We start from the raw sequence: 71,544 nt of genomic DNA, 5'->3' as shown, positions 1-71,544 counted from the left end.
TTCTTCGGCAAAATTGACTAGCAAAACAAATTACGTCATAATTTTGAGCCTGCGCGCCCGCAATCTCGCGAGCAAGGATAGCGATGGCCTGCGCTGCAGTTTCTGTAAAACCGAACGGCATTGTACGCCGTGAGTAACGCCAGGCGACGAACGCCGTGCGCACAAGAAAGGCCATCGTAAAAAATGTCTTCAATATCTTTCAAAACTCATTCGTACAGTTCAAAGATTAGACCGAGCAAATCTTTTTTGAATTCATGGAGATGTCCTCTGGACTGATAATAGTTACCGCAACACGAAGAATAGAGATCCTGCCATTACTCGACCTGGCCAGCTGTACATTGCCCAACTCAATGTACAATCGGTGAAACCCAAGCTGCTGGAACTGCGACACGACATCGTGCAGCACGGCTATGACGTGATCATACTTAGTGAAACATGGCTCAAGCCGTCTACGCATAACAGACTAATACCTGTACCCGGCTACCAGCATTTCCGGAGAGACAGACCTGATAACAAAGGATTTGATGGCGTGGCCGTACTAGTGAGAGAGTCACTGGAGGCGACTGTGTTGGACGGACCTGATCAGGTCACAGCAGGCCCCAAACTGGGTTCGCTGTGGGTCCAGATCCGCGCTGACCCTCGAAAAGTGATGGTGTGCTCACTGTATCGGCTCCCGACACAGACGCAGGTCCGAGTCACTGCGGACCTCGGTGAGCTGGAGCAGCAACTCCAGAACATCCTCGCCCGTCACAGTGGACCCGTCATCATATCCGGTGACATCAATATCCACGCCTGCAGCAGCAACGAGAACGCTGCGGTCAGCAGGTTCAGAGAGTTCCTCACAGCATACTCTGCAGCAGCATATCAGCGGGCCCACGTTCCGGCCATCTGGCTCCACCATCGATTGTATTTGTACAAACGGTGGTGTTGGGCGCGCCGGCACGCTGCACTGTGACTGTAGTCCCCATGACTGGTCACGTGCTCTAGTGCCGCTACCGGACTACCGACCTGCGGAGTGCGCACTGACGGCCAGATGCTGGCGCAAACTGGACTTGACGGAGGCGAATCGACGTCTCCAAAATGTGGACTGGGGCCCAGTGTACGGCAGTGTCGATCCCGGAGAGCAGTGGGACTACTTCCTTGCAGTGACTCGTCCTATCGTTGATGCTTTAGCACCGATGAGACGTTTAAAAGTGCGCAATCCTACAGCACCACCTATTACGAAAGCTACTAAAGACCTGATGGCCCGGCGGCGTGCCACACTCCGTGATTATGACCGTGAGACGCATAAGGACCTAAACCGGCAGGTCAGATCGGCAGTGCGTCGTGACACACGGGAGGAGATTGACAGGGGTGTACGGGAGGGTGGGCCGAGCTCGATGTGATGCAGTGGGCAGCCTGTCGTCCTGTCTAAGCAGCCAGTCAAGTCCACGCCTGATGCGGACGCGGACGACATTAACCGGTACTACGCCAGCATTGGTACCGCGACCGCCCGCCAGGTGGACTCCTAGGGACCGGAGCTGGCGGCACGCCTGCCGCGCGTGACCACCGGCGGGTTCCAGGTATCGCTCGTTACACCGGATCAACTGCGACGCGTCATAGCCCGCCTGCGTAACAGTTCATCGTGCGGTGCAGACGGATTGTGTATCCGGTTTTTCAAACTGTGTATAGACGCTATTTGTCCCGCGATCGCCCATATTGTCAATTCCAGCATGACAGCCCATGTAGTTCCCGACTCGTGGAAGCTGACAATAGTTTATCCTACCCAAAAGACGCCAAAATCCACTGGTGTGTCTAACTACAGGCCCATCTCAATGTTACCGACTATCGCTAAGGTTAACGAACTTGTAGTTTACGAGCAGCTGTTTGCATATTTGATCTCTCATCACCTGTTCTCGTCTAGTCAACGTGGTTTTAGATCACATCACTCCACTGACACGGGGCTTCTCACGGTAACCGACAAGGTTTTTGGGGCCATGGTTCAAAAGGAAATCACCTTGTTATGCCTACTGGACCAATCCATGTGCTTTGATGTTATCCCACATGATGGACTCCTTAGAAAGCCCCAGCAGTACAATGTTGATGTACGTTGGTTTGCGAGTTACCTCCAAAACCACTTTCAGCAGGTTCCCGTCCAGAACCCAGGTGGCGCTTCCTCTCTGTCCGCAGCATTGCACAACCCGATCGGAGCCTGCCAGGGCTCAGCGCTCGGCCCGCTGCTGTACAGCATCCATGCTAATGATATGCCGCTACATGCTCGTGACGCATGTATTGTGCAGTACGCGGACGACGCGCAGGTTTTAGTGAGTGGGAGGCCCGGTGACATTGGTACGCTGATCACATCCATGGAGCAACATCTTGCGCACCTGTCCAAATGGTTTGGCAAAAACGGAATGAAAACTAACGCACAAAAAATACAGCTTATACTCCTCGGCACGCGTCAAAATCTTCGGAACCTGCCATCGGCTAGCACCAAATTTATGGGCGCCACTGTAGCCAGCTCTCCTTCCGTTCGAAACCTGGATGCTGTATTTGACCAGTGCATGACGTTCACTGCGCACACTGATGACGTGCGGCGATGCACTGGCGCTCTTATCGGCCTCAGCCACAGCCGGTACAGTCTGCCTCAGGCCACACTATTTACTCTAGTCCAGGGTCTAGTCATCTCACTCATCCGTTACTGCATCTGTGTGTACGGAACATGTAATGCTACTCAAACATCACGACTGCAGAAGCTGCCGGACTTCGCAGCACGAGTCATCTCTGGGCGTCGGAAAAATGATCATATGAGCGATGTTTTACGAGATCTCGAGTGGATGTCTGCTGACAACATGTTCTTGTATCATACACTGACGCTTCTGAAACGTGTCCTGGAAATATCATAAAGGGCCCCCGACAAGAGCGTAGAGCTCTGCGTTCTAATAAGAAGTACCCAAAGCCCAGTGTGAAGGGCCCCGAAAGATCGAGTGTACCTAAGAAGGCTATCGGATGGCCCCCGACAGGAGCATAGGGTTCTGTATTCAAATACCAAAACCCAATGTGCAGGGCTCCCGAAGAATTCAGCGAGCCCGAGCAGGTTAATTTTGAGGGCCCTGAACGACCAAGTGTGCTCGAGCAGGTTAACAGATGGACCTCCGACAAGCGCGTGGGGTCGTAAACAAGTGCCAAGGAAGTGGAAGGGCCCAGATAAATCTACAATAAAGAATCTATGGGCATGTCGTGAGTACGTCGGCAGTTTAACCGGGACCAGCGTGAAGGGCTCCTGAACATCCGAGAATGTCGCGGCGGGTTCACATAGCTGGCCCCAGCTGTAGCGTCTTTAACCTTTCGGGCGAATGGTAGGAATCAGCGGAAGACCCCTGATTGAGAACAGTGTCACAGCATTCTATCAGAAGGGTTCGAAGCAGCAGCGCAGAGCCCACCAAGAAAATACAAAGAATTCAGTGGCAACGTAGGAGGCTCCTTAACGATCTGACTGACCGCAAGTGGACGTATAGTGCCCGTCGGAAACACTATAGGGTCTCTTGACAGCGTAATAAGCCTTTAAATATTTCAATAACCACTTTTTCAATCAGTGAAAACGATTTTGCCTGCTTGTGGATGCTTCACTTCAGCTTGCGATGGTTCTTGGTCGTCTTGAAGCCCAAAGACGTCCAACGTTGTCGCGTTTTGTGTACAAAAACGGCGTCTGTTTGGCCGAATATGGGTCCCTTCGGGGCGCAAGGGAGTGTGGTCATGGGCTCTTGCCTTTCCCTCCCCCCCCCCTCCGGATCCGACCCTGCTTACCACATATCCTGATGTATTTCTGGCGTTGCTCCGGAGCGAGCGAACCCTTCGTGAACCAACGCTTAAGGTGCTGCCACCTATCTTGGTATCGAACGCCGTGGTGCGACATCTCGCGAGAGCATTCCCATAAAGCCGTTCCCAGAATTACACAAATCGCGTCCCACCGGCGCGTATTTTCGTCCTTTTATAACGTTTGGCCACGTACATGGAGAGGTTGCCAACACTCTACTCTTTCCCAGATATAAACATGGTGCAGTTGAACCATTCCAATAATGTATGCGCCAGTGCCCATTCGTCGTAAACCGAAACACAGAGCAATCTACATCTGTCGCCACTAAATAACCACGTACCCGAAACATGCGAGCTGGGCCAAATTGTGCAGGCATATGAAACATCCATGCCTGACTGAGGAGTCACTATTTTTAAGTGATAAACTAAAATTGTAGCCGACCCGCAAGACCACCCTTGTCTAGACCTGCCCCTCTCGTGCTCATGAACGTGATGAGACCTGCAGCTTTTGTGTCGCGGGAAGGACACGCAAGACCAGCCTTGTCGACACTCGCCCCTCTCGTGCTCATGAGCGTGATGAGACCTGCAGTCCTTGTATCGCGGGAACGACCCGCAAGACCAGCGCTGTCCAGACTCGCCCCTCTCGTACTCATGGACGTGACGTAAGCTGTTCTGTATTTGGCCGCAGCGCAGGAATCAATGTCTTCAATGGCGATGGGATTTGCGCCTCGTTAAGCACGGCTTGTTGTGCAGATGTTGATACCGCTGGTGGATATCTGACGTCAAAATCCACTGGTGGGGCCGACCGCTCGATGCAAGCAATGACCATCCAAGCAGCGCGAGCTGACAGACCCGCGGTGCCCGGGGACTCAGCGCCTTCTGAGGCTTACGGTCAGTGATGAAGGTGTCCGGACAGCAGAGAAAGATCTTTTCTGGACACCGCAGGTCGACTTCCGGTCCTTTATATTATACAGCACCCGCCTGGTTATGCAACGCGCGATGAAAGACGATTACCTATTTCAATGGACAGAAAAGAGATGTCTAAGACCACAGGATTCACAAAGCTGTTGGATGACACACACGAAACACGGTAAAACAAATTGATGGTGCATATTCGTGATGAACGCCATAGTTATTTCCAAATTATTGTTTGTGACATAGCGACCCTCCGTACGAGCCATAAGCAGCTACCTTCCAACTCGATCCAGCCAAGTACAAAACTGAAGCACCTGACACCAGACAAAACGCAACAACAATCACCTCCAAATGCCACGATAATCCTCCGGAAGAGCATAGAAAAACGCCTGCAGCCGACCTACCTTGCCAGCACAACCAGTTCAGCGACAATGAACCAAGCAAAGCTCTGACCGAGCACACGCACCCACGCATAGTGACGATGGAGGTGCCGACACCGCCGGACGCAGGGTCGGCGGTACTGTCGAGCAGGTCGAGCAGGGCGGCGGCCTGCCTCACGCCGCCGCCGCCTTTGTACTAGCCCACGGACAACTCCAGACCGCTGACTTGTCACGTGGCCTGCCCCCAACGTGCCGCTGGCGCCCACACGTGGAGCACGAGCCCAGCTAGCCACGGACCGATCAGGCAGCAGCCTGCGGCCCCGTGCCAGGCACAGTCACATCCGGCATCAATGCGCGCAACACGCGGCCACCGGCCTGTCCGCGGCCCCAGCACGCCACGAGAGATCGCTCCGGCGCCGCTGGCGGTCCAGGGTGCGGCGCCGTCCGCCAGCCTCAGGAGCGGCGCAGACCGCCCTGCATCAGCCGCTGGTAAGCCTCGAGACTGGCCTGCGCCTGTTCCGGCGACAGACCCGGCGGCCCACCCGGCAGCATCACCATCCGCTGCGCCAGCAGGCTCTGCAGCGCCACCTGCTGCTGCAGCCGCTGCAGCTGCTCCTTGCCGCCAGGCAGCAGACCCATGTATTGCAGCACGTGCGGCGGCATGGCGGCCGACGCCATGTGCAGCGCCAACAGCTGCTGCATTGAGCCGGGCGGAAGGCCGGCGCCGCCGTCTCCGTCCCCGCCGCCGGCGGTGGCCGCCTTCTCCACCGGCGTGATGGTGATGGAGCCGACGCGGCCAGGCTCCGACGGCGGCCGCGCCCCGCCGCCGCCGGTGGTCAGGTCGATGACCTCCAGAGCGGCGGCGGGCCGGCGGCGCGACGCCCCCTGGTGCGCCGGCGGCGGCTCCAGTCGCTGGCGCTTGCTCTCCGTCTGGCGCGCCATGCTGCTCAGCCTCTGCAGAGCCGTGTACTGGGCGAGCGGGGAGGTGGCGGCGGCGCGCGGCACCGGCGTGATGGTGATAGCCGGCCGCGCCTGCGCCAGCAGCGCCACGGTCGCCGCGTCAGGCGGCGCCGGCGGTGCCGGACGCTTGCGGGCGCCGGGCCGCGGCGCGGACGGCGCCGGCAGCGGCGACGGCTCGCTCTTCGGGCCGCCGGCGGTCGGCTCAGCGGGCGCCGCCGGCTCCGAGAAACCCCGCTCGTGCCGTTCGAACGGCAGGCACAGCCTGTCGACAGACATGCACCGATCAGATGGTCATACTTTACAGACCCACACAGACTATCTGAGAGAGTCACATACACTCACAGGGTTACAGTGCTTTTACCCACAAGACCCGGTTCCACAACCAGTTAGTATTTAATTCATAATCTGAGGCTCACCTTGAGCCCGGCCAGGTGGCGTTTTATGCCAGTGGTGGAAGATACAGTCCAATCACTCTACGATCAGATAAAATCCAATGTTGGTCTTGACATCAGGATCAAAGTCCTTACTGCGGGCGGGTAGATGTGCGGACCTGGTCTCGCCGTTCAAGTGTTCCGAACCACGAGATTATTGCTCCGCAGCCTATGGGCCAGGCAGTAGCGGCCAGCAGATACTGGCTGCCCACTTAACACCATAAACACCACCGCCCACGGCAGGACACACCCTGGGGATGCCTGACAACCGATGTCCGTTGACAAAACCGGCCGGTCGCTACGCACTAGCTCCCCGTGAGACTGCCAGTGACACCTGTAGGAGCTGGGAGTGAACCCTGTGATCGCCACTTACACCTCCAGTGAGTACGGGGCCCCGTCACTGCACACGCTGCGCACACTAACTTCTTGAGCGGGTGCTGCGAACGAGATTGCTGTGAATGACACGTGCTGTGAATGCTGTGGGCGAGTGAGCATATGGTGAGTACCGTGAGTGCCGGTCGCTGCAAGTGGGTGCCGGTCTCCGCGGGCGGGTGCCGGCGTGCCGTGTGAGCGCCAGAGCGCCCTGCTCACCTCTCGTAACACCTGCGGGTGGGTGCTGATCTCTGCGGGCGGGTGCTGACCGTGCCGTGTAAGCGCCAGAGCGCCCTGCTCACCTCTCGTAACACCTGAGGGTGGGTGCCGGTCTCCGCGGGCGGGTGCCGGCGTGCCGTGTGAGCGCCAGAGCGCCCTGCTCACCTCTCGTAACACCTGCGGGTGGGTGCTGATCTCTGCGGGCGGGTGCTGACCGTGCCGTGTGAGCGCCAGAGCGCCCTGCTCACCTCTCGTAACACCTGCGGGTGGGTGCTGATCTCTGCGGGCGGGTGCTGACCGTGCCGTGTGAGCGCCAGAGCCCACTGCTCACCTCTCGTAACACCTGCGGGTGGGTGCTGATCTCTGCGGGCGGGTGCTGACCGTGCCGTGTGAGCGCCAGAGCGCCCTGCTCACCTCTCGTAACACCTGAGGGTGGGTGCCGGTCTCCGCGGGCGGGTGCTGACCGTGCCGTGTGAGCGCCAGAGCGCCCTGCTCACCTCTCGTAACACCTGCGTGTGGGTGCTGATCTCTGCGGGCGGGTGCTGACCGTGCCGTGTGAGCGCCAGGGCGCCCTGCTCACCTCTCGTAACACCTGCGCGTGGGTGCCGGTCTCCGCGGGCGGGTGCCGGCTGTGCCGTGTGAGCGCCAGAGCGCCCTGCTCACCTCTCGTAACACCTGCGCGTGGGTGCCGGTCTCCGCGGGCGGGTGCCGGCCGTGCCGTGTGAGCGCCAGAGCCCCTGCTCACCTCTCGTAACACCTGCGCGTGGACGCGCCGGCGGTCGGCTTGCTCTGGTCGCCGCTCAACTCGTCAAACAGCTGGCGCCAGAGCCGGCGTGCGCATACCGCGTGGTACCCGCCCAGCTCCTGCACCCGCCGGTACAGCCGGTACAGCCGCTCTGCGGTACATGACATGCACTGTACAGATCTGTTGAAACAACACAATGTGGGGGGGGGGGGGGGGGAGGCGTGTACTCACCGTCACACTGCACGCGCTGCACAGAGCACTTACAACACGACACACGGCTGACAAATTCCCCCAGCAACCGAAATACCTGAGTCCTGCATGCCAACATCATGGAGAATGGTTTTCGAAAAAGAGCCTTCCCAGAAAATAATGATGATAAGATGATCAAAAGGGTATGCGGTTTCAAGCATGTACGAAAAGGCTGCTTTTCCGCTGCTTGCCTGCACCACAAAGGACTGTCAAAACTAAGAGGTTTATGCTTGTTTTTTCCTTGGTAATACAAGCGAACATGGTATGCCACCAGTCCACTTATGCCAAGGTGTGGCAACTCCCTGATACCAATCGACTTGTCAAATGACGGAGGAGAGTTTCGCAGCGTCATTCCCTGCAGCTGAACGACATAACCGCCACTGGAACAGCTCACTGAACGACATGACCGCCAGTGGTACAGCAAACTGAACGACATGGCCGCCGGTGGTACAGCTCACTGAACGACATGACCGCCAGTGGTACAGCGAACTGAACGACATGACCGCCAGTGGTACAGCGAACTGAACGACATGACCGCCGGTGGTACAGCTCACTGAACGACATGACCGCCAGTGGTACAGCGAACTGAACGACATGACCGCCAGTGGTACAGCGAACTGAACGACATGACCGCCGGTGGTACAGCTCACTGAACGACATGACCGCCAGTGGTACAGCGAACTGAACGACATGACCGCCGGTGGTACAGCTCACTGAACGACATGACCGCCGGTGGTACAGCTCACTGAACGACATGACCGCCATTAGTACAGCGAACTGAACGATATGACGGCCACTGGAACAGCTCATAACAACATGGCCGTCCGCAGCTGCATCGATATGCATGACCACCAATTCGTTGCTTGACATTGCTGTCAGCGACAGCATTTTGCATTCAATTCGAAATTGGCGTTTGTCGATTTGCGATGAAGCCAGCCACGAGGACCTGGATTAATGGAGATGCATGTGTGGAAAAGTTGTATGTAGGATATACGTATGACCGAGCGTGATGCACGATGTGCGCGTTACAAATAATATAAAAAAGATGTATGCATGGTACTCATGCATCTTGCAGCTATTGCGCCAATTTCTTTTCGTTTCATGGTGTTCGTCGGCGACTACCTGCACTGATAAGTGTTCATGTTTTTGAACACGTGAATTTTGGTGTTTGACCGCGGTTTTGCTGAATGAAGGAAAACTCTCAGACCCAAGGAAGGCTCAATGCCGAAAGCTCGTCTTCGAAGCCTTTAGATAAAGTTTGGCAGCACTGCGATTTATTATTACCTTGCTATGTCCGAGCAGGCAAAAACGTCTTAAAAATCCTATTTCCGAACCATTGGACAATTTCCACTCGTGACCCTACCTACTGTTGGAGACGTTCTGGGTTTCAGAATATACGCGTTTGCGGGCTTGCGTCGGTAAGCGACGGAGATGACTTTGAAAGCGCATAAAAAACCTGTGGCGTTGCAAAACTAATTTGATTTTGTACTGTTTCTGGATGCAATTAAAATTATGTGTAAGATTTCCTACGCATTATCTTCCTGGTCGATCCACCTCTAGCTGACGGGACACTTGACGGGAGCCGGGCGTGATGTGCTGGCACAAAGGGTGTATGGGGTCATGGAAAAAAACCTGTCCCTGTAAGTGGGTTTTTAAAGCCATAACAACATGTAATGCATGCGTGCGTGCGTGCAGCAACACCAGCTGAATCATCTACAACCTTAACGGAAGTCGGTTGCTGACCGCTCGCCCTTCGCCTCCCCCTCTTCCAACCCACCTTGCTTGCAGTCGAGCACCGTGGGCAGACTGAGCGGCGTGCCGCGCTGGCTCATGAACTGTCGCAGCCGCTGCAGGAACGTCTTCTCGTCCCAGCGCGCCGACCTGAGCGGCCTGCTCGGCTTGGAGGCCGGCGTCAGGCCCGGCACCACCGGCTTGTGCAGCAGGCCGGCACCCGGGGCGCGGCGGGCCTGCCGACCACCACTCGGTCACCACGGCAGCTACACTCCCGCCAGACAAGGGGAGGCCGGCGCCCGGCGCGATGAGACGCGGGTCGCGGAGATATGCGGCACGTGAAACATCTGTATACGCAGGTGGCAAGTGACAGACAGGCCTCCGGCTACAAAGACGGGTCGGGCGGATGAGGACAGACCGCGAGGCCGCGACTGGAGGCATGTGGCCTCAGTCACAGGTCTGGGATTGCCGGACGGGCCACAGATCGTAATGGGCCAGCCACATCACAAGATATGTGCGGTCCCCTCAGCGTCAGTCACCGCCGCTCCTCCAGGTCGGTCTGACATGTCAGTGACCTCGCAGCTGACGGTGCGGTGCGTGGCCTTTCACAGTCGATGCGCCCGAAAACCCCAATCATCCTAATGATCACAGCTGACTGGGGCGGCTGTCTGACACACAGCGCGAGCGGACTGGACACATCAGACGTCCGACCACCACGTCATCACAGCTGATGGAGGCGGCCGTCTGGAACACAGCGCGATCACAGACCGGACACATCAGACGTCCGACCACTCGCGCCGAACCGCACTGACCGTGCTGTGAAGCGAGCCCGGCAGAGGCACTTCTGTGTCTGACGTGGACTCGGAGCTTGGCGACGATCCGGGCCTCCTAGACTTTTTTCGGGTCCGGCCACGCAGTTTGGGCGCTGCAACCGGAGCAAGGCATGCCTCAGGACACCGTCCAACGCAGCACCAAGGGCTCCATGCAGCCTGAACCGTACACAATGTCGTTAGAACTGGTCTGACGCCGGTCTCCTCCAACGATACCCACCCCAGTCAAGGACACGCAGAGCATCCGACAGATATGTAGTATTCTTTGGCATGGGTTGCGTCTGTGCCGTCTTTGGCTAACACGGGAAACATGCCCCTGAGGATTTGAAGCTTACTTTGCGATGAGGACAGCTTTTCCTACCGTCCCCCTCAACCAGTTTGAAGCAACTTCATTCGGAGGCGAGCCCCTCCCCCTCCTGACTATCGCCAACGATGCCATTGACACAACATAAGACGGTGACGCCATCGCCCATGCATGAAATACTGACATCTGCATAAGCGCAGCCTTATGAGGCAACCTTGTCATGTATCAGTTCACCAGACTAGGCGAAGCGACTGATTCTAATTCACAATTTGAAGTCATAATAAGCGGCAAGTCACACGTAGCAACCAAGCTGTGCCGCTGATGCTGTGACGCTGTGGAGCTGTGGAGCTGTGGAGCTGTGGGGCTGTGGGGCTGTGCCGCTGACGCTGTAGAGCTGTGGGGCTGTGCCGCTGACGCTGTGACGCTGTGGAGCCATGAAGCCGTAGGGCTGTGCCGCTGACACTGTGGAGCTGTGGAACTGGGGAGCTGTCGGGCTGTGCCGCTGACGGTGTGGAGCTGTGGAGCTGTGAAGCTGTGGGGCTGTGCCGCTGACGCTGTGGGGCTGTGGAGCTGTGGAGCTGTCGGGCTATGCCGCTGACGCTGTGGCGCTGTGGCGCTGTGGGGCTATGCCGCTGACGCTGAGGAGCTGTGGAGCTGTGGAGCTGTCGGACTATGCCGCTGACGCTGTGGCGCTGTGGCGCTGTGGCGCTGTGCCGCTGACGCTGTGGAGCTGTGGAGCTGTGCCGCTGACGGTGTGACGCTGTGGAGCTGTGGAGCTGTGGAGCTGTGGAGCTGTCGGGCTGTGCCGCCGACAGTGTGACGCTGTGGAGCTGTGGAGCTGTGGGGCTGTGCCGCTGACGCTGTGACGCTGTGGAGCTGTGGAGCTGTGGAGCTGTGGAGCTGTGGGGCTGTGGAACGCTGGCCCTCTAAGTTCGATCTTCGACCGCCACCATGCACAACGCCCACGCTCTTCCGCGTGTCCGGTATCAAGCATATTACATCAAGCGTTCGTGAGTGTCCAGTCGCAAGCGACATAAAGACTTCTGCAACTTGATTTCCCTTCCAGGCCGACTTCTCGAGCACAAGTCAGCTGACGGCACCGTTGCCCGGCCCACGTGCACCTTACTACGAAAATGAAACCGTTCGAATTGTTAGTCTGAACTAAACAAATGGAGGCGCCGGAACAATGAGAAGCTTGCCGCCCACACCGGGCGCGGGAGAGTTCAGCACGCTCCAGGTCTGCACTGCAGCGACTGTAGCCCTCCATGGAAGTCGGGCGCGTGGTTCACACTTAGTGAGCACGCCCCCTAATTTCTGTTGTTGCGAGAAAGTGACCTGAAACATGCATCTCCGTTTTTTGACGAAACTTTGTCACCGTCGCCGGGTTCTACAGTCGATGTCCTCGCGGTCTGAGATGTTTTGAGCCGGGTGACGCTAGTTTCATTGACAGGTACAGCTGACTTCGTATCCTTTATAACTAGTGATGAACTTAAGCTGGCGGGCATGGATACGGCGTTCGTTGGTACCGTTTAAGGAGCAAAGGACGTTGCATGTACTGCATCACTGCACCAGCCCCAATCCCCAGCCGTGAAAGCTGAAATACGTTGGTCGACAAAGAGCGTGCTGGGCATGACGAAACTGTTCCTTTAAAGCACATCCATCGGTGCAACATTCCCTTGGTGATTTTTCCTTTAACCGCGTGTTTTTTCCTTCTTAAAACCACAATAACTTTTTAGTTTTGGTGTTAGCGCGGGCGTTTTGGGAGGACAAAAGCATCCAGCGGCGCCTCTATTATGACCATGTTTGAGATAGGAACGTTAAGGCATGACAGCGACTCAGAAATCGCCATGTTTCAGTTGTTCGCATATGGCTGGGGATGAAGGGAGTGAAAATTTCATTTATTCGATGAAAAGTAAAAAAAAATACCATAAAACTAGTGGGTGTGCCCAATTCCGTTAAGACTTTTCTGACCCCCCAAACTGCTACACGACTAGTCAGCAGCAGTGAACGAGCAATCGCAGTTTTCTGTTCGAGCCGGCCGGCAAAACAGCGCCCGTCTCTTCCTCCCCCAGCAGGCTGACCTACCCAGGTGGTTACAGAAGAGCTCCACACCGTCCAGATCGGGACAGTCGAAGAAGTCACGGCAGTAGAAGAGCCGGGTGTTGCCGCTGGGCACGTGGAAGCCGCCCAGCGCCCGCACCAGCTTGTGCACGTAGACACGGGCGCTGACCGCCTCCAGACTGTCGGCACGCGCTCAGCAGTCAGCACCCGGCGGCCAACACTCAGCGATCAGCACTCGGCGGCCGACGCTCAGCGGTCGGCAGTGTATCCATCAGATCTCAGCAGATAGCACGAACCTCAGCTGTCGGCACACGTCAGTCGGGCCTCAGCCAACCAGCGGTCGGCCGTCAACGCTCAGGGAGCCGGAAGTAGCCAGTCAGCAGTCAGCAGTATGCAGTCGATCACAGACAGTTATGCTGCTTCAACGCCAACCGCAAACACACCGAGCGAATCTTATGCCATGGCTCGGCATTAACACGGGCGGTACGAAGTGGACTAGGGCGCCGCAGCAGCGTCGCCATTTCCGTCACCTCCAGACGATGCCTGGCGTTTCTCAGCAACAAACCTAAACGCAACACAACAGAGCCGGTGCAGATGTACCATGGCATCATGCAATGCCTCCCAGGCGCATCTGTCAAACACCAGTCAGAAATCGGGAACTTGGTGCCGAGCGATAACAAAACACGCGCCACGTTATAAACAGCTGCCACGCCGGGAGTGGACCTAGTTGGCAACGTCTTCAGCCGCTTTCACAAGTAACTATCGAAGTCGCGCCAGGGCATGTCGTAGCCTCCGCTGCTGCATGTTGGTGCTCCGTCGCTGCAGTGCTAGCGAACAGCTCGGTGGCTCCAAGCAACACCCGCCAGACTGAGCGCCAAGGACAACGCAAATTATGACAATGGAGCATAGTCAGGCTCGATCAGTGTCGGCCCAGCCAGCTCCGCCGGCAGAAATTTCAGAGCCTGCTTCACTGCCTGTTCTTGTTGCACCAAGGTTCGCGCGTGAGCAGAGAACAGTGCCAGGACAGGCGATCACTGCAATCTGCAAGCCGAGCATTAATGGCGAACTGTGCACACGGACATCTCCGGGTGACACCTGGCTACACCACTAAGTCACAGAGTCAGTCACGAGTTGTATGCAAGTCGGGTGTAAGCCTCTGCAGAGCGAGCAACGCATTCCCAAGGGCCACCCAGCGCCTCCATGGCAAGCGGTCCACCATGACCGAGTGAGCCGGACAATGTATGCGTATTCCCAAGTGGGCCATGGACATGCGATGCAGATTTACGTCACTTCCCGGTCGCATCCTGTCCCAAGGAACCACTGGCATGTCCAACTGAAAGCCACGGGCTCTCAACATGCAATCAGCTGTCGGGCTTCGGTCATCTGAATGTGGATGTTAAAACATCACGCCTATTTCCCAAACCCAGCTTTCCTTACACGTACATGAAGTTCGTACAAGCAGGCCAGATCTCCCGGACAAATACGACGGTGCACGCAACGCAGCCGCGTTAATCAGCAGTCAACGCCTGCGTGACAGCAGACTGGTCTACGGCGGTCAGCATCTGATCCTCTGATCGGTCCCAAAATATACTTGCAAGCAGTAACCGGTCGTGCAGCAGTTGGTGTTAGGATAGTCGCCAGTAAGATCTTAAAGCATTAGATAACTACCACTCAGCCCAAGCGCATTTTTGCAGACGTTTTTGTTCGTTAAAAGATGAAGAGTAGGCACTTCAGATAAGGGACGTTTTCGCCACACCGTCCTCCCAGTCCCCATATCAGCGGTCGTCCCCGTAGCAACAGACTTTCCACACCCACCTCCAGTGACAACACAATACCGCAGGTGCAGCGCTGAGCACCCCCCCCCCCCCCATACATACACTGTGTCGCGCGGCGCACGAGCATCACCCACCGTTTGAGCAGAGCTCGGACACGGCAGTAGTGGTCGTAGCCGAGCACCAGGGCGCACCGCTCGTCCGGCTCGACGGTGTCTCCTGCAACGGGGGAGCCACAGACGGCTGAGCGGTCGGCAGGCGCTCACACCAGACAGACCGCGCACGCCACCAGTGGCCACCGCCAGCCGGCCTCCGCACCGAACACGGCCGGCCGTGTGGGGTGCGGAGGCATCGGCAGTCATCAGGCGCCCGGGCGTCAGCCGGCCTCCGCACCGCACACGGCCGGCCGTGTGGGGTGCGGAGGCATCGGCAGTCGTCAGGCGCCCGAGCATCAGATAACTGCCGATGTTGATACCGCGGTGAAATCTGCTGACTGACCGATATGCAAGCCTTATTTTTGGAAACCTTGTTCCGTTGTTCTAAAGTGGACAGATGGAGGTCAGTTCGAACTCAGTGCATCTTACCGTTCCCGACTCCGACTCCTCCCGAGCGTCAACCTCGAAATAGGAGCATCTTTATTGTATTCACTGAATAAGGCAGCGCAACGGAAAAAACGAGCCGTAACGATCATAACGCCACCAGTGCGGCGACAAATCCTCCTCTCCTTGTCAGGCACAGCAAACATCTTTGGCAGGACCGCACAGCCACGGCAACCCGCATCATAACCACGTGATCCACGTGGCAGCAAAGATGATCCTTCGCCCAAACCACTGAACAGCGCAGCGTTGCTCTGAACACATCTGTTGTCTGTGTGGAGCAATTATAGTTCTCTGACCGCATCCTCGTACGCGATGATGGGGTAATCACACAATTTCGTTACGTAAACTCAAACGAACGGTACCAAAATTCCACCGCAATCACGAGATTTTCCTTGGCATACACTCGCCGACCCCCGTTTGCCCCCCCCCCCCCCCTCTCTCTCCCGTTCCCTCCCGGCTTGCCACCTCCACCCCGGCACATACCGACGCCCAGCTTATGCCGCTCCACGTCGTCCAGGTCAAGCCGGCTGTTGGCCAGCGCCGAGCGGAAGACGGCCGCCGGCGCGGCCGGATCGTGGGCCGCGCCGGCGGCCCGGCCGGCCGTCCAGCCGTCGCCGCGCACCACCACCGCCGCCAGGTCCCCCAGCTGCAGCGTCAGCTTCTCCTGGACGGCCAGCACCTCGTCCTGCCGGGGTAAGAAGCGCGTCAGCAGCGCGCGGCGAGCGGGGCACGACGGCCAGCACCTCGTCCTGCCGGGGTAAGGAGCGCGTCAGCGGCGCGCGGCGAGCGGGGCACGACGGCCAGCACCTCGTCCTGCCGGGGTAAGAAGCGCGTCAGCAGCGCGCGGCGAGCGGGGCACGACGGCCAGCACCTCGTCCTGCCGGGGTAAGGAGCGCGTCAGCGGCGCGCGGCGAGCGGGGCACCAGCGACGTCCAGCTCGGACGGTGGCGTGGGGATTGATTAATTCGTACACAGCTGGCAGTCATCCAAATGATAATCAATCCGACCCCCAAATGCCCGAGTTTAAATGTCAAACAGCACGCCTGCATCGCTTTAGGGGCATCGTCAGTCTTGGCAGATAATCGTGGCATTCCGATGGTAATAGCAGAAGTCTTTTATTTTTCTGTCAGAAGCCTTCGGTTCTTCTGTCCCGCCCAGGCCCCAGGAAATGAACAAAGCGTGCCTTCGTTTCACATGGTCAGAACCAGCTCACTCGTAGGGGCGCAGCCACGGCCACATCCTTGTCCCGGAATTTGTTTCCTTTTATATCACAGATGACTCCGAACAGAGATAAAAAAATCGACGTGATAGGGATTCACCAAGCTCCGCCCCCCCCCCGCCCCCCTCTAAGAAAGCCCTGACTGCGCCACTGCACACTCGCCGCGGTAACGGGTTACCGCAACATCACCTGACGGGTCAGTCAGCGTACATGTGCATGTAAGCCTACTTGTCCATTCGTACGCCGCTGGAAGACGTGACTGGCAGGCATTACACGGAAACCACATCGGCATGACTCTGTCATTGCGCTGGCAGCTGTTACGAGCGAGGATGCAGGCAGAGCGAGTTTTGCTGGGAACTATGAGACATGCTCCATTTGAGCGGCCCCGCACGGCTGTCACGCTCTCCCGGCTCTATTATTTTTGCAACCAGAGTTCGCAGGTTCATGCCGTTTTAAGCGACAGTAGTTGCCCTTCTTTAAGAGCTATGCTGCATAAATGGTCAGCAATTTGCATGAAAGCTGTTTGACCAGACTTTCCCCGCAATGTAATTCGACGCAACACAGCAACATGACCACTATCGCCACTTTTATTCTGGCTAGCCCATTCTCAGGCTTCTTAAGGATGTACGTCAGATCTCAGCAATCCGAGCAGATGAAGGGATGAAACAAACTGCACAGTGCAGGCGAATGTACCAGCTGCAGCTCACAAACTGCGCAGTGCAGGCGAATGTACCAGCTGCAGCTCACAAACTGCACAGTGCAGGCGAATGTACCGGCTGCAACCCATAAACTGATCTCAACACTGTTCAACCAATACGAGCGTTGGCAAATCGACCGGAATGCGGTCAACGTCAATTTTCCGACGCCCATCTTGAACACGAGACTCGGTGGCGTTCAGCGGACATTGGAGCATTAATGCTACACAGGTGGGTAGGCTTGTTTGTTGTAGCCAATATCCAAACAACACGTTTTTGCGTTTTTGAGGACAACTTGCTGATTATGGTCATCACCACGAATAATTGCGAAATCCTCTACATTGCCATTTAAAATCGCCAGGTTCGACCGCACATAGCCGGCCATTCGTCAAGCAATGCTGTTCGCAATTTGCGTACAGTTAGCAGAACTTACGAGGCAAATGGCCCGCACTTATCGCGTACAATATGGCTCAACGTCCCTCAAATCCACTGAAAGTTATCAGCCGACTATCTATTTACCTGCCTTAGTGTCTGTCGATGGCTGATATGTAAGACTTGTGAACTTGGTTATTGATTTATATCAACCGAGTAGCGTGCTCAAACTGCAGCGCAACTCAGGCACGGGAAATTTTCGAGAAGCTGCGTGCACTCGAGCAATTGTGCCATAAAAAGCGTAATCAACTGCCGTTGTGCACGATATACTGAGCATCTCACCTCTCCTCCCAGGCGCCATCCACCCTGGCGCATACAGAGGCACCGCAGCGCGGGACAGGGACAGCGCAAGTCTACCGTGTCACAGTACCCATGCCGCTGGCCAGCAGACACTGGTGCTCGTGGGCGGCGGTCAGTTAGAACTCCATACTGCGGCCATGACGTCGGATAAAGACGGCGGGGTTTAAAAAGCGCGTCGGCTACCTGGGAATAGCGTCGGGAAGAATGGCTGGTCAAGTCATCACCGGTCCCGTACAACGCACTTCAGTTACCATACTGCCACCTCCTCTCCGTGTAATTTTGCAAACTGCGTGACCGTTCAGGCGTAACAGCAGAGGTTGTGGAAAACTGTTAACGTAAGAGTACATACAATCAACGAAATCTACTTAGCATTGTCGTCCGTCCACAAGCATTTCGTAAATGTCAAGCCAGGCATTTCATATCTGATGCCTGGATCTTCTAAACCCCGGGGATAATACCCAATGCCACCGCCACAGGCTACTTAGCAAAACCGCCCACGGTGTAACCGACCCTAGAAATACACTGTATGTGGTGCGATGGAACGCCAGTACTCAGCTACGCACGGGACACCGAGGTGGACGGATTTAAGCTGAGATTGAGTGAAATGTAAGATAATTGTCTGCTTTAAACCGATCAGCAATCACACTGGATGTAAAGTATGCTATGCTACACGCCAACTACGCTTCCATGGCATGTCTTCTATATGCAATGCAAGAAGTGCACGACAGTGCGGACCTTAATAAACTCGTGACACTTTAGGCAACAGCGACCGATAGCATATCCCAGGACACGGTCAGAGCAATCGATGGCATATCCCAGGACACCGCCAGAGCAGCCGATCGCATATCACAGGACACGGATTGAGAAACCGATCGCATATCACAGGACGCGGTCAGAGCAACCGCTGACATATCCCAGGACACGGATTGAGAAACCGATGGCATATCCCAGGACACGGTCAGGGCAACCGATGACATATCCCTGGAGACGGCCAGAGCAACCGATGGCATATCCCAGGACACGGCGGGAACAAGACGTACACCAGGGTAGCCAGTGCAGGCCATGGCGTTCACAAAGCACGATTTGGGAAGGCATCCAACTTTTTAACATGAACTACCATTCTTATTTTGCCCAGAAGACTGACACCACTCTCCCAACAGTTTTCCATCCCGACGAATCCCAGGCGGCGGCTCTGCAAGACTGCTCCCCGCCCCCTTCTCTCCCCCCTCCCCGGCGACAGCTGCGTATGACTACTGCCCCCCCCCCCCCCCCCCCCAAGGCGACGGCTCTGTAATCCGTGGGGTGTGACTGTCCGCACGTAATCGAGCCTGAGACTGGGCAAATATGACCGCCATGTTTGGCTCAGCCTGCAGGCTATCTCAAGTGTTTGCCGCGGATGGGAGGGCCTTCAGGGATTTCTTTATGATTTCACTCCATTCTGACACGCGATGACGTGGCGTGGACGCGAAGTAAATTCTTGTAACGCCCATGATTCAGCCCCGGTGGCAATGCATAATCGGCCTAGTAAGTCCTTGGCAGAACACTGGAACCGAGCAGGGAGCTGGAGGACGTTGACTTTCGTAGCGAGCGCTGCTGGTTTATATTACAATTAAACGGACCTCAGGGATCGTCTATAAATTACGTTACGCATAGGGAGAGCGAGCGAGAGGGAGTGCTGGGGCGTTATGGAAGCAACATGGCAGAGAGTGGGAAGTTTTGGAAAGCATAACGTTCCATACCAGGTTGGTTTCAAATCACGATCATATATTTGAAGGCGAATCAAAACCTCAAAGCCAGATAACGTTGGCAACCTCTCATGACCACAAACACACAACACACGTAAAATGGCCCGATCTTTATTCCGCGTCTGTTGTTCAATTTAGGGCCAAACGGACACTTCTTCTTTTTGGGAAGGTACGCCTCAGCCTCAGGTAGCGTGGGGCTCACACAGCGTAGCCAGAGAAAGAGGGAAGGGAACCCAGCGCTACCAGGACGTGACCAGGGGAGGGTGAAGCAGTGGCCAAAAATGCGTACCGTAATTTATGGATGGCTCCTTGGGAGTTAACAACGGGAAGCTATGGGACTGGAGCGGCTTGGATCGGTCCGCGCTCTCCAGAAGCACGCGTTGTCAATAGCCAGAGCCTACCGAGATCACGACAGGGTCAGAGCGGGGTTCGCGGTCGACTTTCGTCAGAATCATGCCCGCCTGGACGCCTACTGGGAGTGAGCCGTTAACCTGCACACCTTCAGCCTGCTGTGTGACGTGACATGCCCGTCCCGGTGGCCCAGTGGTGAGCAAAGGCGACGACCTCGGCACACTCCAGCTTGCTGTGCGACGTGACATGCCCGTCCCAGTGGGCCAGTGGTGAGCGAGGGCCCCGATCTCTGCAAACAGTCGGTCACTAATGCGGCGTATTCGAGGCACATCACCACGTGGGGTCCATTTCCACCTGAGAAGACGCATTACGCCGAGCGTTTAACACTAGCCACCACCGTGCATTGCTTTGCATGGAACATAAACAAATGCCTTACCATTTTGCTAATGAATTTTCCGAATAATAATGTCATAATTTGGACCAGCTACGTGGCAGGATACGTTTATGCAACAAGTTATGCTGAGCGGAGACTCTGATCCCCACGTCACGCGACCAAATACCTCGAGGGACTAAACCTTTTTTACCATACTGAATGGCTAATGGGGTGTTGCAAGCATGCATGTGGTACAGCATCATGACTTACTTAGTTTCATTATATATGTGATGCTCAACTAAGCCCTAATAGGAAAAGATAGACGCAATTAGGACTCAAGGTCACCAAACCCAATCGACTCCACGTTACCACTGGCTGCGCTGCCTTTGGTAAGAGCAGCACTTCTAACCCGAAAAGAGGCGTTGCTTACGGATTTATCATGACTAAACTTATTCAAAGTCTAGTAAATGTACTTAAAACGTCCATCCCACTAGTTACGTCACAAACGAGAAAAACTCCGCAAAGCGGCAGCATGCGTTACATACGTTCCCAGCACATAGAGCGGCGTTTTAGCGGACAAGGTTAGCCGCTGTAACGGCTCCGTGCTGTCCGCTGTCCGTAACAATACTATCGTGGACGGACGCCTCGGTTGCTGGGATCCCCTCCTCCCCCCCCCCCCCCTACCCGCGTCGCGCCGCCCTCCGCAACAACATGTTATCACCGCCTCCGCCGCCACCGCCGCCACAGCGGGACATGCCGTCGCCAACCTGTTCCGCTGCTTCTCACCATCTGACACTAACCAACCTCACATTAGCACGCAGCTCATCAGTGACATCAAGGTCCAGTAGCTTAAATCGCAGCCGGTGGCCGCATACTGGCCGCTATATGGGTCATCGCTGCACACTTCTGCTCATGCCCTTCTTGTTGTTGATGACGTGCATACGTTTCATGACACGTTTGCCAATTACGTGTTCCACGTGGAACCAGTCATCACGAGATGCTTTTGCAGTTGGGTTTGGGAATGACGGGCGTCCGATGCATGGTAAGTGTTAGTCAACATCAGCAAGACAGAAATTATCAAACGCAATCTGCATGTCTTTACATGTAACGTCTCTTATGTCTCTTATGTCCTATATCTTCTTTTATGTCTTTTACGTCTCTTATGTCTTCAGGTGGAACTCAAGCCCCAGTGAAGCTCAAAGTGATTTGAGCCCCATCCCCCTTCCCTAACAACCCACACTAAGCAAAGCAGCACACTGGCTGACCGCCGACGGCCTACTGCCTCCGGCTAGACTGCGACGGCACGGAACAAGCAGTGACCGGAGACCAATCCGGCCCAAGGCCGCCCAGTCCGTCACATGGTGTGCCAACGGTAGACCTGCCTTCAGACCAACAACGCGCACGTAAGCTGCGCACTACTCGGCCTGATCGCTTGCAGTCGTTTGACGCTTGGCCTTCTGGCGCGGACGAAAGAAACAGGGATGAAACAACAGATAAAATATCCAAGCATGGCATATTTGTCAGGTGTCGGTACTCATACGCAAGAGCATGCGACACTTTCTTCCGTTCACTGTTTGCCATGACCGCCGCTTGCTTCCCGGAAAGAACGCCTGACGCCAGCGGACCCTGGTTTGCCCGAAGGCCGCTGATGTGCTGCGTCAGTGAGTGCCCAGATGTCGAGCTTCCCGACCGGATGGGTCCGGGGGCGGTCTCCGGTGGCCGCCTCTGGGGCGGACCTTGGTCACATGGGACCGCCACAGTGGTTGCACACGGAACAAGGGCCAACATGAGTAGGGCGATGGTCAGGAGAGCCCCACCCCTAACCTCAGGGGCAGGGAGCCCCACCCCGGACATCAGAATCAGGGAGCCTCAACCCTAACTTCAGGGTCAGGAGACCCCCTACTCCAGGCAACAACTCACATCTTACGTCGGCGCAAGGACAGAAACGAGTCCAAGGTCCTGTCTGCCCCCCCCCCCCCCCCCCGCCGCCATCTCACAGAGGTCCCACCGCACTGGGAGCACAGATGTTTTATGCAACTTTGGGAATGCAAATTTTGCAGGACTTGGCAAAGCATGCGGCTTTCATGAAATTGAACACGACTTATTCGGGCCACACACACCACGATATACTTTGGATGGAAATAATCAGCATGCCTCGTAAACGCTCCAGGTTTGCGTTGTATTTCATCCATCCCGCTGTTTGGCATGCCTCTAACTTTTTTGACGGGATGAAATGACTGTTTAGACGCCGGGACCCGTTGTTCATATTAAACCTCATTTGGAGTTGAAGAATTTCACATTTAAAACTTTAACACCAAATCAAAATTCCTAACAATTAAATTGAACTTTCAACGAATAGCTGTAAACGGACAGCTGTATCACCAACATTTGGCAACCTTCATCTTAGGCTCGTAGGGTTGCATGTAAAGAAAAAAAACGTGGTAAAATCAATGTGAATCTCCAACTTACTTCGCAGCTTATATCATTTTAGCTTACTTACATGTTCCGCTTATGCATTACTCTCTAGCAGTCGGCATAATTCTAACTCGGTACCATGCTTGGTGATATCATGCCATAATATCATCATTGGTGGCAGCGGGCTGACCATTGTCCACATCGCGTAGACAATGAGATATGATAACTTGACTGCCTAACTTTTCTCACCATTGTCGACTCGTGCAAACTGTCGTAGCACAGTGGTCACGAGGAGCCCATGGCAGCACTCGCGATACTAGTTTGATGGCATGAAAAGTGTGATAAACATTATCGAATCTGCCCAATGCATTTCAAGTACGCACCGAAGCATGTCATACACGGTGTCCTTTCATTAGCTAATTAAATACATTACAAAGATCGGCCTATCCAAATGTGTTTCATATCGAGCGTCCAGAGTTGGCACACCATGTTTCTCTCTGTAATTCAGCGGCTTGAAGGAAAGCACTCTTCCCGACCAGACTCGGATGGTATTCCGTATCTGGCTGACTGCGTATTAGCTGGCCAGCATACGTCCGGGCACTGCCCCCTTCCCCGCCCCCACCTCTGCAGCTAAGCTGCCGTGATCCTCCCCTGAGACGGGTAAGCTATCAGAGGAAGTGGGGCTTTACATAGGCGGCCGGTCGGCGGGAGCCGCGCAGGCCTCGCGGCCTCCGTCAGTGCCGTCGCACCGGCCGCCCCACACCGCTCCTTAAGCCCGGCCGGAGGACGGCGCCCGTGGAGCACGCCCTCAACTGAAACGGACGCACTTTTAACTGAAGGCATCACCATCGCTTGCGCTTGACGAATTTTTCGATGAGAATCCTAATCTCACCTGATCTCACCGAGCAAAATCATAACCCGTCTCCATGGGCGTAAAGGTCGCAAAAACGCTATGTTCACAAGAGTGGTAACTCCGAATACACGTTTCTGACGAGATGTTGCTCGATATCATCGAAACGAGCTTCAAAGTGATGTTTTCGGCTCACGCCGACAGCGGATCGGGCCTAGATGTTGCATCACAACTCACTGCAATGGTTCAGGTGTTGCCCCACAGCTCACTGCATGGGCCCAGGTGTTGCCCTGTGGCTTACTGTATGGGTTCAGGTGTTGTCCCGCACCTCAATGCACAGGCCTAGGTGCTGCCCCATAACTCACTGCACAGGCCCAGGTGTTGCCTCACAGCTCATTGTTCGAGCCCAGGTGTTACCACACAGCTCGCTGCACAGGCCCACGTGTTGCCGCACAGCTCACTGCACGGCCCCAAGATTTGCACCACAACTCACTGCACAGGCCCAGGAGTTGCCCTGCAGCTCGCTGTACAAGCCCAGGTGTTGCCTCTCAGCTCACTGCACAGGCCCAGGTGTTGCCGCACAGCTCACTGTACGAGCCCAGGTGTTACCACAGCTCACTGCACAGGCCCAGGTGTTGCCCCACAACTCACTGCACAGGCCCAGGTGTTGCCGCACAGCTCACTGCACAGGCCCAGGTGTTACCACAGCTCACTGCACAGGCCCAGGTGTTGCCCCACAACTCACTGCACAGGCCCAGGTGTTGCCCCGCAGCTCACTGCACAGGCCCAGGTGTTGCCGCACAGCTCACTGCACAGCCCCAAGAGTTGCCCCACAACTCACTGCACAGGCCCAGGTGCTGCCCCCACAACTCACTGCACAGGCCCAGGTATTGCCCCGCAGCTCACTGCACAGGCCCAGGTGTTGCTCCACAGCCCACTGTACAGGCCCAGGTGTTGCTCCACAGCCCACTGTACAGGCCCAGGTGTTGCCCCACAACTCACTGCACAGGCCCAGGTATTGCCCCGCAGCTCACTGCATAGGCCCAGGTGTTGCTCCACAGCCCACTGCACAGGCCCAGGTGTTGCTCCACAGCCCACTGTACAGGCCCAGGTGTTGCCCCGCAGCTCACTGCACAGGCCCAGAAGTGACGCAACCGATGAGGTGCACGGCCGCTTATGTAACCACCACGGCGGGCCGTAATAGGACCAAAATCGGATAACAGAACAACGAAAAGAAAGAAAAACAAAGCTGATTTACCGAACAAATCTTTCTATACTTCTACAGATCTTCATGTCCGGTTACGGGAGGGCACGCCTGGACTGCCCCGGACACTCGTTTGCACGGTAAGGAACACTTCCCGGAGCCGGCCGCAGAAGGTGTGATGACGTCAGTGCACGGGACAGTCACATGCAGCGTTGCATCATCTGAGGACGGAAGTGGCCTTCACCTCATAGTGCCACGCCACAGAGACAGTCGGCCGGACACCGGCGGTGATAACTGCTCGGGCCGTGGCAGCGCCCCGGCAAGCCGCTTCAGTTTGCCCCGTGCAGAGTCTGGCACCCCACCGTGGCGATCAGCGGCACCCAACCCATCGACTAACGCCGTCCCCCGTCCCCCTCCACGCGCGCGGTGCGGGCCACCCGACACCACGTGTGTCCACTTGCCCGGCGGGGGACGCCTGAGTGAAGGGTGCTCGCCCAATCTCCTCCCCTCCGCCCCGGGCCGGTACTCTGAGGGCCGCTGTTCCGCCCGGCCGAACCGCCCCGGCCGCTGTGTGCTGAGCCCCCTGTCGACCAGGGGAAGCCGCACTGACCGCAGGGCAGCCAAGCTGGTCTCACACTGACGCCCCGGAGGCCGGCCGGCCACTCTCCCGCGATGCCTGCCAGGCCTCGCAGCCAGTTCACAGAAGCTATTCCAATTTATTTTGATCCTGGAACTGAACTCGGCAAAACAAATCGTGACGAAAACTCATTAATGACAGGTACGCTACAGCTTTCCACGAGGCTCCGACCTGCCCTCCAAACGCTGCGCATTCCGACCCGCCGCCGCGCCAGTATGACCGGTGAGGCACTGGGGGGGGGGGGGGGGGGGGACGCCTCCCGCTGCGCAGTCTGGGCCCGGCACGCCGGAGTACGCGGCCGCCGCCGGAGCGTGACCTGAAATTACGGTCACCTTGCAGGTCACGTGACACCCGTAGGCGGAGAGCGGGTGCCGCCGGTTGCTGGTGGGACCCAAACCCAGGCAATTCAGCAAGGGACAGTGAAGCAGCGCGGGCGCGCCGTCCGACAGGGGCCGCCGTACCGCGCGCCACAAAGGTCGGGGGAATGCCAACGCTCAAGAGGATGAATCGTCGGGGCATGTGCGCAGCATTGCGCAGAAGGCCAGCCAGCCGGTCGCGGAAACCGGCCAAAGTCCGGCCGCGGAAGCAGGAACCATGCCAGATGTGGTTGTCTCACAGCTGACATTGCTTCCACATGGACGTCTCTGAAAGTGATGCAATTCAACGGGCCACCAACAGAGACATTTCTAAAACACTGTAGTGAAACCTCAGGACCAGCTGTATGTAATGATGGTACTGGGCAATGCGGCTGCAGTACCATCAATACTCAATAAGAATACCAATTTTGAAGTTTAGGGTCCAAAATACGCTGTCAACGATTTGTAATAGCACTACGTTTCTTTCCTGCAACTGTCGCAACCGCCATCATAGCCACCGCCGTAGCACTTCCACTACTGTAAAAAAAGAATGTTTGTGATCGGCACAGCGGGAGACAAGGGCCTGTTACCGAGAGGCGTATAGATCGAAGCTGGCAACAGTGCGTCACTATGAACCATGTGGTGCTTCCATTCCCAAAGCTTAAGTGTGCCTCCAAAAAAAACACGGTGGTAAATGTCATAGGACAGAAATCAAAGCCATAGCAGGGGTGTGGTTTCACGAAACGAGTTGGGGAGGGGCTGAAAAATGAAAAACCACCCAACCTGCTCCCAAAAACATGCCAATACGCAGGTTTCTCCCCAAATTTGGCCCGCTTTCTACCCAAAGTTGTGGGGTCTGGAGTCTGGAGCCTAAGATGAGAGGGCTGAATGAAGCCGCTCAGCTGAAAAGGAAACTATACCCCTGGATTATAGCATAACGTTTCGTTGAATTCAAGGGGAAATGGCTTCATGTTCGCGTATCTTTCTGTCCGAATAAAGTGTTGGAACCCTTCGTGGCATATATTTCACGAGCATTTTGACCCATTAGTGTGTTGCAAACATTACAGAACACACACAGTGGGAAAAAGCAGCTTAAATGTATTACTTTCATAGTGGTGAGCAGGGAGTCCTAAATGAGATTTCTCCCGCAGGAGCGGCTGCTCCAAATCAAAGTTCTGACCTGGGCCGCGTTCGATCTGTTACCAGTACGTTTGTCAGGACTGATCACGGCCCAATACTCTCCCTGCGACACTTCACCCCACCACAGTCATGCGGTTTGTGACGTCACGCGCTGGCTGACGATGATGCCAGGACTTTTGGTCAGTCTGTCAACGTGTAGTGAAAGCGTTACCAGATTAATAAATCGATCTGACAAAGAAGCGCGAGTTTGATTTGGTAGCTCTTGCGCCTGTGAGCACGTTAGGTAAGGAGGAGGTACCTGTCTGACTTAAGGGTGATGCAACGCGCCTGCGAGCACGTTAGGTAAGGTGGAGGCACCTGTCTAATTTTAGGGTGATGCGACGCTGGATAGATGTGGCAGGAATGGGACTGCTTAGAAAAGCTGTGGAAAGGTGAATGACAGTGATTGACGTGGTGTGTAGTTGCGTTTCCCACTAAATTAATAGCGTTAGGCCAATCGTAAAAGATGGAGAACAGGAACGAAGCGCCTCGCGTCTCAAATATGGCCTTTGTCAGTACAAGTGTGAGTTTAATGAAAGAATAGGCTTCATGCCAGTACAAGTAAGAATGTAAGATCGGTAGACCTTTTCAACAACAAAAAAATCGCGAGCAATGTACATGAAAAGGGAAGAACTTTAAATGAGGTGGAAATGGGAAGTAGCCTCAACTTACGGATGGGATGAATTCTAAAAAAAAAATACTGGAGCGGGAGCCACACTTCCATACACCATTTCATAAGCAGTATGTCATGATCGGCGATAAGCCAAAGTTGTGTGAGGTCTGAAGTGGAGCCCCATTCGATCCGTTATCAGCACGATTGCCAGCTAGAACGCGTGGCGTCATGCGTGCTGACGGGGCGTTCGATATGTGGGCTGACAGGAAAGTTTTTTATCTTAACCTTCCTTTTCCCTTTCCCTTGGCCCCGCTCGCTCTGCCATCACTACGTTCGTCGTCAGCACGTTTGTTGTCCGCGTTCTATTGTCGGACGTGGCTTCGGCCGCGGCCCATCCGTCATCAGCACGTTTGTCAGCGCTAATCACGGACCAATATTCGCCCCACGTCACGTCATGTGACCTACAGTCACGTGGTCTGTGATGTTACGCGCCGGCTGACGACGATGCCAGAGTTTTTTCAGCCTGTCAGCGTGGAGAGAAAGCATTGCCAGATTAAAAAAAATACTCTAACAACGTGAATTTGATTTGACAGCGCTGGCGTTGACGGATACGTTGAGTGTGGTGGGGCACTTGCCTCTTATTTTGGAGGAATGCAACTTAGGATAGATAGAAGGAAACTGAGTTGCTCATAGGAGCCATGACAAGATGAGTGGCAATGATTGGTGTGGTGTGTGGTGGAGTTCCCCAGTAAATTAATAGCGCTGGAATAATCGTAAAAGATAGCGAACAGGAACGAAACGCCACGAGTCTCCAACATAGGCTTGTCAGTACAAGCGGCAGTTCAACGAAAGATGGGCTTTACACCGGCACAAGGGGCTGTGAAGGATCGACAGGCCTTTTCCACTCACAAAAATGAGTGAAGACTTAAACTAAGAAGGGAAGAAATTGGAGTGAGATGAGAATGGGAAGAAGCGCTCGACTTACGGATGGGATAGATAATGGTGACATCAGAGCAAAATCCACGCTTCCAAATACCACTTCATGAGAAGTATGCCATAGTCGGCGGTAAGCCAGAGTTTGTGCGTGGTCCGGTGCAGTTAAAAGGTAACGGAAAAAGGAAGGTAAAGTTGAGAAACTTGCCCGTCACCCCACACAGCGAACGCTCCGTCAGCACGCATGACGTCACGCATTCCAGCTGACAATTTCTCTTTTCCTAGATATTTCGCCACTGCGTCCTTGTTCGATGCCTCATTGTACAACACTGACTGATAGATAACCAGTTGAAAGTCATTATACCTAGAAACATTGCTCACGAAAGCCAGATATGAAAGACTTGGCAGTGACACCATTTTCTTGGCCTTGTTCGCCGCATGGCCAGTGGAATGACAGGATTTAAATGGCGTTATTAAGGCGTCATGGAAGCCATCGCGACCTTGAAACAGTCTGCACATCTTCGCAAGTGCGTAGCTCAGAACCTGGAGGGTCTAGGGCTTACGAAGAGCAGGCGGCCAACTGAACCGAATGATCTTCAAGATGACTACTTCACTTCAAATCCACATATAAATGTGGAACACGCCCTATACCGCTGTCAAAATGCCCGGCGCGGGAGGACCCGGACTGCCGCCGCGGGCGCCCGGTTCCACGCGGCAGCGGCGCGGTACGGAAACGCCACTGGGTGTCAGCCAGTCGGACGTGAGACAAAGGCAGCAGACCGATGCCGCCCGAAACAGCCCGAGTTTGACTCGGTGCGCGTCACAACTAAAGCACGTAATGTACTACGGAATTCGAGGACATGCAGTGCCCTGCATGCATTCAGACAGTCCCGGTGGTGCACGCGATCCGCGACCTTACACGAGCCGAGTGTTTCCTCCAGAACGGGTGAAATGTGATGGCTGCAGCGGACACCACTTACTAGCCTGGTTGCGAAGTGCATCACCCTTAGCCACCTGTCCCGGTAACATTCTTCAACGCAGATGTACGGGCAGAAGAGGATGTGGGAAATGCGTCCACTTGGACAAAGAGCTTCAGAACCTCAGGACTACGGTGGCGTCGAATTTTGAAGAAACATACCAGGATTGCATTACAGCGCCGAACGAGCGAGGAGATATGAGGTTTCCAGAGGAGTTGGTGGTCGAGGAGCACACCCAGCACGTTCACTGAAGGTAATGGATGAATGTCTGTGTCAGACATGGCAATGTGGAAGTCAGTGTCTGAATCTTTGGTGTTTCTTGGTGTTTTTAGCCCTAAGACATTTCGTTCTCCACAAATATACACTGGAAAGAATGCAAAAAATTGTTCTCTGTGAGCGACGTCAGATGAAGACGGGCTGCTCCTGAAACTTCGACAGCATCGCGTGCCACACTCACACGACTAAACGAGGGATGCTGCTTGCGGTTATAGCCGAATCTGTCTACCATATTACACAATCTTTCCTTGCAATGCACTCAGTGCCCAGGTCCGTTGCTGCTCGCCAGCACACGTTTAACCCACCTACCGTCCAACAACGACATCGACGCGCTCAGTCGTCGGGCCCGAGCCCGCGCTCAAAACAACAGTTTTTTGACGGGCCACGGAGAAACGCAGAGAATATCTCGTATACCTCACGATCTAACTATTCTTGATTGCGTGCAGAAATCATTGTAGCACAACAAAAATTGATACGAAAGTGTATGACGTCACGCTAACATGTAACCCTACATATAGCGCGAGTTTAACCATATAATAATGAAAAACTATTCTCAATTCTTTTTAAATAGTCCCCCTATTAAAGCTGCATTCGAAAACATCACAGATGTATATTGCATCGAAGGTATAATGGTGGCGTCAAACACCATTCCAAACATTCGGTTGGGCTCCCAGAAAACCACGGCACTGCGAGTCTTCCGGCTCTTGGGGTGGATTTAGCATTGGAGAGAAGGCATATTCTCCACCACGAAATCCAAGCTGAATATGTGATAACAGTGCATATAAGGGACATTAAACAAAAGCATGGAATTTTTCTATCGATCTACAGAGCGTAGCCACAAACTTATGATCTGAGTGTAAAGCTAACGCGGGGTTTCTTGTTCTCCGTTGAGCAGAACTTTTGGTTTTGCATCTATATGATAATTTATGTTTTTTGAAATTTGGCTTTTATTTCAGCCGCGTTTTGCCAATGGGTATTTTTTACAAAATCATTCAGGTCCTTAAAAAGCAATATCAAAACCGATAAATAACTGACAGCGGCCCTGTCCTTGAAGACTGCTATTTCGTGCGCGCCATTCATGTAGCCTTACGACTTTTTCGGAGGAGCCGCGTGCTTAGCGGTGATAGCGCGGCTGGTTGGTAGTACACATAAGGGCAATATATAAATTCAGCTCAGTGTCATACGCTGAGAAAGGTACTGCATCAGACTCAACGCCTGTGAGTAGATGTAGCGATGCTAACTTTGCGCGGCTGGACTGCTCTGTGAGGAGGAAATCATTCCTCCACCCCTGCTGCATTGGACTTCGAGCCCCGATCACGCAGCAGCCTGACGTCCCAGGTGGTGTTGTTTTACTGGAGCGGATGAGCACAGAAATTTTGTATTCCAAATAAATGGTGCAACCCATGTTCTCCCTGATTGTGACTAAGCTTCTTCTCAAACTTGGGGAGGGGCTAGGATCCCATCCAGTTAAAAAGGAAATTACACTCCTGGTCCCAAATTAAGTATATCTAGGTCAGTAAAAGCCTAGGCGGGTATCACAACGCCCCAGAATATTCCCTAAGGTGAGAAAGATTGTACCTTGGTTAGAACGTAGCTGCACTTATTACCATGCCCCAGATGCTCCTATTCGTATTGTGACTTGCATGACAATACAACCATAAACTTGTCATAATGTGCTCTGAGGAATGGTGCAGCAGGTGCACAGCATTTTAAGCATTGGCCTCTATCAGCCTTAATTGGGACTGGCACCTTACAGCATAATTATTAATATCACCAACTTTCTATCGGCTCCATACTTCAAAAAATCAGAAAGTGAGAGCATAGACTTAGGATGGAAACACTTACTTAGGAAGCTTGAAAAGTTAAGAATTGCAAGAAGCTTATCTCTAATGGCCTTCGGCAATCACTGAGACCAGCTAGGCATGGTGTTAACTGTCATCTGCTGCCAAAGAATGTCCTTTAGTGCCAGCTGTGAATGCAGTGCAAATGCACCTGGGTTATTCTGTTCTCACTACAAGCCGTGGTTTTAAAATTGTTGTGTTCTCCCCCAACATCCAAAAGGAAATTTCAGATACTGGTGGACGTTGCCCATCTTTTCGAGGGAAAATTTCGTGCCGATCAGCATGAAGTCTGGGGGGAGACCATTTTTGAGATGTTTCAATGAAACCAGTTTTGGAGGCATTGAATAGACTCCTCGCCAAAGGCTTCAGGCTGGCCGGGCCGCCGACATCAGGGGTGGCAGGTTTAAGGAGTTGGGTGTCGTCGGCGTAGGAAAGAAGGCAACCGTGAGGAAAGAAGGTACATAGATCGTTGATGAAGACGACGAACAGGATTGGGCTGACAAGGAATCCCTGGGCGACCCCGTGAACCAGGGTAGTGACGGCCATCATTAACCACCTGCTTCCGACCCCTCAGGAAGTCCCGGTACCACTCCGAGGACACCCGTATCATTCCAGCTTGCTGAAGAGGACGCCGTGATCAACGCTGTGATGATGATTTGGGCTTTAGGGCGCGCTGACTACAATAGTCACATGGCGTCCATGATCAATGCTGTTAAAGCCTTGCTGAGGTCAACAGCTGTCATCCACGCGACATGGCTGTTGTTGACAGCCGTTGCCAGCCATTCGACTGCGTCGATCAAGGCTTTTGGGTGCCGTTAATGTGGTGATAAACGCGTCTGCGTTGACCACTGCGCGTTTGGAAGCCAGAGGTACGGGCTTCGATTTCCCGCGGTGCCCGCCTTTCCAGCCAGGGTGAGAGGCAGGCGACCCCATATAGCCTCAGCAGCTGAGTGAGTCATAAAGCCCCAATGACACGCTCACACGACACGCGTTCAAGGCTATCTCCGTCCAGTGACATGGACGGTGAGCATATTTCGAGGATGCCAGGATGCCCTTCACCTTGGACGAGTGCGACCCACACACGTCAGGTGGGCATTCATCTTTCCATGACGTAAAACCTTTTCGGAACGCAGCGAAGCCCGCCCACGTGTGCGCTGGCGGTTCGACCCGACCGACGCAGGATTCAAACGCTGACCGACGTTGTAACCACAGGGAGCAATGCGCGAGTACGCTCGCGACGCGTGTTCCGCGCAGGTTTAGGCGGATATGACTCGGGTGGGTGTCCAAATTTAGAGAGATTGCTGCATGTCCTTGACTTGCAAATGTGAAACTCAAGCGTCCTTACACCTCCATCCAACATTGAGTGCGGGGAAGCATGATTCATGAGCATGAGAGTATGACGATGGTCGGCACTTCCCGATTGCGAAACGCGCCACCACGCCAGTTTCCTGGAACATGAAACTGCCAAGATCGTCAGCATGCGGCCTGACACCTAGCCAAACCCCTCTCCCGCCCGCATTGCCTGCGGACATTGCTATCGAGTTCTAAGTGAGCACGGACTGCGGCGAAATTCGCGCAATCGGGTTCGCCCTCTTCCCCCGGGGTCAGAGTGTCAGTGATTATTTTTACAGCAGGGTTCACAAGAATTTATCCCGCGCCGTGCCACGGGCATGTTACAACCATCGGTCATGCGACAACTCCATATTCCGTCCTGTAAGTCGGCTCAATGTATGGACGCAAAATTAAGAGCTCGCCAATATATCCCGCATGCGGTGCAAGAGATACAAATGGGCTTGAGAAGGGGAATGGTGATATAACGAGTTACTCACACTTGTCACTTCGGGGTGCGTGTGGGAGAACACCTGCACATGGTATCATTGGATGGCCCATGAGCCACTGCGTCCCAATACAAATCTATCGATGACATTCTAATGTTTCATGAATTTCGAAATCGAGCGCAGCGATCAGTCTAAATGGGGTGCCAACCACATAATCATCGATTTCTGGCAGGAAAGTTTCTGACCCGCAGGTTTCCGCACATGGACCCAATTACAACCCCAACCATCCGTGTGAACGCCCATTATCGCCCGCATTTCTTCCAAAACTTCGCTCAACTCCCATTCACCAAAGGTTGGGACCAAAAACTGATCATGACGCGCGCAAAACAAGAACATGCAAACAAATGGCCACCATCGCATCGTGATGCCGAGCAGCCGGGAAGGCGACCCGAAGGCCGGCCGCCAAACGACCGTGCTCTGCGAAGGACATGCACACCAGAGCGCCTGGCGGACATGAATCGGTCGGGCCGACGCCAGCCTCAAGGTCGGAGGCGGCCGTTTCCATTGCACGGGCTGCGAGCGCGGCTCGGGCCGGGCCGGGCCGGGCGGCGGCGCCCGGTTACAGGGGCGGGGGGGGGGGGGGGGGCTCACCTCGCCGTGGCTCTCCAGCCGGCCCTCTGGCGTGTCCTCTGGCAGGAAGTACAGGCGGACGTAGGCCAGCGGCTGGCCGTCACTGCCGTCCTGGTAGAGCAGCTGTAGTTCGCAGATGGCCAGCGTCTCTTGGTCCGGCCACGGCCGCACGAAGAAGAATTCGCCCAGCGCCAGCACGCGCCGCCGGCCGCCGCTGACGAAGCTGAAGGCTTTGTGGAAGACGTAGGAGCCGTGCTGACCGCAGGGAGCGCCCACAACCTGCGCGGGCGGCACAGGCGGATATCGGGGCTGTCAACGAGGCGACAGTAGTGCCCCCATCTCGGCGGCTGCCACGACGAAATTTTGCGCCCCTTTGCGTTCATATTTTGCTTATAACCTTGACCTAATGTGCAACGTGTTGACATTACGAAGGGAGCGTTTAACATTTAAAGAAGCGTCAGATATGATGAAATACGATCACTTATAACTTATTGTGTACTCTTAAGGGAAAAAAGCCGTTCTAGGCGACACAATTTCTTTATTTAGTTAACATGCTCCTCACTGCGTCACTTTTTATTGCAACATCGTACCATGCACAACACTGAATTGGGCACCAACTGACGGCCGTTATATCTGGAAATCGTGTTCGCGAAAGTCTGATATGAGCGAATCGATAATTACATTTGTGTTGGTCTTAATCGCTGCATGGACATGGAATGGCACACGTTGAACGACGTCATTATGTCATGGATGCCTGGGTGTCATTGAAATAGTCTCCCCGAAAAATCTGCACATCTTCGAGGGCGTGTATCTCAGAAACTAAAATGTTTCAGGTCTTCAGAAGAGCAAGGGCTGTGATCTGCTCCGAATGACCTTCGAGATGGCTAATTCAGTTCAAAACCCCATTCAAATGTGGAACACTCCCTCTTACGATCACTCAATCGTCGTGAAACAGCTTTGGCTGATTGCGCCCTCCAGCGTAATGAAACAGGCCACCAACCGACGACAGTCTTAAGTGTAGAGACGCTCCGTAGTCTCTGCAGCTCCAAAAAATGCCAAAAGGCCCTCGACTTGCTACACCAGTCCCGCATGCTGGACGGCTGGACAGCCCCGGCGACTCTTCCCCCTCGGCAGCGTACGACATGCCGTGCGCAGGGGCGGTGTCAGGTCGCGCGGAGACGAGTGAACCTCATAAAGTGGGGATTCGGAGCGTTTTCATCCCGTTACCGTGTGACCGATGTGAGCTCTTTTTCCAGCGTCCAGACGCAGCTGTCATCCCGTTTTTACGCCCGCGTGAGCGCTCACAACGCCACCATCCTTTGCAAGTTGTGTCACTCATGTTTTTCAGCCGACTGAACTTTCGGACATGAACGCTCCCAGAAACAGTGCAGCGCCACGTCCCTGGCACCGCCGCTGTTGCTATTTATGGTGTCCTCCGTCGACCCTTTGTCCGGAAATAAGAGTGATCGATGGTGTCGGATTGCAGTCAAGCAAGAAAACGCTTAAGATACGCGGCTGCACCTGTGTCCGCGTAACTCGGACCATCGAGGAACATATGCCTTTGGTTCAGTAGCAAAAACAAGAAATGCAAACTACGGCGACGAAAAATAGGCAGATATGCACCATATTCACGATCATTCAAAGCCATTCGAGTTTCCACACAAAACCCACGCAGCTACCAAACTCGAGTGTCCTGCACGGAAGCCATTTTACATCACCCTCGTATGAGGATAGTTTTACAGAATGCGCAAATGACTACTGCTCAATGAATCACTTTTCTAGACAACATATTCTAAGTGCGAATGTTACTCCCCTCCCCAGTACCACCACTCGTCAACCGCGTAACCGCGTCAGCTGATCGCCCCCCCCCCCCGGCTCGTTCCTGACACGGCACAGTCGTGCCACCCAATCTAATACCCCTCCCCTCTGCCCCCGCCGCGCGCCACGCCAGGACCTTGTCGGGCAGCCCTCACACAGAAATCGCACATCGCGCGGCCCAACGAGTTATTTCGCAACGGCTTCTGTTGACTATGGAGCGGCCTCAGGCACCAAGAAACACGAACTGTAAATTCTACGCGATTTTAACGTAAAGACTCACCTGCGGATGTTTTTCTGTCATGTTACTGCCACTTTCTTCTCGACGGCACGTACATCACCTCAGCGCACGCGGGCGCACACTCCGGTACTGTTTACTGTGATTGCATGACGTCACGAGTTGATAAGTAGTTACTAGTTCATGCAAGAGAGGGAGTTAGTAGCTATAGAGATGGACAAGGTTGGAGCACATGGAAAAGTACTTGCACTTGTAATGACATGATACGCCAGGTGACCGCAGCCCATAATTTGCTATCCAGTATGTCATCGTTCCAAGGATGTTATTATGGCTATAGGCTGCACAGCTGTTTTCGAGGCAATTACAGCTGAAGATCATTTTCACGGCTTATCAGTGCCCAGAAACAATAAAAAAATGTGGAACTGTTGGAAAACACGCATGCCAACCCGACGTGGGCTGTTTGGTCGATATGTAGCAGGGCAAGTTGAATCCGCTTTAGGCGCTCGCTATTTGTCCTTGACAGATACGGCATGCGGCCGGTGGCAGCAGCTGCAATAAAGGTCAGATCACGTCAGAGGGCTCAGGGCAGGACGGACCGTACTGGGCATTGTGGCACGTTGTGTAAGCATCCGCAAATTCTGCCTTTGACGTGGATTTGTGCGATCGGATGGTACGGGTCAGGCTGACACAAGCACTGCTCAGCATGAGCTCTGATCCAAGAAATCCATCCATGCAAAGGGTTCGGATACTCTTCAAAGACATATTCCGCTCTCCAAACTCTCCCTGATGCCACTGTTGCTTTACTTTTGCCCATTTTCTATCAGAGCACAAACTCAATCATTTCTTAGCCACGTCCTTGTTTCATTTTTTTTTTGCTAGTTAAAACACCAACGCTGGTTCAGGTTGGTGATGATGTAAAACAACTGACAATAACAAACGAGGTAGGCAAGAACAGAAGTGGACTAACACATGGGGAACTTCTATCCTGTAGGCGGCGCCACTACTACTATAGGCGGCGCCCATGCAAACGCGTCGACCCCGCCTCCGGCATCAGTAGATGGCACCGTATTTGATGCGGTGATTTCATTACAAGTAATATGATCATGTCAGCCACGTCGGCTTTGCCCGCAACCATTTGTTAACGTTGTCTCCCGCCAGCAACGGCTCACTTAATTATCATTTAATCAATCATTACCAATTATCATTTCAGCATTTAAAGCCCTTAACGTTCGTGAAGAGTTCCTATTATCCGACATGTTCTTCTCCGAGATGCCACAGGCCAGCTTCGGCTTATCCCGCTGCCTCCCCAGCCGCAGCGAGCGCTTTCGATAGGCGAGGGACTCGCCACTTCATCGCGAAGGCCAATATATTTGCACGAAGTGACTTGTGTTAGTGTCCTACGCACAACACAACATCCAAACACTTTTGCTCACCTGATCACACTAGCATGGGGTTTTCAGTGTAAAATATTGAGTTTCCCCATTGCTAAATCCTGCACGCGCCCATCGCCCGCTCACATGGCTTGCACAAACCAGCTGCTGAATAGTGAACTTTTGTTGTCTAGAGCCATCTTTTCCACTTATGACACTAATAGCTATCGGTGAGCATTTTATCATATTCGATGCTTGCTTTAATATCTTGAAATGTGGAACATTCCCTTTAAGTAGGGAAAACGGTTTGCCATGCCTCCAAATCCGTAAAAAGGGGTTTTCACCGGATCTGACCCACTTTGCTCTCAAAGTGAAGGGGCTGGAGCTTCTCCCCCACACCGAATACAAAACTACACGGTTTTCTATTCCGTACCAGGCTGCAGACGTCCCACTGTGGACACAGCGGAATCTGACGAGAAGCGCACATCTATGGGACATATCCAATTACTTGCAGCCTTGACCACACCGGGAAGCCGCTCCGTTGTCACACGTTTAGAGCAGTAGGTTCGTTCGCAAAGCAGATCCGCCTGTGCCAGCTCTCCGCTGCGCTGAAGAAGCCAGCTCTCTGCGTTGAAGAAGTTCGGTTGTACAGTCTGTCGGCGCCCCTCACTCGCAGAGAGACTCCTCCGACGCAGCGCGTCACCGGCCGCACGCCGTGAGTTTTCTCTCAGCTGCCGTGTTTGCGGGGACTCTCTGAATGGTGCTACGCATGCTGGCCGCCGCGCCCAAATGGCTTGCACATCAGGCATGCAGATGCTGGACAAGCGATGACAGGCCGCGGACATCCTGTACTGATCTGTATTGGCGTGAGGGTTCATGCTCGTGCAATGTTAGGCTACGTTAAACACGAAGCATAGCATAAACGTTTCGGCATTGAAGCGGTATGTACGGGTAGATGGGTGCATCTGTCAGAATCGACGCCATCTCTCGTGCCGATTTCATTTCAGAAAACAAACACACAGTTGGCGGCGCCTAGCGAGTCTCGAACCCAAACCATCGCAGCTGAAATCAACATTTTCTACCTTCTCCCACTGAATGCTGCATAGTATCTGCCCCAGTCGGAACTACAATCGCCTGAGCCGTAATCATAGTACAGGGTGATCAACACAGCTCCATTCTCCGTACTCTGATCAGACTACACTGCGCAAATAATTTATTTTCTTCTACTGATTCCAGGCGCAGTTGACGAAGTACCCAGCTACAGAGTCTGTGCTTCTGCGAACACCATTAATACGTAACAATGACTATGTCGCACCGGCTCGAAAGAGTCACGAACAGACGGCGTTTTGAACGCCACACAGAGACACACCGAGAGGGAGGGGTGGCGGGGTGGGGGTGGGGGGAGGGGGACGCGTGCTGCAGCCAGCGCTAGTCGTCCTTCTTGGAGGGCTCGCCGCCGCCGCCCTCCTCCGAGTGACTGCTGGCGAGCGACTCGGCTGAGTCTCCGCTGCCCAGTTCCTCTGGCGACGGGCCATGGTCACGGTCATCACCCCGCACCCGACACACGCCGGTCGGTTGGCAGCGTGCTCGCCCGTACCAGCAGACGACAGTGCCACCTTTGTCGGTGACGACCAGCGCGAGCGACTCGCGAAGGCAACACAACAGGGATCTCGACTCTGGACCTGTCCATAACTGGCATGACTCGTCACCAGCTTCATTGTACGTTGGGACAAACAGTGAAGCCTGAGCAGAGCAGTGTAGCGAGCCAAGTGTTATACATTAACGAGTGTCACCCTTCGAGATATATTTTTTAAAAAAGAACTGCTGACACCTAAGAACCAGTACATCCAGCCCGGGCCGGCGTCGGTGCGTCGCCTGACCTTGCCCACCCGTGCCCGGCGTGTCGTCCGCCTGGCGAGCAGAGGCGCACCGGCTCCGGCTCTTGTGCGACCACACGTGCTTGTCGAGCCGCGTGAAGCGGTACTTGAGCTTCCAGTCCTCCTTGAGCTTCTGCCGGATCACCAGCGACGTGGTGATGGTGTTGCCGACGGCCAGCACCAGGAAGAGGATGCTCAGCGCCAACACCTGCGACAGCGGCGCGGCCGTCAGATGGAGGTGTTGCGCACGAGTCTGGATCGCTACGAGCTGAACACACCGCAACACGCCGCTACAGCAGGAGTCAGGTGGACGCCGCGCGGCACGCGGCGACGGCTTCGGTCCCGGTCACCGGTCGCGTTGGAAGTTTAAGCCGGTCCGCAAGCAATGACGAGCTGATGAAAGCCCTAAAGCCAAACATGGGCCTCCAGGAACACCATGTCACATGTGGACGCCCTCATGAAGGCAATGTGGCAGCATTACCCCACAGCCCCTCAACCTAAAACTCGATTCGGTTGGTACGACGAGTCAAACCCTCCCAGCAGGGGACTAGCTAACCAGCACCCCGTCACCACAAAACGACCCCAGCAACGTCAGCAGGAGAGACGGCATGTGGGCGCGGCACCTCCACCTCGGCCCGCCCTTACCTGCCACGTGGCCTCCGGGTGTGAGCTGAGCTGATGCAGGGTGAACGCGTTGTAGAACTCGAACGCGTAGCCGATGTAGAGGAACGGCAGCAGGAACGTGAGTCCCTTCCACATCCACGAGTGAAAGCCCTCTATCGTGATGTCCATGTCGCGGCGCTCGCCCAGCGCCTTTAGCCGGTACAGGCAGCCGCGCTGGTACATAAACTGCAGGTATTGCACCGAAGCTGCAACGTGGAGCGTGCGGCATTACAACACGCTGCCGGTGTCGATACAAGCAGTAGCGCTCTGCAAGTAGTGGGCAGAGGTTGAGACACGGCGTGAGGCGTCACAGCATGCCATCCGTGCCGTACCAGCAGCCACGCTCACACAACTGCAGCCGCTGCACTGCAGCTGAAGTCCAGGTGTGAGAGGCATACAACGCCGCTCCTACCCAGGTGCGCGGGACCAGACAGGACACAAACTGCAGTTGCTGAGTATAGGCTGGTACGAGGTGCCTCGACGCGACCACTTGGCGCCGGAATCATAACACAGTAGAAGGGTTGATCAGTTGTGGGTTCCAATGCATCACATAGAGTCAGACACATACGGTGTTCAACACGACGCCAGGGTCATACATTGCCAAAAAAGGTGGAGGATAAACTGGGCTGAGCGAGGGAAAATGGGTAACCATGCATGTAAAACACACCAAAAACCGCTTCCGCCCCGAATTCAACCTACTTTCTTCTCGACGTTTCGGGACGGGAACCGTCCCCCCCCCCCCCCCCATCTCATAGCTGAATAACAGACTGCAGCCAGGCAGGGGCAACTCAAACCCCCAGCGGTTGTGTCGTCTCACAGCTCCGGACAAACAGCACACCCAGCACACAGGCTGGACTGACCGTTCGTATTAAGAACATCATAAAACTCGAACCTTCTAAACAGCATCAGAATAGTGTACCAGTGTAAAGCTAGAATGGCTGGCAAAAAGGATAATGAAAATAGCGACGAAAATATTAATTTTCGGAAAGAACGAACGAGCCAACAAATGGATGAAGTTACATGGAAAAGTTCGTGACCTTTCTCGTTGATCTAGCATAGCACCAACCAGCGAACCAATTGCCAACTGTTATGGATACGCCACGCTTATAGACGTCATGGCCAAAAGAACATCACTTGAACACGCATTGAAAGCTTTCGAAATTAGAGCTCCGCAACTACTTAACTCCTGAACTCCGAAGACTATCATCAGCATGTTCCAAGATCGAAGTCAAAACAAGTGTGCTGCCGTTATAACGATGGCCTTGCCTTCCGAACATGCATGTCACAATATTCCAGTACCGAACCCAACCAAAACATGTTCAGCACTTAAAAACAGTCATGGAAAGAGCTCTGACTTCCACTGGCCGGGTTCATCAGTCGCCAACTACAACACAAGGCACACCCAAACCCACAATCGCACGGTCTCTCCTCTCGTCCACCCGCTGCACACTCACATATGTAGACGTTGAACAGGTTGAACTGGTAGCGGAACGTGTAGTAGACGGGGCCGACCGGCCAGACCAGCAGGATGGCGGACAGCACGCAGGAGATGAAGTGGTGGGCCCGGTACCAGCCCTTGATGCGCGAGCCGTTCACCCGCAGGATCGACTCGCGGATGGTGAGTGTGCAGTAGTACCACACCAGCATGAACATGAACACCAGGTCCAGGATCCTGCGGCCGGCGGGCCGGCGCCGTCAAGGTCGTGAGGTCAGCATGAACACCAAACGGAAATGAGACAACGTAACAACAACCATATAAATGTCACAAGACGGGGCCGCGCCATTCCTCCACGCCTGCGTCGCCAAAACGTCACCCTCTGTGCCTATGGGCTGCAAATCTGTACGCAAGTCAAACGCACGCGGCAGGGTAGGGCTGGGTCGCTGATTCATATACAAAGTCATAGCGCTTCGTAAAATATTATCCAGCACAACATAAAACATTCTGGCACAGAGCGCCCTGCAGATGATGTCACAGCACACCGAGACGCTGAGTTCAGCAGGTCACGTGCCCCGCCTTAACGCAAGATGGCGCCACCATCTCCGGATGACGTTCACAGCACGGGACGAGCGGCAGCGCGCGCTTCACACGCCCAGGGCGCACGGCGCATCAAAAGGCGTACGAATGTGTATGTTTTTTAATCCGCTTGCGGTACCTGCACATCACTGGTGTGAAGCCCCACCTAAAACTCAACTAAACTCGGCTATTTTGGCAAGCTCAATGTCTGGCGAACAACACACAATGTCTGTATTTCGAGGACTTGTTACGAGCAGGCAAGCAAACTATGTAAGGCCCTCTCAGCAGTGGCACACATCAAATCAGCGTGACAACACTGCGGAAAGCGGCGGGTCGGGAATACTGGGCATGGAAAGTAATCGGGCACACTACTGGTGATTTCGTCAATGATCGGCACAACACGAATAACAGCCCGCCATCCAGTTGGCAAGAACTGCGTCAACGTTCAAACGCATGGTACCTCCACCGTGATGCCTGGCTCTCCAACAAGCAGAGCAAATCACCGCATCTACAACAGCTCAGACTCACCGATTTTGCCAAAACAGACACGTCAGGGCAATAGCCATAGAGATGGCGTTCATCACTAGCTTAAACTTTTCGTATTCGTCCTTGTACTTGAACCTGCAGGAGGAGAGAACACCAGATCAGTGCTGACCCTCACGGACGCGAGGACGGCTGTGCACCCGCCTGGAGACGGACATGCTGGCTCAGGAGCCGTCGCAGACGCGGTGCGGCCCGCAAGTCTCGCTCCCCTGGCAGAATGGCGGCGATCGAGGCTGAGCCAGCTGGTGACAAGATGCCCCACATGCGACACCGGCCGCCAAAGGGGTCCTTAGGCGGCGCCCAAAGCAAATGGATGGGTTACCTCATCACTGCTCATCACCACCGAACAAAGAGCGTAAGGCCGGTGAAGCCCATAGCGCCCTGTTGGCGTTCCGTCGAGTACGAGAGAGAGCTGGTGAACAAGTGACACGTGACATGTGGGGCCCGATTTTAGAGCGCAATACTGTAACGTGTATAAAAAGACGCCAGATTTTAAGCCAGTGCGCATGAAGATGCGGCTTACGAGGATTTCCTCGCCGCCTGGCATGCGTTACGCTCTGGCCTCCTAGTCTCATAGATTTTTTGCAATAATATTACGCAATGCCTCATGGGAGCTTGCCATCGGAAATGAGGCCAACCGGTCAGGCTATCCTTTTGTGCAGCAGCGCAGAGCTTCGGACAAAACCAAGGATCGCGCCGGTCACTGTACCTGAACGTACAAGCAAACATGTGCTAATCACAGCACGCGTCACGCCACGAAATCAGATAACACACCTCCTGCGTAGGGCGGAGAAAAAACGCTTAGAATGCTGTCATTAGTGCACGACGGCAGTGATACCATCATCCCAAGAACAGAGGGTTGCCAACTGCAAATAACCCAAACAAGGATCTCCAAAAAGCCTCAACTAAAACTGATGCTTGGAAACTGAGATAGCCAACGTGGCATTCCGAGAATCCGGGCACGCCATCAAACAGGGTGCCAAAGGCAGAAGTCCAGAGCGCCACGCTTTGCTCCGCCACAGCCGAGCCTGTGTGCGACAGGACCATTGGGCGGCGAGAGCGTGCTGCTAAATCCTCAGCCGATGTGTCCAGAGCCCGGAACGAGCCGATCACCCCGAGCACCCAGCTCTCGTGGGAACCGTTTCCTCACGGCCATGCCAGCGCGTAATGAGAGAAAGATTCCGGGATACCACGCGCTGGAACTACAGAGGGAAAGAGCCAATGAACCCAAAGCTGTGGGTATCGAGGACACCAATGACACATGTAACCACGCCCGCACCGTCAGTTGGTTCAAACCCTCACCACACGCTTGACTACACAAAACTGATGTATTACACACGGTGGCGGCTCAAAGAAAGGTCAGTGATCAATATATAATTGCATAACAGGCACCACATAGCCTGCCGAATCGAAAGCGTGATCTCACCGGTCATTCTTATTCAATATGGAGACGTTAACGCAGCCTAGAATGATCTTCAGGTAGACGTCGTTCTCCTGCGGCAGATAGTTCTCCATCTGGTAGAGCTGCGCCTTCCGCCGCAGGATATCCTTCTCCAGGTCGCTGACCTTGATCTGCACTTCCGGGTCATCGCGGGGAAGCCTGTGGCACGACAGCGTCCGGTCAGGTCACAGCTGGCGGCTGGCCCATGCTCGGCCTGCGCTGGCGGTCCAGCACGGCCGAGCAGTGCACGGCGGTCCGGCAAGGTGACGGCCGAGCAGTGCACGGCGGTCCGGCGCAGTGTGACGGCCGAGCAGTGCGCGGCGGTCCGGGCAGGGTGTGACGGCCGAGCAGTGCGCGGCGGTCCGGCACAGTGTGACGGCCGAGCAGTGCGCGGCGGTCCGGCAAGGTGTGACAGCCGAGCAGTGCGCGGCGGTCCGGCACAGTGTGGCGGCCGAGAAGTGTGCGGCGGTCCGGTACAGTATGACGGCCGAGCAGTACACGGCGGTCCGGCAAGGTGTGACGGCCGAGCAGCGCACGACACGCGCCTCCAATACGAGCCCACCGAGACGACCTCGGTGATACGACCAGAGGGACGCCCCAGCGCTGCGACACCGCGCGCCAAGCGAGGAGCCATCCCACCAGCGCGCCTCGCAACGCGCCAGCCGCAGTGCAGCAGCCGCCGCGTACGGGCCGCTGCGCCGCCACCACGCAGGTCCTACGTCCCAGCCACGGGCGCAGGACCAGTCACACAGAGCGCGCATGTCGCACGCGGCATGCGTCAGCACGCCAGCCTGCCTACGAGCGAGCGCACAATCGTTACAGCACGCTGTACAGACGCGCTCGCTGTCCACTGAGTAGGAGGCGTTCACCGACTGGCTCACCCATCGCAGCGCGCTGTACGGACGCGCTCGCCGTCCACTGAGCAAGGGGCGTCCGTCGACCGGCTTACCCCTTAGCGGACTTGTTGATGATGCCCAGCCGGTAGCGCTGGTGGCTGATGCTCTTGACGCACTTGGCCTGCAGCTGGCTGACGTCCTGCAGTCGCTCCAGGTACTCCTTGTGCACGGCCTGAAACGAGGGCGGCAGAGAGCGCGGCTGAGCCCCGTCCGTAAGCTGGCAGATAAGGTGCACACGGACGAATGCAGGACAGGTGCCCGCAATGCATAGTCCCGGCCGATATTACGCCACCCTCGTAGCAGTGCAGTCAGTCCGAATGCTTGGACCGGCCAGCTGCGCAGCAGTTCTCTCCCGGGAGCCAACTGGCGCTGACAGGAGATCCAGTACACCCGCACACCTCTAACGCGGTCACTGATCGCCGAGATGCCGATGATTAGTGGCCATCTCAGAGACGTCTCTGCCGGTTTTGATTCGCTGGCAGTGGTCTCCAGGACTGCTGCAGCGGCCTGATCAAGACCTCCTGCTGAGCAATGTGAGGCGGTCCGACGGTCTACCCTGAGGCCCTCTTCGCAACATTTCGACGTGACGTCGCTGCGTTAACCGGATGTTTCCAAAATTGTATGATATGATGGGATATGTGTGGCGAGCATAGGCGTAAGAACGTTTCAAAAAGTGTGTGGGGGGGGGGAGGGGGGGGGAGGGGGGGGGGGGGGGCAGGCTCAGGCCGTACTTCAGGAACTTCTTCTGGCATTTTTGGAAAGCAAGCCTGATGACTGGGGGGAGGGGGTAGAGATGGAGGTTGTTACCGATCTTTATTTAAAAGTCATGGCTGCTATGCTAGATATACATCTAGAGCTGTTCCTCATTAGTGCACAATCTTGCCTACTCGACTCATCTATGTTACTCGGCAAATAAGGCTATCCAGCTTTCCAGGACGATTCGTCCATTTCAACATTGTCTTTCCTGGGGAGGCGAAAATCCAAGAATTTTTATCTAGTTTCTTCAGACATTAAGTGCATCGCGAAGGCAGATTGTAGATGGATATGTTTGATCGAAATTTGAAGATGAAAATTTGATTGTAGATCAAGTGGTCAACAATGTGTATTAACATGGCCAAGCCATGTTTGTCTGGAAAGATATAGCATTCAGTCAGAATCGATAAGTGATATAATTTATGTAACGTGGTTGTTTAACACGCGCGCTCGCAAATCTTAGCAACAAAAACCTTCACGCGAGGCGTTGCAGTCTCCACAGTCCTCGGCACGTTTGCCCAGTGGCTATTTTTTCCCCGTGGCCCACCGGTGGACAAAAATGATGGCACTTTTGAAATAACTACCTTTGAACATTTAAATGGGCTAGTAAGACAAATTACGTGACGTAATTTTAAGCATGCATGCTCGTAAATCTTAGAAACAAAGCCTCGACGCCAGGCGTTGCAGTCTCCGCAGGCCGCGCGGCGTTGGTCCAGCAGTTAATATTGAGCCCTGGCCAACAGGTGGACGAAAATGATGACATTTCGGAAAAGGTACATTTCAACGCTTCAGGGCATCAAATCGTACATTTAGAAGACCGTCTGGGCGCATATTTCACGTGTGCTATTCTTAAACTGATAAGAACGGATTGCCCTTAAAGCACCGCGAAGTGGTGCTGGTGGTGGTGGAACTGGAAGAGTAAAAGAATCTCCATTTTTCGTGTTTCTGTGACAACTTATGTGTCTAGAAAACAGCAACACGGCGCCCGCCGTGTTTCCCTGTCTTCCCGTAACACTGCAAGTCTGGTGGCACTTGCAGTGGCTGACGCCGTTCGGTTTTACGGAAGCTGCAACCCAGGCCATCGTTGTCCTTGCTCCCGAGGTTGCGGGCGGGCATGTTCAAACCTTTTGATGCATTTTTTTTTAAAAAATCCGTTCTACAAAAAATGAGCGTTCTCAGGCAAACATGGGATGGCCTTGTTCGTTGTTTTAATTCATTTCGACCCACTCCACTCAACAATAATGAGACCCCTTATTTCCTTCCGGGCAAGGGGCCCTTGAGCAGAACACCTGGGGCACAACCGGTTCCGGCCAAAGGCTGAAGGGCCATTCCGGCCCATTGCAAAGTGCCATCTGGCTGTTATTCTGGCGACACGGGGTGGGTTCTCCTGGTTGATCCGGAGACCATTATAATTATACACCATATCACATTGTTCCCCTCCCTGACACGGGAGGCCTTCTGACCCGCGCAGTTCGCTCCGGATCAGCACGGGAACCTGCATTGATGCCACAACATTCCTATTCGCCGCAGATGGTCCAATGATTGTCACACAGACTCCAATGCCATGTTTTCTGTGTTCTTAAGAGGCATGGAGGCAAGGCTTAAGAGGTAACTCCTTGAACGTAGATTATAAACGAAATGGAGTCCCAAATTTGTACAAACATGACCAATCCATCTTCGTCTTAAAATGTCCAAGAGTCAGTCAGAACTGATAGCCGGTAAAAAATTGTGTGACATGGTTTTGGACACGAGCGCTCGCAAGTCATAGCAACGACAGCCTCGACGCCCGGCGTTGCAGTCTCCACTGGCCGCACGGCGTCGGTCTGCGGCTGTGACATTAACCGACTGTCAATAAGCGAACTAAAAAGGTGATGCATCTTGAGGAAGATGGCTGGTGAACTAGGTAAATCGGCACGCATGCTTAATGTGGTGCAAAAGCACCAGCTTTAGTCTGAAAAGTGCGGGGACCAGTTAGCACTCCCGGCCCCCCCCCCCTCCCCCACCTTGAAAAGTGGGGGCTCATGCCCCCCCCCCCTGCACCCCCCCCCCCCCTGTTCCTACGCCCACGGTGGCGAATGGGCAACAGCGACACTCGAGCGGTGCGGGCCCGCAAGCTGTCTACGGGTGACTGTGTCAGGAGCTGGACGCTCATCCGCGCAGTTATACAGCCAGGGGACGGCTGGACTCACAGCCCTACCCCTGTGTCGGGAGCTGGACGCTCCACCCGCGCAGTTATACAGCCAGGGGACGGCTGGACTCACAGCCCTACCCCAGCCCATGATGGGAAACCGGGTGTACCGGGGAGACAGTGAATGGATAATGCATTAAACGTCCCCACGATGATAGCAACTCAGTTCGAAGGCAACTCAAACGGGACATTCTGTACATTTTATTGACCAGACCCAGTTTTTGTTCTATCCATGTCAGGGTGCAGGTACACTGCCTGCACAAAACCATCCGAGAGACTGCGTCCAGACGCAAACCCAGACAGCGACCCAAAAAATAATAATAATAAGCGAAAAACTGGGCGCATGCACCTCCCCACGCCTCTACTACGGCGTCTGGAGGGCGGGTTTGGTGCCTTCCGGAGCCGACCTTCGGACTTCTGTGAGCCCCGCCCTTTGCCCGGCGCCGCTCGTGGCGAGACGGGGAGGCTCGCCCGCGCCGGCGCGTCTCAGGTCCCAGCAACCCCGGCCAATCTTATCGTGCCGGCGGCACCTGTCCCGGTGGGCGCCGCGACCCGGGGGTCGAGTGGGGTCAGCAGGAGGCCGGTGGGAGGCGTCTTCACGAGGAGCGACGCGGCCACGCCCGGCAGACCGCAGAACTGCACAACGAGACCGAGGCAGTCTGGACCCATGACGCACGAGATTATAGGCGGCTTGCTTCTAAAAGGGCCATCACCAAACGGTGTAATGGAAGACTTCGGTTGCCTCAATTCAGTCCATCGAAGGGCTGACAAAACATCAGCGTTAAAAATTAAAGACGGGTCGTAGAATGTGTATCAAAAGATTAACCCCCACCATGACAGGGGCCGATGCGACCTCCTGCCCGTAATATTTTCTGATGATTCCTCGCCCGCATATCGTGCAAAGGAGCCCAAGTTTTCAGTAGCCTATAGGGCATTCATTGGACGTGCTTTGACACCAAAAACGTGCCTCTAGCTTTTGTAATTCAGAACCGCGGCAGTTTTTGAGGAACACTGCACGGCGATCTACGACCGGCACGGGCAGCGAACGGCAGCTAACGATGTCGCAGGACGCGCGAGGCGTGCCGACACTGTTACACTAACGGAGCCATACACCATAAACACATGCTCAAGACACCAAACTCTAGACTACAATGCTCAAAATTGAATGAACACGCTTGTAGAGGTATTGTGCCGTTACGAAACATGGTCTCATACATGTGTCCGTGCAGAGCTGCAAAAGTTCGATTTTCAGGAAATTTTAACCTGGCATAACCAATCTAAGTATTGAATAAGCAGCATATACAACTGATTACCAATGCGAAATCTCGTCGAGAGAATCCACTGGTGTTTTGCGCCAAAAATGAACAAATAAACAGGTCATTTATGTGCATATGGCACCAGATAAATCCTGCAGTTATGGTGAAGAATCACCGGCAAGGAGCTGTTAGAAATTAGCGACACAGACGGTCGGCACAACCATGCACAATGATGCAGTGACAGCACCATCTTCAAACACCTCCAGCAGGGAAACAGCCGCGGCGACAGCACAAAGAGGGGATGGGAACCTTTTGAGCCACGCGTGGCTCGCACCAACCGAGGGTCACCAGCCGACAAACGGCATCACTCCCGGGGCTGAGAGAACACGGAAGGTCGCGGCTAGTCGTACACTATGCACCAGGACCGGACGCAGCCTCGCCCAGTGTCTGCGCTCGTCGCCCGCCTCGACCCACCTCCAGCGACTTGTACTCGTCGCTGAGCGTGCTCCACTCCTCGACGCATTCCTCGACGCTGCCGTGTTCCATGGCGGACCTGCGGGCGGCGGCGAGCGGGCGTGAGGCGGCGCCGGCCGGCACTGAGGCTCGCCCGGCACGTGGCCGGCCGGCGCCCGGCTCCGGCCGCCGCCAGTAAACAGTGGACAGCGCGCGCACCACGTAAACACTGGCGGCAGGGGCCGTGGCGACAGGACGGGACGGCACCGCACCACCCGGGGGAAGGGGCTGCACGGCGACGCGGCCCGGCCCCTGGCGAGACCGCTTGCTGACCCGGCGAGACCACTTTTGCCGTGTGCAAAGCTCCTTCACTTTCAATGCAACGGATGCTTTAACCAGGCGAATGATGGACCTCGCCCACACGGTGATGGAACGCTCTGACGGACGGCCACGGCGCTTTCTAGACAGTCCTCTTGCTACAGGACTTCCAACAGCTCAGCCAATGATTACCAATGCTCAGCATCTAGTCATCGCAAATTTTCCAACAACAAACTATCATAAACATGCACAGGTCACCTAAGATGGTTGAGTTACGTGACATGACGTGACCAAGTCACGAACCCAAAATCTGCTCACAATTTGAAACATTTCCCTACCAAGTAGCCATCCTTTGTAGCATGCATACCCTTCATAGATCCCTAAACTTGTGATGAACCCATATAAGACTGTTGGGGGTTATAAAATGGTCCCTAACCTCACCCCCATTAATTTGATCAGACACGATCTTTGCGCGATCTTAAACCAAGAAAGACATGACCATGCAGACTGTTCGGAAAGAACGAAACAGACCTTTTGGTACCAACATCGAAGTTTTCGGTACAAAATATTACCAGCAGGGCGCTCCGAAGCAAGCCCTGCTGGTCATCCTGGCTTATTAGATTACTAATTTACCCGGCAATCATCATATCATTCAACCATCATTTACCAGATTATCGATTTGAACATATTCATGATATCCTGACTATATGACTTTGTCCGACCTAAAGCGTTCCCTGCCTTCAACTGATCGATCACTGCACCCATGTCGAACTGCCTGATACTCCGCAATGAATTCGGAACTGATCGTGAAAAATCGGAGTGGTATACTTTCAGCAGTTAGCCAGGAGGTTGATTGTCAGGGTTTACCTGGACAGCGAAAGTTTTCAGGTCATCACGATCATGCCGACCTCCAATGATCTTGACATCAGAACATAATTTGTGAACAACTGTCATTGCTGTATTGATTATTTTGGCTTTAGGGCGCGCCAACTAACCTGGTCATATGGCGCTCATCCATTGCTGTATTTATTCAAATCCTAGCTACAATATGATATGAACCATGCGCACAAATATATCTTCCAAAAATGCAGAACATGGTGTAAGCAATGCCTACCTACAGAGGTGGCAGCAATTACGGATATTGAAGCTCGCCCGTCTCCCCAACATTCACCATACCTATTTTCTCCTTCGCCTCCTCATACCCCACCACACCTGTTTACTTTCTCGCCCGCCTCCCCATCCCCCACCACACCTGTCTGCTGTCTATTTTCTCGTCCGCCTCCTCATCCCCCACCACACCTGTCTATTTTCTTGCCCGCCTCCCCATCCCCCACCATACCTGTCTATCTTCTCACCCGCCTCCCCATCCCCACCATATCTGTCTACTTTCTCGCCGACCTTCCCATCCCCCACCATATATGTCTATTTTGTGGACCGTAGAGTGGAAGGTCACTAACTATTAAATAAGCGATAAAAAGTCACTGTGCATGGAAAGTGTCCTGGCCTTTATGTGTATGTACATATGTTCTTGCAACCCGTAACATATTGGTGGAATGGGGATCGTGAGGAAGTCCGACTTTATTCAGCATTCAGCTTATTCTAAGTCGAGTGACTACGTGCTCCCAGGTGAACAAGTCAGCCTGCCGCTGTGCCTGCTCAAGTCACTCCGCACTCCCAGGTGAACAGGTCAGCCTGCCGCTGTGCCTGCTCGAGTGACTCCGTACCCCCAGGTGAACAGGTCAGCCTGCCGCTGTGCCTGCTCGAGTGACTCCGTGCTCCCAGGTGAACAGGTCAGCCTGCCGCTGTGCCTGCTCGGGTGACTCCGTACGCCCAGGTGAACAGGTCAGCCTGCCGCTGTGCCTGCTCGAGTGACTCCGTAACCCCAGATGAACAGGTCAGCCCGCCACTGTGCCTGCTCAAGTGACTCCGTATCCCCAGGTGAACAGGCCAGCCTGCCGCTGTGCCTGTTCGAGTGACTCCGTACTCCAAAGTGAACAGGTCAGCCTGCCGCTGTGCCTGCTCAAGTGATGGGTTTCCAGTGTGGTCGGATCAGTACCCAGGATCCGTTGATGACATTGTTGCCAAGCGATCCTGCCAATGGCAGGATCACCGTTGACGACAACTCGCTGCATTGAGTCCGAGTCTGCGTCCGAGTCATTTTGTGGACCGCGGAATCGTTTCTGGCGAGACTCAGCCGATATGATCTAGCATGCCTGTTCCGTGCTTCCTTCGCCTCCTCGCCAAATATCCCGAAACTGAACAGAAATGCCACGTCTCGGTGATACACAGGAACGCATGCACCGACGTCGGCACACGGGTACCGCGGACGCTGGTTCGCGAATCGCTGAGCCAGTGAAGCAGCAAAATCGTCGTATTGGTCGTCATCAGCCAGCTGATTATCAGTCAGTGCCTCCAAAGTATTCTGCATCTATGGGATCAGCTCTTCATTTCCACCATTGATTTTCTGATGGCTGGTCCATAAGTGAGTGTCCCCTTTAGTGTGACGCCAGCATTGCATGCACCAGAGCTAGAGCTCATAGATGATTGCCACAAAGTGCTACCAGATTTTTTATATCTTACGAAATGCTGCTAAAAATGCAGCAGATGCTTAAAAGACTGTTGCAGCTGCCATAAAATGCTGTCCCAGTGAATAGATTTTTTTCTGCCATTTTCAGTATCTGCAGGTCTTCTTAGCTGTTACTACAGTTGCATTACTTCTTGCTGGTACTGTATGGCTACATGCAAAGCACAGCAAGCTCTAAAAGCTTGGCTAACATCCAAAATGTGTGTCTGAAAATTGTCTGCCAGTGATCCATCCATACATGTTGCCCAGTTCATGTGGACTGATAACATTGACTGACTGACTACATGACCTGTACACAAAACATATAATTGGAAGGACAAAACAGACTTCCGCATCATGTGCCACTTCATCAGATGTCACAGTGGCATGGTGCATGTAATTTTGTATTGGCCCTCTGAGGTTCACCTATATCATAATACCTTCCCTAAACATGTATAGCATGCTCACATTCTGGAAAATAAACAGAGCCTCAGTAAGCTCCAATCAACACCAAAAGCTGACATGACAATCTTAGTGGCCGAGCCATCCATGACTGAAAATTCTTATGCTCATGGTTTGCTAGACACCCACCAACCATTGTAAGCCTCTCCTCCACAAATTCTTTGAGATAGATAAATTCTGGGAATAGTTTATTTCTGTTACTCTACAGGCTGGTAAGAACACAACAGTGATGGACCACATATGCACTGGTTATCAGCAGTCAAATGTATAGTGGCCACAATGGCACAGACAGGCATCACATAAAATACTTCAAGTTTTAATGAGGGGTCTGGGCTTGACCATTCTTGGGAAGCATACTCTTATTTTGTAAAACCACATACTCTTTTTTTAGAAAATGGTCATACTTGACACTTCCCAATTGGCAACATTTAGATATCACATTTTTTTAAATGAGCCATGATGAACCATGAAGCACAATTGTTTCTGTAGAGGAGCTCCAGCATATTAACAATAATACAGTGTATATGCACAGCCCATGCTGATGATTTTGTCAAGGTTGTGGTCCTTCTGAACTGCCAAAATGCTGCAGATTGCAAATGACAGTGGCAGATCAATGGTGGTATATAAATGCATATGGGTATACCAGTGAGGTTCTAATTAAAAAGGCAACCAACACAATGACATAATTGGAAACAAAATATAGATGGAACACAATTGAATCCCATCAGTACCAAATGCTTGAGTAAGCCTATACCCAGCCATATCAATGATTGTAACTCCCTTCATGTTTAATTCTACTTATATCTCATTGTATCACAACTTTTGGATAATGTCCACATTTCTGCCTACCAGCCAGAGGGCAAAAAAGTACATGCTATGCCAACAAAGTACAACATAGCACTTAGCAGTGACACTGCTGCTACAACTTCACAAGTAAGCATGTATTGTCCATCCTGATAGCTCAGGTGGTTAGAGCAACTGCCCTCCAGTCCATGCTACAATCCAAGCCTAGTCATATCAGTTGTCCCTGTGGCTCTATTGGTTAGAGCACTTGTGTTCTAATCCAACCATCTAGCTGTTAAGTTCCAGTCATTGCTTGCTATTTGCCCTCCACAGGCATGGCCTGTGGCAGGTGGCAGTGATCACACATGTGGTCAGTTGAGCAGTTGAGTTAGAGGGCAGGAGGGATGGCAATGAGCATTACCATACATCTAACTTTCCCCACCTAATTCTGTGGATTGCCTGGAATCATGCAATCAGATATTAAGGGTCTGAACCCATGCAAGCACTGCTTGTTGTAAGCTCTGATTCCCCAAATCCATCCATTCAAAGGGTTCAGATCAACATAGTATCCATAGAATGGATTCGAGTTGCCTAAAACCTTACTATTTGCCCCTGACAGCCATGGCCTGTAACTGGTGGTGGCACCATTCAGACTTAAGGTCATGTGACACCAGAGGGCAGGAAAGACACTGTGCAGCATCACAGAGCATTAAAATTGTCTTACCAATGTTTGCTGTTACCCTGGAATTACACAACTGGATGGTACAGGTCATGGCCTACACCACACCCAGTGCTCAGCATGAGCTTTTATCTGAGAAATCTACCTGTTTGAAAGGTTTAGACTACATATTTCTGAGCACTTAAAATTCCTGTGCACACCAATACCAGTTGCATAAAGAGGCATTTCTGAGAAATAATAATGTTGCAAAGGTAATGTCTTACAAAAATGCTGCAAGAACATTTTCCCACAATTTCAAATCAGCACAAGTCAGCTTTGCATGAGCTTACCACATGTGCACTCAAGTTTCAGCACACTTATCAATGGGCATTCAGTCCAGGGGATGAATTCTTTACAGACTGGACTACAGGCCCAATGTTGACCAAACTTCTAGTAATGTATGTACCTGCACACTACCAGCCATTAAAACCAATCAAAAAATTGACCCCAAATTAATATTACATCTCATAAAAGCCTCTTTCGTGGCATGCGTGCAAATCATGCAGCAAATCACACTTACAAATCCACAACACTGGCCATGGGGTGCTGATAGCTGCTAATGTACGAATGTTCCTCCATCGTGCGGCGCTTACCAGAATCAGTGATTCAGTAGATGATCCCTGGAATTTCCTTCCACCCAGCCAACCTCTTCATTTAACAATTCACTGACCTGCCGTTACTTAAGAGGGCACTGCCGCTTGTCTTGTAAATAACTACAAAGGTTGAGACATCAACTCTTCCAAACCCCTCCCCTGCTTGCCGGCGTTCACCCCCAACCTCCCGGCCCCAACACGCCGCAAAGAACAGGGCAGGGCAACAGAACACTGAACAGAGTAACAGTGACCATGCAGCACGCGGATATTTGTTTCCAAATCGCTGGAAACTTTTCCTGACGAAATATCTCAAGGCAAACTTAGGAGTTCTAGCTGACTGGTCACCAGAAATGCCGCCAGAATGCTGCCAAATAAGATAAGACGGGTGTGAATGGACTCATGAGTGCATCTACACAGAACAGTTCGTCTGCTTAAATCCACTACGAAGTGGATTTACACTACGAAATGGATTTACACAGAATGCCACTCCTGTATAAATCGACTCAGATCTGAGCTGATCTACACATAAACGCACTGTTGTGTAAATCCGCTTGTGAGTAGATCTATACAAGTGTGGCTTCAGGAGTAAATCGACTCAGATCTGAGTGGATTTACACAGGAGCGCCATTCTGTGTATATACACTCATGAGTGGACTTAAGCAGAGGTGTTCTGTGTAGATTCATTCATGACGTGATATACGCAGAAGCGCCATTCTGTGTGATTTCACTCGCGAGCGGATTTAAGCAGAGAAGGTGCTCTGTGTAGACGCACTCATGATGGATGCACACACCTGTGAATCACATCGTGATGTGATTTACACACCCCGCAGGGGCACCGGCCTCCGCCGGTCTAGGGGACTAGCGCCCCCTCGGGTCCCAGCTCCGGTAACGGGTGGACAGCGCAAGCTGTGCTTCTCAGGGTGTAGCGACCCTGCCGGTACGTGAGCTCCTGCTCCTTGTCCCGCCCGCTCCCTCCACATTACCCGCACTCCCTCATCCGGTCCTATCACCACTCCTCACCCTCGTTTTATCGTGGTCGCCGTGCCCCCTCGCCCGCGTCCCCGGGTCGATCGGATCCTGGTGGCTGAGGGGCGCGTCGTGCGGGTCAGTCACGGCGCGTCCCAAGACTCCACTTTGGCCAGGATATCCGGGGCGTGGGGGGCCCGTGGAGCCCCACACGGGTCTAGCGGCTTGTCGCTCGCGTTGCGGTTGAGTGCTCTTTGCGGATCTCCGCTTGGGGTGCCTAACCGCGCGCAGCGGCTTAAGGGGTCAAGGGGCGGCGGCGCTGAACCACGGTCAAGACGGGGAGGGGTCTACCCGGTTACACCTGGTCGTGCGGGAGGTGTCGTTCGCCTCGTATAGCACCGGGGTAGCCCTGGCGGTGACCACCTCCCGAGGGAGTGTTGGGCCGTCCCCCAGTTGGTCTCCGAGGTGGGTGGGGAGCCCGGGTGCCGAAATTAACAATTGAAGTGCATGGCAACTACAAACCCCAAAAACACTCGCCCCCCGAGAGGGGGACGGACTGCGATGAACTTAGGGCGCAGCGAGGAGTCAGTTCCACCTGCCCCACGCGTTCTTGTCTTCCGGAGTGATGTGAAGAACCTAGCATCGCTTTCACCGTTTCAGCGCCGAAACGGATGCGACAAGTTGGGAAAAATCACCCGCTGTGATAAGCTGAGAGATGGCGCGGTCGAGATGGAGTTTGCAAGCGGCACCGATGTGACTCGAGCCATGGCGGCCACTGAATTTGTTAACGCCGCGAGAACCGAGGGTGGAAAGCGAGACGTGAGCGTGCCAGTCACGGCCACACCGCTCCAATTCTCAAAAGGCATCATAAACTGCTATGACCTTTGTGACGTCAGTGAGGAGGAAATCACCGAAGAATTGGGAATCTTTGGGATCACCGCAGCGCGCAGGATCACGGCCAGGAGGGGTAATGACCAAATCCCTGCAAACAGCATTATACTAACATTTAACCGGCCTGATCTACCGTCTGATATCCACATTGGCCACGCCGTTGTCAAAGTCGGAGTCTTCGTTCCGAATTCTTTCCGTTCCGGCACAGGGCAGGAACCGCACACAACTTTCGATCGAAATTGTCCAGTCTTCATGAAGGAAAAGGAAATTATCTCACTGAAAACCTCAAAGAACATCTATTTCCGCGAGGCGCGTGAACAGTATGAGGCTAATCATCCCAATGTATATTATGCTGAAAATTCCCAAACCCCTGTACTACAGTCCACCAGCATCAATCACATGTCAGCGGTCCAATTCATCGCGCTTCTGCGATCCTTCGGTTTGTCTGTGGTGCCAGCGGGACGGGTGACTCTCGCCCAGTCGGAATCTCCGGGTCCTTCAGCTGCGTCATGCTCGACCAACGCTAGGCAGCCGGCCCCTCAGGTGTCGTCAGGGTAGCTAGCGGGGGAGGAGGAGGGATGGACGGCGGTCAAGCGCGGCCATGGTCCGCGGGCTCGGCCGTCCTCGCCGTCTGGCGCTCCGCTGCCCTCGTCGCCTCCGGCGACACCGGCGAGTGCGTGTGGACGGGCAGTGGAAACGATGGAACGGCATGAGGCAGGCAGGCGCGCCCGCGACCCCAAGCGGGCCTGCTTGGCCGAGTTGGAGGTGGCTAAGGCGGCCAATTGTTTGTCCGGTGCAAGCAAGGAGCCCACCCCTCGCAGTGGTACACCACCGCCGAGAAGGCCAGTGGAGGCCCCCGCTGACCCCCAGACGTCCGGTAGAGGCCCGCCGATGGGCCCTCCCCCGCCGCCACCCCGGACTCGGTACGCTGGCGTGAAGCGTGCCCCGGCCGGTCCCCCGTCTCCATCTGACGGAGGGAGCCCCAGAATTCGTTCCAGAGTGGGGCACGTTCCTGCAGAATCGAACCGTGGTGCTTAATCTGAAACGTCTGCTCCTGCAACTGGCGCAGCCCAGTTCTTTTAGGACGTGTCCAGTTTTAGTATGTGACCTACAACCGCCTTTTTCACACGCCCCCTTTACAAGCCTTTTTACAGTGGAACTGTAGATGAATAAAGGAAGAATGCCCTCGACCTCCAGGCTGTCGTCAGCAAGCACTGTCCTGCAGCCGTAGCGCTGCAAGAGACCAAGCTGGCTTCTAGTCACCACTGCACGCTGAAGGGCTACGCCCTGTTTCGCAACGATGTGTTAACCGACGGTATTGCACATGGCGGTGTCCTCCTTGCAGTCCACCATAGCATGCCAGCCAGGAGGTTGAACCTGCAGTCTACGGTACAGGCTGTAGCCGCACGCCTACGTTTAAATCACCGTTACGTCACGGTGTGTTCTTTATATCTTCCACCTGGCGTCGCTTTTCCATTGGAAGAGATGAGACGTTCAGTGCATGAGTTGCCTTCACCATGTCTTCTTTTAGGCGACTCTAACGCTCATCACACTGCGTGGGGCTGTGATAGCACGAACACCCGCGGAAGGACTTGTGAACATTTTATCCGTGACTCGTCACTGTGTATTTTAAACACAGTGACTCGTACTCATTTTACACTTCCGTATGGTCGGACTTCCGCGCTTGACCTAAGCCTTTCTAGTCCCGAGCTGGTGGAGAGCCTCGAGTGGTCTGTGGCAGATGATCCACTGGGCAGCGGTCATTTCCCAGTGTGACTCCGATTCCAGATAAGAGGAACGTTGGGTGTAAGACCACGACGTTGGAATTTTAAAAAGGCTGACTGGAGTGAGTATGAGGCTCGACTGGAGACATTATGTCAAACCGGAGGTGATAGGGCAGCACCCTCTATTGAGGATTTTACTCACCGACTGCTAAATTGCGCTAGCGATTACATCCCGCGCACTTCTGGATTTCCCCGTCGTTCTCCTGTGCCGTGGTGGACAGAGGAGTGTCGTGACGCAATTCGCGCTCGCAAACATGCTTTCCGAGCTTTTGACGCCAGAAGTAGCTTGGAGAATTTAGTGGCTTTTAAGAAGGCGAGAGCTTTCGCCCGTCGCTTGACAAAAGAAGCGAAACGTGAATCCTGGCGTGTGTACGTGAGCGCGCTCAACCGATTCATGCCAACTTCGCAGGTTTGGGCTCGGATCAAACGCATCTCTGGGCATTTTCCATCCGTGTCACTTCCTGTGCTACATGTTAACGGCCAGGTGGTGACTCACCCGTTGGATGTGGCTAACGAGATCGCCCGAGCATTCTCCCACCGTAGCGAAGGTGCAAACACAAGCCCACGGTTTTTACAGCAAAGAGCACAATGCGAAAAAAAATCGTGGTGGACTTTTTCACAAGGCAACCACAGGCGTACAATGAGTCCTTCACTCTGGTGGAGTTGGAGTCGGCAATGGCAAAACTTCGTAGAGTATCGGAAGGTCATAATGACATCCACAATTAGATGCTCCGACATCTACCACCGTGTGCACGTCGTGTACTACTGGCGGCCTTCAACAGAGTGCAGTCAGGTGGCGAATTCCCTCCGGCCTGGCAGGAATCTGTTGTGGTGCCTATTCTAAAGCCGGGAAAGAGTGGGATGGACCTTCTTCATTACCGACCTATTTCACTGTCATCACTGTCCAAGCTCATGGAAAATATGGTACACGTGCTACTCACTTGGTTTTTAGAGAACAACGATATTTTTAGCACCTCGCAGTGCGGGTTTAGGAAAAACCGTAGTACGGTGGACCATCTTTTAACTCTGGACACTACGGTTCGTAAGGTTTTTCAAGAAAAAGCCCATATGGGGACAGTGTTCTTTGACATTGAAGCCGCCTAGGACACCACATGGCGCCATGGTATTCTTCAAAAGCTTTTTAAATATGGTATACGTGGCCATATGGGTACTTTTTTCCAAAGGTTTTTAGCCAAATTATATTTCCGTGTTCGGGTCGGCAACGTTCTCTCCGATAGGTACGAACGAATAAACGGCGTGCCCCAGGGCGGTGTATTAAGTGTAGCTCTGTTCGCAGTTATGATAAATTATATTTGTGATGTGCTCCCCCAGCCGGTCGGACGTGCCCTTTCTGTTGGCGATTTTACTATTTGGACCAGTGCAGCGAGGGGACCAGCGATGGAGCGACGTCTCCAGCTGGCTGTCGACAGCGTTGAAAGATGGGGTGACATGAACGGGTTTCGTTTTTCAGGCCACAAGACCGTTGCGATGCATTTTTGTCGTCGCCAGCGATGTGATGACCTGAGCATCCGCCTATATGGTCATCTATTCCAAGTAAGGCCGTGGCCAGGTACCTTGGGGTACACTTTGACCGCCACCTTACATGTAACGCACATCTTAAAATAATACGCGATCCCTGCTTAAAATCTCTCAACATATTAAAGTGTGTCTCGCACATGATATGGGGCAGACAGAAGCACGCTTATGCTTTTATGTCGTTCACTCGTCCGCTCCAAACTGGATTATGCATGTTTTGTGTATGATGGCGAGTCTGAATCCAGCAAGCGTGTTCTTGATACCGTCCACCATACTGCCATTCGTGGTGCTACTGGGGCGTTCCGCACATCACCTTCCGTCAGCCTTTTAACGGAGGCACAAGAGCCGCCGCTTTCGACGAGGAGGAAAATGCTCGGCATACGTTATGCCTTGAACCTGCGTCAGTTCCCACTTCATCCGACGTACTCTGCAGTATTTTTTCGGTTTGCCGCAAGCTCCCTTCGTCATGGGCCGCAGCAGGACGCTTTAATTTTTGGTTTCCGAATGAGAGTCTTATTGCTCGAGGGCGGAATTCCTCTTAGAGGTGTAAAGCAAGTAAGCCGCCTGGCTTCTCCTCCTTGGCAAGTGACCACACCCTTCATTGACATCTCGCTTACGGAAATTAGGAAAAAAGACGTCACACCACACCTAATGAGATCCAGGCCACTTGAGCTTATGGCGTGCTATGAAGGATACACCCTGACCTACACAAGCGGATCCAAAACCTCGGATGCCATGGGTCGTGCTTTCATCAACGGTTCCGTCACTCGATCGTTCTCGTTACCGGCCCACTCGTCAGTTTTCACAGCGGAATTAATTGCAATCACCAAGGCGATATGTTTCAAAGAAGTGAGTGAAGAATCGTCACACGCCATTTTTACAGATTCACTGAAAAGTCTCTCTGCACTGAAGTTTTTTATCCATCATGTCCCCTTATACAGGACATTTTATCACGCCTGACAGCTGAATCGGGTTGGAAAGAGAGTTGGCCTGTGCTGGATCCCCAGCCACGTCGGAATCGTGGGCAACGAGCTGGCTGATGCCGCTGGTAAGCGAGCAGCGGTGGCACCATATACCCGGTTTTGCCTATCCCTGCCAGAGATTTCTGCCCGGTAGTCAAGACCTTTCTCAAAAGCAAACTGCAGCGCTGTTGGGACCAGGTGGGCGGCAATAAGCTCAGGGCGATATAAACCGAGTTGGGCTTGTGGTCGTCATGCTCTCGCAGTGTGCGGTGGGAAGAAGTGGCTTTACGCAGGTTGCGCATTGGGCATACGTATGCCACCCATGGCCATCTGTTGCATGGATCCGACAGACCCCTATGCCAACGGTGTGGTGCCGTCCTCACTGTCCACCATGTCATTGTATCATGTCCGTGCCTCATCGAAGAACGACGACGTCACTTTCGTCCGCAGGCTTCGCCCCTGACGATCAAAGGTGTGCTCGGTGACAGTTCCTCCTTTCTTGATTCCAAACAGCTCTTTTCGTTCTTAAAAGATTCTGATTTTCAAGTCATTTTCACCCCGTACTAATTAAGTAAAAGCATCGTTATGGGCGCAAAATGACCACTGCAGTCGACGCGCCCGAAAACACAAATGAACAACAACAAAACAAGATGTGATTCACACAGGAGACATTCGCACAGGAGACAGAGAGTATTCAACGCAGCGAACTGGCGAACCGATCTATGACTTGCCGAATAGGGAAAAGCGTGATTTCAGCAATCAAACAAACGCACAAAAGCTGAAAGTATGCATTTGCCCACGCATAGTTCGTTTTTGCATCACTGAAGCTACACATCTGCGTACTTTATTGAGAACATACTGTCCAGAGATACGAACACACACACACACACACACACACACACACACACACACACACACACACACACACACACACACACACACACACACACACACACACACACACACACACACACACACACACACACACACACACACACACACACATATATATATATATATATATATATATATATATATATATATATATATATATATATAGCATGCGTGCGTTTGTGCCTGTACGTGTGTATGTACCAGGAAAAGTAGATGCCGAACTTGTCATATTGCTTACAAGGCACGCCATGCAGCATCGCATGTTTGTCACACGGTGGTTTGCTGTGGTTTGCGGTGTGCGGCTTTTGTCCAGTCTTGGTAAACGGGTAAGGGGTGTGGAGGGCTCCCAAAGGGGCTCCTTGATGGTGAAACGCCCCACCCTCCCCCCTCTCACACACGCAAATTCGTCAGCTTTGGCCGATGGATTCCCACCGACATGATTTTGTGCGTGTTTTCTGCATTTCTAACTGGGGCAAGAAGCCATGAAAGATACTGGAAAGCAATTTGCTGTCTGTATTTTATGGCAGGCAATAATTAACAGAAGGGAGGTGATGTTAGATGCCATACAAAATAACGCACCGGTGTTATTCCATTTAAATTGTTAAGCTGGCTCCGTCCAAAGGGATAAGCCCCAGAGCTTTGCCAAGTTTTTGTTCTGAGCTCCGCAGAGATATTCATGACCTCGTGCACAATGAGTGTAGATGGAAATGGGGTCAGCGTTTTTTTCACCTTCGCTAACCCATATTCGTCTGGGGATGTTAAACGTTCTGTCAGAATTTATTAGTGATGCAACTTATGTAACAGTGTTTAGGATACGCACTTCAAGTCTTAGAAGTCTGATCCAATCCTGTGATTACATCTCCTCATGCAGTAATGCATCCTCGCCCAGAGTTTCTATGCGGCAAGTGTATCCTCGATTTCAGAGGTCAAGTTAGGTCACTTCCGGTGAACATAGGGTCTTGTAATTAACATCTGTAATTGTACCGAACATTCAAAACGCAATGGTAAGAAATGCCCGACCCTAGCCCTTATATTTTCGAATGAGACTATTTGAAGTCATCTTTGGAAAAACAGACTTAATTTAAGTCGCGTTCCCCTGGGCTGGAAAATCGCAATGATTGAACGTTGAATGACGCGGTGGGTAAAATGGAGAAATGCATGGAAGACTTCGTTAGGTCCTCACTCAAAAAATTTAAAAAACTGGAACCGAAATCGGCAAACCCAAACTTGGGTTGTACCTACGTTCATGCCTATGCAACCGACATTCTGAATGCAATTCGGTACGTTAACTGAACCTAGTAATGAAAAGTAACGCAACTGAAACTACCCAACTGATCCGCACGCGGTACCAATACGGGTGTGTTTGACATCCAGACCAGTCTTGCGTCTGTAAATTTTAATTCGCTCAACTTGGGGCCGACTTAAAACCAAGAACTTCACTTTTGCGCAACGCTATGGGATACGCTTTTTATGTTTAGGAGACTTGCAGACGTCTGTGCCGAAAGAACCTCGCGGTTAGACAGACATTGGCGGTACCTAATGAGGGTACCGCCAATAATGAAATGCGGTAAATATTCTCTCCACTCTTCCATTTTCTACCTTCGGCTCTTCACAAATATATCTTCCGTGAAACCGCTAACATTTTCGTACGCACATCAACTTGGCCTGTTTTGTCAGACACACGAAAAAGTTGTGTGCATGCAGCTGTCGTCCAACCTCGGTACCCATGATCTTTTAGCTGCATTTCAGTACGCGTGCAGATCTTGTCACTCAACCGAAAACGCCCTGGACGATGCCGTTGAGTGAGCTGTACTCGGATTGGGGTCAAGCACATCGTGGCCGTCACTTTCGTAAACTTCGGCCGTGCCTTTAGTTGTATCGACCATGGCGTCGTTCTGATAAAGCTGCAGTGATATTGTATTGATCCGAATTGGTTTGGGAGCTACCTTGCTGGTCGAAGATGGATGGTGAAAAGCTGAATCTTTCCCTTCTGTCAATTCCCGGTGTCCCTCAGTGATCCGTGGCTGACCCTATCCCATTCAGTATTTTTACGAACGAATATCTTACCTCCTTCACGAATATCTAGTATCCTGTGCCGACCAAACCCAACTGCCAGACCACTCATCCAGACCAACCATCCGTTTTCAAATCACGACAGGAGGAAACCGTTCAAGCGATTAATTCCTACTTCACACCTAACTCCCTTAAAATGAAGCGGACCAAGAGAGCTCTTCCTGGCACTCCACAATCCTGAAAGGAAACCTTATCTTTTCACCTGGACAGTGCGGTACACCAATAAGACCCCTCGTCGCCCATGAAGGTGCTGGGGGGTATCGCAGGTACCTTTTATTGGGAGATGCTTATATCCTATGCTAAAATGCGCAGCCCCATCCTTTTCCGCTTGCATAAAATCCGCCACAACCAACAATATTGGCTGTTTGTGACGAATCACAATGAACAAATTCCACCACAATCAAACCACAGTTAACAAATTCGTCGCCCCAGGTTCATAAACCTATCATTGAGTCCCATGCTCTCATCTTCTGTACTGCCTCTCGGTCTGGGGTGTGGCTGCAGCGCGTCATATAGGGTGCAAGAGGTGATTAACCGCGGGGCCAGGATTGTCACCGAGGCTCTTCAGCAAGATCCAGTGGTGGCGACTGTTCAAGCGCTGGGCTGGCGCGGTGACCTAGTCATCCCCCCTGGCAGCCTCGCTGTGTTCAGGACCCTTAATGACTCGTGGCTTCTTTTGGAGATTCGGTCCCTGTTCACCACACGTACAGCTTAACTCCAGCGTGTCACCCGCGCGGCAGCGATGGGCACCCTGGGTCTGCCAGCCCTCACCCATTGCCAGCACGCAGGTCTCTTCGTATTTACGCGGCCCCATCCCGCTGCCGCCGACCACCACAGCATCTTACACCCACAATGTGCTTTGCGCCAGTCTGGGCGATGTAGACTGCCCTGTTGTGTAATCATTGCTTGTTTGCCGCTTCGTAACATATTCTGACGGCTTAAATTTTGATGCATAATTTATTGTAGGCCAAGTTGTGAGAACGAAGGAACGATCGATAACGTGCGAATCTAGTCGCGCCGTTGTTTTGATATTGCACCCATACTACTGTCGTAATTGTGCCGAGTCAAACAACCCAGCTGTCGGAATAATTTGTGATTAAAATGAGCGTGAACATTACCCAGCCAATGAGAGGTGTCAGTGGAGCTGCCAGTGGTCTTACGCATACCGAGGAAACTCACAACATGTTTGTTGGGTTTCATCAGACGTATTTGTGGACACGTGGGATTTTCACAACGCGCAATAGTCACTTCAGCCGAGTTGCCCAGCTTTAAATGTATTTAATTATTGAGGTCAATGACCTCTCCGGGATAACCACAGCCTTGGAAGGTACACGACATACAGTTCTGGACAGGCAGCCGTACGAGGTTACCACAGATGCATGCCATGAGAAGTAGCAACCATGTCACAATAGCGCAGGTCTTTTACCGTATTGGAGCGACCAGACATGCCTCGCTATGGCAGGAAGACTTTCTCACATGCCAATAAATCCCATACACTAACAAATGCACACCCTGAGTGCTGAGATGCATAAAAATCTACCACTAGACAATTATCAACGTTCTTCTCGACTAGATTCGAAGCGTTCGAGCACAACCAGTGTCAAAAACATCATCAGTAACAACCATGGCTGAAAGGTGTTGAACGCACTGAGCAATTATATAACAGCGACACGACATATTGAATAAGTAGCCAAGGCAATGCTCTCAAGTTGGTATTTTTAAGAGCATATTCTCCTTGGGGGTCACTGGTTAAACTAGCACAAAACAAAATTGTACATACATTTGTATGCGTCTTCTTCCCATGGAGCAAATATATAATTACCCAGTAAGTTCTCACATGTGTAGAACTGTCGACTATGAACGCAGCAAAGACATTTGACGAGGCTACTTAGTTCACTTCAGCTACTTAGTTCAGGACCACGACAGATCTAAGCTCGCTCAGCGTTCTTCTCAACTAGTGAGGAGATAATGCAAGCACATCCAGGGACGCAACAGGTTGGACGTAAGCAACCATTGCCTGGTGAGCGGTGCTATTTTACAACGCTTATCCAGTTTGGAACCAATCAACACAGTCGGAAATGCTTTCAGTCTTTCAGAGTCTCTGGATGGGCTTGCAATACTCATATATGTACATGAAGGTGTGTCTTGACAAACTAGCTATTCACATCATGACATGCAAACAAATATAGATATCGAGCATGTTCTCTACAATAGAACAGGCCTAAGAGCTCTATTGGTATCCGAAAAAAGTCAAGGCATTTCCGATGAACGAAGTTACGTCCAATTCATGGAACGCCGTGATCATGCGGTGCATGATGATTACGGGTTTAAAGCCGAGTACGTGGATGGTGTAATCCAGCGCTCCCACCATCCACCACTGCTGTTCAGTAGTCTGAAGAAAAAAAAGAACAAGTTCATAAAAACATACATCAAGACATGGTACGAACTGGGCAGAAACATTGTGAACTAGTTTAACGCCATCCCATGTGTTACTGATCGAGACACGATAGTCAAGAACGGAAACGCACCGCATATGAGCGTGTCATATTTGCCGACTCACCACTGTTCGAGACATGGTTTTACTAACAATTGTCAATGCAAGGTCCTATCAATTCACAACAAACCAACTTACCTTATTTCTTTGCTGATCCCACGACTGCGGTGACGCTGCCTTTAGGACGACCGCGGTTTTTCGTTACTCGCGGAGGCATCATAAGATGGTGCAGAGGAGCGCCTACATCTCGCCGGGTCAGCTGAGGAGCACCACTGGCAGATGGACCTGCAAAAGGAGCATGCCCGACGGTCAGATTATCAGGGTACCAGCTCAGATCATCAGGGGTACCAGGTCGGCTATCAGGGCTTTGACATCAGATCTCATACCCACCTCCTGGTGGCCTGACCTGGTAATTCCGACCCCAGTAGTCTGATCTGGTGACCCCACACGCTGATGGTCTGATCATCAGGAGCACCAGGTCAGACCACCAGACACAAAGCACCATGCCTCACAAGCAGGGGCATGGGTACCAGGTCAGACCAGCTGGCAGCAGCAGTGCCAGGCCAGACCATCAGTGACAGGGGTACCCTATGAAGTGGCAGGAATACCAGGCCAGACCACTAAGCACAGGGGTACCAGGTGAGACCATCAGGGGCAGAGGTATCAAATCGTTCTACCATGTGGCACAAGTACCAGGTCATATCACCATGGGACATCAGTACTATGCTACCAGGAGCGCTGGTACCAACTCACACTATCAAGCAGTAGTGCCAGGTAAGGCCACCAGGGGAAGTAGTACCAGGTCAGACCATCAGGGGCAGGAGTGCAGGGTCTGGCGACCAGGGGCCAGAGTACCAGGAGGTAGGAGTACCTCGCCAGACTCTTAAGGGCAGTAATATCAGGTCAGGAACCCCTGACCTAGAACTGCTGCCATCTGATGCATCACAGGGGCCTCTTGAATAGATAGTGCCTCCTAACCCAGTACAGGCCCCGCAGGGGCACCGGCTTCGGCCGGTGTAGGGGACTAGCACCCCCTCGGTTCCCAGCTCCGGTAACGGGTGGACAGCGCAAGCTGTGCCTCTCAGGGCGTAGCGACCCTACCGGTACGTGAGCTCCTGCTCCTTGTCCCGCCCGCTCCCTCCACATTACCCGCACTCCCTCATCCGGCCCTATCACCACTCCTCATCCTCGTTTTATCGGGGTCGCCGTGCCCCCTCGCCCACGTCCCCGGGTTGATCGGATCCTGGTGGCTGAGGGGTGCGTCGTGCGGGTCAGTCACGGCGCGTCCCAACACTCCAATTTGGCCAGGATATCCGGGGGCGTGGGGGGGGGGGGGCCGTGGGGCCCCACACGGGTCTAGCGGCTTGTTGCTCGCGTTCCGGTTGGGTGCTCCTTGCGGGTCTCCGCTTGGGGCGCCTGGCCGCGCGCAGCGGCTTAAGGGGTCAAGTGGTGGCGGCGCTGAACCACGGTCAGGACGGGGAGGGGTCTCCCCGGTTACACCTGGCCGTGTGGGAGGCGTCGTTCGCCCCGTATAGCACCGGGATAGCCCTGGCCGTGGCCACCTCCCGAGGGAGTGTTGGGCCGTCCCCCTGTTGGGCTCCGTGGTGGGTGGGGAGCCCCGGTGCCGAATACTCCAAAAACTCGCATGGATTTTCACTCAACCAAGCCCAACGGAAATGACTCTTCAGCTCAGACGGCTCGGCTGACGACGACGGACGACCGTCCCTCTGCTTCGGCGGAGGGGCGAAGCGGCCCTTCCGGCACTGGTGAAACACCGCTGCCACGGACTGATTCCAGTTCCACCCCGTTGGAGCGGACTAGAGGTGGGAGAGTGGGAGTACCGGGGACTGCCGGGCGGGCTGCTCGGTCTTGCCCCCGGGTTCTTGTGTTTGCCAGTAGTGAAAAAGATTTGTCTAGTTTGTCGCCCTTTCAGCGGCGTAGCGGATGTGATCGGCTTGGGAAGGTAACGCGCTGTGACAGGCTTAGAAATGGAGCGATTGAGGTGGAGTTTTTGAATGCGGCGGAAGCGGAAAAGACAATGAAGGCAACTTCATTCACATACACAGTCAGGGATAAAGATGGAAGGCGAGACGTCACCTTACCCATCACGGTGACAGCTCACGAAACGAAAAACTGTTCTCGCGGGATCATTAACTGTGTTGACCTGGAGGGTGTCAGCAAGGAGGATATCGTGGATGGTCTGTCTGGTTTCGGTGTCGTGGAATCTCGTCGGATCAGTCAGGAGAGGAGAGAACTTGGTCCCGACAAACATCATCCTTACTTTCAACCGTGTGGATCTTCCTTCAGAAATAGTAGTCGGTTACGTAAAAGTGAAAGTTCGTTTGTACATTCCCAACCCTATGCGCTGTTTTCGGTGTCTTCGTTTTGGCCATACAAAAGATTACTGCAGGAACAAGCCGTCTTGTGGGAAATGTGCGGAGACTGACCACACTAACGAGACCTGCAGCGCTGTGCGACCGAAGTGTGTTAACTGCGACAAAAACCAGATCCCACACACATGTGACCGTGCTTGTCCGGCGTACTCTCGAGAGAAAGAGATTATCTCCATCAAGTGCCCCCGACGCATCTCTTTCCGAGAGGCACGGGAGATTTACCATAGCTTGCATCCCAAAGTATCTTACGCGAGTGCAGTGTCTAGCTCCCACTCAAACGTGGTTAATCGTGAGGTCAGTTCGGACCGTATGAACTTGACGCAGTTCATCGCACTTCTCCAGTCATTTGGGTTGACCTGCAGACCGGCAGCGGGTTCGCATGCTTCGCCTGCGTCCGCGGCGCCCACCGCACCGCCGGTAGCTGCGGCGCTGGCGGCCCCGTGTCGCCGGCCCCCCCCCCCCCCCCCGGTCGGAGAGACACTGGAGGGCGAGGGGTGGCCTCTGGTTGGTCGGGGTCGGGAGGGGCGCCCCTCCCGAGCAAATCAGACACGTTCCGGGAAAGAGGCGCCGACCACGGCGCCTTCCCCAACAACCGCGAAGCGAACTCCACCTAGCGAGACAGTGATGGGGGCCTTGCGGCGCGGTGAGGTGGAGAAGAGGGCCCGCGAGGGCAGGCGAGCTCGTCTGGTCGAGCAGGCGAGGGTGGCCAGGCGGTCCCCGGGAGCTACCGATTCCTCTGCCCCGGCGGGGGACGGCGAAAAGTCTTCTCCCGTGGGGTTTGCCGGGGCGTCGGTGCCGGCGGTGGCTGGCGGCGCGCCATCCTCTGCGGTGGCTGATGGGGTGCCGTCCTCCGTGGGGGGGGGGGGGGGGGGGAGCGCTTCCACGCCTAGCAAGCGCGTTGGGCCGTCGCTTGTTCCGTCCCGAATGGGCGCCCCACCCCCTCCTCCGCCTTCCGCTGCGCCTGCTCAGTCCCTGCCTCCTCCGGCGACCCCGCCGTCGTCCCCGAGGGGGGTTGGATCCTCCTTCCGCCCCGGGCCGCCCCGCTAAGCGCGGATTGCCCTGGAGAGGCTCGCCGACAGACGAGGGAAGTCCGCGAGCGCGGTCGTTCGAGTTCTGCGGACGGGAGGTTGCGCCAAAGTGGAGGTGTGCACCCCCGGGTACACTTCAGGGGGTTGGGTCCTTCGCCTGGTGCAACGGAACACTTCTAGTCAGCTTAGTCATTTTTATTGTCTGTAACAGTTTTATGCGACCTTTTTACGCAGCCCACGTTTTTATTAGCTTCATAGTTTTAAACTTCATTTTTTAACCAGGTTTTATGCAGGTTATTCTGCAATGGAACTGTAGAGGCTCACAAACCAGTGCCCAGGATTTACACGCTGTGCTCAGTCACCGCTGTCCGGTTGCTGTCTGCCACCAGGAGGCGAAGCTGTCGCCGGATTCTCACTGCACCATCAAAGGTTACTCAATATTTAGAAAAGATGTGCTACCAGACACTGTGGCGCACGGTGGTGTGCTGTTGGCAGTGCACCACAGTGTGCCTTCGCAGCAGCTGAGGCTGCAAACCTCGCTCCAAGCTGTTGCTGCACGGGTACATTTTAATCATCGTCTTATAACCCTGTGCTCAGTGTATTTGCCACAGGGGCTCACTTTTCCATTGGTGCAGCTTAGACAGCTGATGGCACAGCTCCCTCCACCCTTGGTTATCTTGGGAGATTTTAACGCACACCATATCGTTTGTGGCTGTGATGATAGCAACGCGCGGGGACGTTCTTTAGAGCAATTTATTCACGAGGAGTCCCCCTGTGTTTTGAATACGGGATCTCGGACGCATTTTACGTTACCGTCAGGTCAGACGTCGGTTTTGGACCTAAGCCTGGTGAGTCCGCAGCACGCGCAGCTTTTTACGTGGACTATAGCCGACGACCCTATGGGAAGCGACCACTTCCCAGTGTGGTTGGAGTACTGTGACGGGGCGGTCCTCGGTCCTCGACCACGACGATGGAATCTAAAAAAAGCAGATTGGGGTGCGTTTGAGTCTCAGCTGGAGATGAACTTTGGTGCACAGGCCGTGGATGGTGCAAACTATTCGATCGAACACTTCACGTCCGCGCTTTTACGTGCAGCGAACGTAAGCATCCCAAAGACATCTGGAGCTCCTCGTCGCACCCCGGTGCCGTGGTGGACCGACGAGTGCCGAGCTGTTATCCGGGCACGTAGGCGGGCCTTTCGGGCCTTCGATCGTCACGCCACAACCGATAATTTAATCGCATTTAGGAAGGCGAGAGCTTTGACCCGGCGCACGATCCGGGAGGCAAAGCGCGTCTCCTAGGCAAGAGTACGTGGGACGCCTAAATCGTTCTACTCCTATGTGTCAAGTATGGTCGCAGAGTAAGCGTATATCTGGCCAGTTTTCCGCGGTTCCTCTATCCGGTTCTTGAGG

At 53.7% G+C, this 71,544-nt stretch overlaps 3 protein-coding genes across 5 annotated transcripts in view; 1 reads left to right on the top strand and 2 right to left on the bottom strand.

The window, feature by feature from the left end:
• LOC119111306 (zinc finger protein 853) overlaps positions 1 to 10,010 on the bottom strand; it is a 17,958-nt gene extending 7,948 nt beyond the window's left edge. The window contains exons 1-6 of the mRNA XM_037235120.1: positions 9,844 to 10,010; positions 7,818 to 7,968; positions 6,258 to 6,312; positions 5,985 to 6,122; positions 5,561 to 5,786; positions 663 to 792 (exon numbers count right to left, since the gene is read on the bottom strand). Coding sequence (XP_037091015.1) covers positions 663 to 792; positions 5,561 to 5,786; positions 5,985 to 6,122; positions 6,258 to 6,312; positions 7,818 to 7,968; positions 9,844 to 9,898 — 755 coding nt within the window. The 5' untranslated portion in view covers positions 9,899 to 10,010. The remainder of the gene's footprint in view (positions 1 to 662; positions 793 to 5,560; positions 5,787 to 5,984; positions 6,123 to 6,257; positions 6,313 to 7,817; positions 7,969 to 9,843) is intronic.
• Positions 10,011 to 38,432: 28,422 nt separating this feature from the next.
• On the bottom strand, positions 38,433 to 55,314 carry LOC119111980 (transmembrane protein 120B). 3 transcript variants are annotated; one of them, XM_037235894.1, is made up of 9 exons: positions 55,112 to 55,314; positions 49,696 to 49,774; positions 45,078 to 45,196; positions 44,114 to 44,287; positions 42,673 to 42,765; positions 41,585 to 41,802; positions 40,113 to 40,336; positions 39,471 to 39,675; positions 38,433 to 39,110 (listed from the first exon to the last, which is right to left on the bottom strand). In XM_037235894.1, exons 2-9 carry the CDS (start codon positions 49,765 to 49,767, stop codon positions 39,019 to 39,021), a joined length of 1,197 nt encoding a protein of 398 aa, XP_037091789.1. In that variant the 5' UTR covers positions 49,768 to 49,774; positions 55,112 to 55,314; the 3' UTR covers positions 38,433 to 39,018. The 3 variants fall into 3 exon arrangements, with proteins under 3 accessions (XP_037091789.1, XP_037091788.1, XP_037091790.1); XM_037235893.1 differs by having other exon boundaries at positions 55,189 to 55,314; XM_037235895.1 differs by having other exon boundaries at positions 39,480 to 39,675; positions 55,189 to 55,314.
• Positions 55,315 to 67,214: 11,900 nt separating this feature from the next.
• LOC119111305 (disintegrin and metalloproteinase domain-containing protein 19-like) overlaps positions 67,215 to 71,544 on the top strand; it is a 30,918-nt gene continuing 26,588 nt past the window's right edge. The window contains 1 exon segment of the mRNA XM_037235119.1: positions 67,215 to 67,244. Coding sequence (XP_037091014.1) covers positions 67,215 to 67,244 — 30 coding nt within the window.

The sequence above is a fragment of the Pollicipes pollicipes genome, unplaced genomic scaffold (assembly GCF_011947565.3).
Source record: "Pollicipes pollicipes isolate AB1234 unplaced genomic scaffold, Ppol_2.1 Scaffold_7261;HRSCAF=8764_pilon_pilon_pilon, whole genome shotgun sequence".
Taxonomy (NCBI): Eukaryota; Metazoa; Arthropoda; class Thecostraca; order Pollicipedomorpha; family Pollicipedidae; genus Pollicipes; species Pollicipes pollicipes.
Note: the sequence above shows the minus strand (reverse complement) of the source record. Positions and strands in the feature narration are given on the sequence as shown.

Bases quoted from the DNA above. Each gene is read 5' to 3' on its own strand.
- LOC119111980 (XM_037235894.1), bottom strand. From the start codon at position 49,767: ATGGAACACGGCAGCGTCGAGGAATGCGTCGAGGAGTGGAGCACGCTC. The intron at 45,197-49,695 runs GTGGGTCGAGGC...CCCTCGTTTCAG, and splicing joins ACGAGTACAAGTCGCTGGAG to GCCGTGCACAAGGAGTACCT. The intron at 39,676-40,112 runs GTAAGGGCGGGC...CCGCTGTCGCAG, and splicing joins ACCCGGAGGCCACGTGGCAG to GTGTTGGCGCTGAGCATCCT.